This window comes from Mangifera indica, chromosome 20 (genome assembly GCF_011075055.1).
Source record: "Mangifera indica cultivar Alphonso chromosome 20, CATAS_Mindica_2.1, whole genome shotgun sequence".
NCBI classification, from domain to species: domain Eukaryota; kingdom Viridiplantae; phylum Streptophyta; class Magnoliopsida; order Sapindales; family Anacardiaceae; genus Mangifera; species Mangifera indica.
This window is the reverse complement of record NC_058156.1, coordinates 6,096,595-6,168,683: the sequence shown is the minus strand read 5'-3', so window position 1 is coordinate 6,168,683 and position 72,089 is coordinate 6,096,595. Positions and strand designations below refer to the sequence as shown.

Genomic DNA, 72,089 nt, shown 5'->3' with positions numbered 1-72,089 from the left:
TCCATATAATTGTCATATAAGCACACAAAAACCAGTAGCTATAATTGGTAATTAAAAATAAATATAAGCTGCCATTTGCTAATATGTAGAGAAGGAAATTAGCTTATAAAGAAGAACAATAATTCACAATTGTCCTTCGTTTTAACCAACTGCATATACAATACTTGCAGGCCTGGCTTGTTAAATAATAATATATAACTATGGAGTATTTCTTAGCCAAAAGAAAAAATGCCAGAGCACCTTGTATTTCAGTGAAACTCAGTGATGGATCCACTAAGCCATAGCTGCAGAAACTCAAACCAGAACTCATACTTGTCAAAGGCAAAACTTCCAAAAGGTGTTAAGGGGTCCTATCGCCTAGATGAAAAAGGTGAGGTTGAAACGCCGTTTTTTTACGTAATTCCATTAAAAATGTTCCAATTTCCACAAAAATTAAAATAATTTTTTACTACATCGATAGCAAAAAATTAACCAACAACTGGTTATAAGGCCTAGACCTCTCTAGAGACCATCTATAATGGATCAGTGACTGGTGACTTATCTAGTGACCTTAGATCTCTCTAGCAACTTATCCGACAACCTCTTCGGCAGCCTTAAAACTCATCATCGACCTCTCAATGACCTCTAAACTCATTGTTGATCTCTCAGACAACCTCAAACCTCACAAGAGACCTAAAAATTTCCAATAACCCTCATATCTAGCCAAGAATTTTCGAAACCCTGGTGCAAAGCTTGAGATTGTGTTGAAAATTGTCAATAAATTTTTTTAACCCCCATATCTAGTTAGAGATAGTCTATGTCATAATAAAGTGTGCTTTCCAATGCCTAAAGAAATCACCTTTGAACACCTGGTCGCCTTAACCATACTTAAGGCGATGACCACATCACCTCGAGTAAAGCCTCTCTTAAAGGTGCACCTTTGACAACTATGCCAGAACTCACTCTATTGTGATACCCTAGTCCTTTTAAGTATTTTATTACACTAACCACACCAAATAACCACAAAGCTATGCGGCAGCACCTCAAACCAAAACTGACTCTATTGTGGTGCCATAGTGTATACAAGTATTTTTATTACTCTAACCACTATAGAATACTACAATGAGGATTAATATTCCATTGGACTCAGACTTGTAGCCAGCAAAGGAAAAAGATACGAAACAGTGAAATGATAGAAATCTCGTCACTTTCAGAAGGAGGCATACGTGGTACAAATGGATGAAAAGTGTTCCCTGGTTTACTCACACTTGTGAAAATTTGTTTAGGCTTGGAAAACCAGATATCTGACATGCAGAGGATTTCAATCATAGTTCATTTGGCTTCAAGATGCCAATACTCACTCTTTCGGTCATGAGATCATAAGGATTTAGGTACTAGTCCTATCAACATAAACAAGCTAAGTTGTAATTATGGATGTCTTAGAAGCATAATCACTGAAGGCAATTCACAAAATTCCTTCAAACAAATGTCGCAATTAGTATTGTGATTGGTGTAATTCTCACAAAAATTCTAGAGTAACATACAATGAAATGAAATTTCCTTTATCAATGCACCGTTTGGTAATTTTCTTGAGAGATTTATTTCAACAAGACCATTTCTGAGTGTTGAGCTCCCCAAAATCTATTCGGTATTTTTTAAAACCTTGCCACATTCCAACTTCTATGCTTAACAATGGAGTTGGCATAAATATGATAGCAATTATCAGTAATTGATCAACTCTTAGAACCTCCATATGACTAATTTCACAATGTTATGAAAAATATCAAAAGATGTTTAGCATCTTCATCACCACTTAAATTCCCCACAAAAGAAGCCCTTACGAATACCATGGCTACTAACACATGGACAAAAGGGCGGCTCTGGAATGTCTTCAGGGGTTGAATTTGCTGCAAGCTAAAGAGATTGATCTCCGAAGGGAAAATTACAAATTCAGCTCTCCCAGCATATGCATAATGTATAATTACCGAAAAAAAGATGCATAATGTACCAAGTTTTGAAATCACTAAACACACTTAGTACTACTGACAAACAAATAGTAATGACTTTTATATATGAAAATCCTTCAAGAGAAGTATGAATAATTGAAATTGAAGTGTACAGAGATTTAAGCAGCAAAACAGTTCTCTTTCAAAAGATAAGAGAATGCAGTCAGGGAAAAAAGCTTTACATTGATTAAACCCATGGATAATAGTTTAAACAAAAACAAGAGTATGTTTATGAAAATAGCTTTCTCAAGACAAATCAATTCAAGAGGTTAGCAAATAGTTAGTAAGTACTTTTCAGTATAATCCTATTCTGGATTCACCTTACTTGCAAAGAATGTGCAACTATCTATTATTGAACTTATTGTAAGGTTCACAGAATGTGAAACATAGCCTAACAAAAAGTACATTTTTTTTTTCTCATTTGAAATTGTTCAATCAGCAAACGAAAACTTCAGTAATACTTGCTACTTGGACTCCCAAACAACTATGAGAGCCATTTAGCAATCCAATTTACAAGTAGTAATGATAAATTTGGTGGAAGATAGACAATGAGCAGTAAAATTACGAAAGCAAATTAATCAAGAAGAAGTGAATTCAATAAGAACTTGAACTAGAAATCAACATAGATATTGAAGAGGAAAGAAGCCCCCTCTTTGTAAATCAATACACAAACACAACATAATTCCATATTATAACTCTTTATAAAACTATTTCTTCTCCTCCATCATAGAATTATTAATCCAATAACAATATACATGATACTTATTCATCAATAAAAAGAAAAAGAACAATTGAAGGTCAATTCTTTTTCTGTGAAAATGATTAAAGGGAAAAAATGGAGAACAAGAACTCACTTGTAACACCACAGTGATAGCAAGGACCTTGCTTGCCCATGTCTCTCTTTTTCTTTTTTTTTTTCTTTTTTTTAAGTTAAAAGAAGTATAATTCAGACGAAATTTTACAACCAAATAAGAGAAAAAATTTATTGAAAAAGAACTGAAACAAAAAGATGAAAAAAGAGTGAAAATATAGCTTTAATTTTTGTTTTCTGAAGCCTCACAAGAAGGCTAATTTTCTGAAAGGAAAGCAAGAAAGCAAGCTTGCCCAAGAAAAAGAAAAAGCCAAAGACCCAGAGAGTATTTTCTCAGTTTATGTGTTGATAGTTTTTATTTAAAATCAGAAAAATAAAAAGATAAAGATGAGTATTGAAAATAATTACAAACCAATGGAAGAAGAGAAAGAACAATGACATAGAATCTGATATAATTTGGTAGGAAGGTGAATGTGAAATATGAGAGAGAAAAGACGAAGAGTGCTTGGGTGTATTGTATTGTATGACCTTTTGTTGTTGAATTCTACTCTAACTTGAGTAAATGTTCATCCCTTCCTGACTTTTCTCTTTCTGAAATTTATTATTATTATTATTATTATTATTATTATGATGTTATTTTAAAGAAATATTTTATTTCATATTTTGTTACTAAAATAACCCCCGTAAAAAATATAAATTACAAAAATTAAAAAAAAAAGGTTTTAGCTGTAGCTGGAGGAGAACAACCAAGAACAGGTGAAAGAACCAAAGAGAGAGTTTGTTTGGCCTTTTTTTATATTTTTATTTTAATTTTGTTTGAATTTTCTATGATATATTAATTTGTATTTTTATGTTATATGTGATGACATGATGTTGAGCAATGATATAAATTATAATGGTTGTTCATTCAAAGGGATAACACTGAAGTCACCCGACTGCGTGTTGATTCGTTGTCACTCCATGACTATGGCCCCACTTTTGCTTTTGCTATGGCTTTTGCTAGTTTAATCAGCGCAAAGGGTTATTTCCCACCTAAAAGTTAGGTGTTTTCCCTGTTTCCTCTTGTTAACTTTGAAAACTTTATTTATCTACCCATTAATAGTTTTAAGATAAAATTATTATTTTATTAATAAATTTAAATTTTATTTTATTTTTCTTTTAAACCTTAAAAATTAATAATTTCTTCCAATTCAAGTTTTCAAAAATAGTATTTTCCTCTTAAGTTTCTAATTTTTCAAATTCAATTTTTTGACGATGTCTTTTCTTGTCTGATGCAACCTCCTTCTAACGATCCTCCTTGGCATCCTTATCGACGACAACACCGAGGAGGTACACCAGAAGGAGACCACGTCAGAGAGAAAGAGATGTCGTCTAGAGGTCGTTGGAGAGAAAGAAACGTTGTCAAAAAATTGAATCTAAAAAATTGGAAACCCTAAGGGGGGAAATTGTTGTTTTTGAAAACTTGAGGTGGGAAAAATTGTTAGTTTTAGGGTTTAGGGAGGGAAATGATATAACTAACGGACTCAGTTAATTTTAACCACTCATGAGTGGGTAAATAGGATATTCAAAGTTAACAAGAGAAAACTTGAGAAAATAGCATACTTTGAGTGGGAAATAGTCCTTTGGCCTTGAATTAACATTAAAAGTTGCATTCTCAAAGTCACATTCGTGAGATTTGAAAAACTAGAAGTGTCATCTGTTGACCAACTAAGATTAAAATTTTCAATTAGAAATAGAGGTAAAATCGTTATTTTACTAATAATACTAAAAAAATATAAAATTTATTACATTTTTCCCTCTTTAGTTTTAAAAACTAACATTTCATCTTTCTTGAAGTTTTTTAATTTTGAAAAGTCACATTTCTCTCTCAAAACCTTAGAATTTTTTTTCCCCTTCGACCATTTTCTCCAGTGATCTGGAAAGGACGACGACGAAGTCTCTTCATCGACAAAAGGATTTAGGCGAAGAGATTCTAGATCTCTTCCTCAACGAAGAGATCTGAACTCTGGATCTCTTTGTCTCTGACGGAGAGATTCCAGATTTTTTTGTCTTCATCTCCAACGAAGAGATTCGTTTCATTTTTTTACGTGCATCGACCAATAGTTTAGGGTGGAGAGTGGAAGTCGTCAGCATTGGAGATGGTGGCCAAAGAGGTGAAGAAAAAATTTGGAGAGAAAATATGACTTTTCAAAATTATAAAACTTTAGATAGTGTTGAAGTTGTTAGTTTTTAAAACTTTGGAGAGAAAACATAACAAATTAAAACTTTGGGAAGAAAATTTAATGAATTTTATATTTTTTAATATTATTAATAAAATTATAATTTTACTCTTATATTTAAAAAAGAATTTTAATGACAATTATATCATGAGTGGGACTTCAAAAATTTCAAACTTTATTGATATAACTTTGAAAACGCACCTAAACTTGGGTGGGTTATAGTCATTTGATCTTTAATTAATGGGGCAAATTTCACTCCCCTGTCATTTTGGCATCCAACCTCGTAAAGACCTAAAAGATAAACCGTCACAACGAAGCGTAAATTAAATTCTTTTCCCTTCACATTTCTCCCCTGCTTTGGAATTTTTTTCATGAATAAGACTTAATAATATATAAAAATTAATTAATTAATTTAAAAATGGACAAAAATTCTTCAAAGTGGGTATCCCATGAGTTTGACACATTTTGGTGCCATGTGATTTTCCTTCTTTTTAATTTTTATATTTATTCTTTATTTTTTGTGAATAATTTGGTCCACCCACAAACTCTAAAATTGTACACTTCCCATCTCAGCCGTCAGATTGAACTGATTCTCTATGATCAGTAAGATTTGACCCAAAACCAACCCAAATAAATTTCTAAATGTGACAGCTGAGAATGGCAAATCTATTGGGCTTCACCAAAGATTAGGTCAATGCATAAAAAGCCTTGCCTAGTGGTAACATGACCTGATCTCTACTCTCTGCATAATTTAATTAAATATAGTAAATATCTAGCATGCTTTTGTACATGATACGAATCTTTTCATCAATAGATCATACGTATTGATATCAAAATTTAAAAATTATATAATAATGGTTGATAAGAAATGAAGGGTAGACATTGAAATGAAAGGTAAAACGTGGAAGATAAGAACACCAAAATTGAATACAATAATATTTAGGCTAAATGACATTTTCCCACCCAAGGTTTATTGCAAACTTGATTGATATACGTTAAATATTAAAAATTTAAACTCCCACCCATGAGGTGTTAAAATTAATAAAAGCAGTTAATTCTAGGGATAAAATTATTATTTAACTAGTAATATATTCCAATTAATAAAATATTATCCATTTTTCTCTTAGATTTAGAAAATTAATAATTCTTCCCTAAATTAAACTTTGAAAATTTTTTTTTTTTCTATTAGGTTTTCCATTTTTCGACCTTCTCTCCCTCTCGCCCTCTCTCCCTCTGGAGACCTTATCTCCTTTCAACGACTTTTTCTTCCTTCCCCACCTTCTTCGATGATGAAGATTGGATCATCTTCATTAGAGACAAAAATATCATCCATGACGAAGACAATATCTTCGTCTTCTTCCATGTTCATTGTCAACGACAAAAACAATGTCTTCGTCATCTTTGTCTCCAGTGAAGGGCAAGAAGGAAAAGAAGGTCGTTGGAAGGAGAAAGAGTTGGACAAAACTCGCCAGAAAAGGCAAAACCTAGTAGGAAAAAATATGACTTTTCAAAATTTAATTTTAAGGAAAAAATTATTAGTTTTCTAAATTTAGGGGGAAATGAATAATATTTTATTATTTTTAATATATTATTGGTTAGGTGATGATTTTATCCTTGAAATAACTATTTCTACTAATTTTAACACCCTATAGATGGCAGTTTAGGTTTCTAATACTTGGTGGGTACCACTTGGGTTTGCAATAAACATGGAATAGAAATATGTCTTTTGGCCTAATATTTATTGGTATAAAATAAAAAAGAGTGGGTCCTTCCGTCTCCCAGCGCTATAAGCAATTACAAGCTATGCCCATTCTCAGTGTAACTAACAACCTTAATTTCACCATTTCTTTCCCATTCTAAGGTTTTTTTTTTTTTTTAAACTCAATTTCAAGAATACCTACTTTTTTATATAGATACAATTCTTTTAGTTGTAATTTATCAATAATATCAATGTTAGATTCTACCAAATTTTGTAAATTAAAATCATAGTAAACATACCCGAAATATGTTAAATTCTTCATTAGATGATCCAAAACGTAGTTATTATTTTTCACAACAAGATTTGTCTTTGTACTGTGATTCTGGATTCTATGAAGAAGATAATGTTTCTTTTGGAGGATTTTTTGTAAACTCTTTTTCTCTGTATTTGAGTTCATTTGGTCTTTGGGTTCACTAACCAATCACGGCAGTTTTGGAATATTATATATGTGTCCAACTATTCAACCGTCTACATCAACTCTCTTTTAACTGTCGATTGGCAATTAATTGAAATATGGGTCGGGTCAACCTGTTATGGGTGGACCTAAGCCTAACATCTCCCGCTCACATATGATGGGAGATTCGAACCAAATATTAAACACAGAAATCTCATACAGCAGTAGATTTCATACTTACAAATGTATCGTGTGACCTTGCGAATAACTTGCACTTAGGAGTTTATTATTATACATCTATCAAGAATAATATAATTGCTTCTACCCAAAAAAAAAAATTCAATTGTTAGTCTCATTTTACCTTAGACTTACTTGATAATATCAATCTCTCTAATCTCTCAAAATAGTTGTGTTATCTCTTTATATATTTATGATCAAATCAGATCTCTCATAGATTGATAAAAACAATCAGTCAATGGATACACGTAATAAATAAGTTTTCCTCTTCTACTCGAAATTTTCAATTTAAACTTAGCTGTTTTTTTTAATCATGTTTTATAGATCGAATCATGCATAGCTGTAGATAACAAGCTAAGATAGTGAAATACTAAGAATAAATATTGAATAATAGTAAAGAGGATAAGGGCACTAACATAAAGTAAATCTCAGAAAGTCTCATACAATAAGGAAGTAAAGATTCATTTTCTCACTACCTTTACACATGATATAAAACATGTGTTATAGTGTATGTTCTTCGTAAATTTCATACAAAACATTGTACAAATTTGAGTTCAATCACTATACCCACCACCTAACTTAAGTTTTTAAATATCTTCAAACTTGTAAGTATTTATTAAAAACTCCCATCAGACATTCACAGGGTATTTGGATGTGAGAAATCCAAAGCTATCATTGTAAAATATGTTTATCCTTGACTTCACTTGACTAATGATCAAGGCAACATTTCAACTTTAATAATTCTTTTTCTTAAGAAATATATCTTATTTTTGTTCACTCTCCCCATGCCAACAACAATTGCTTGTGCGAGTAAGCCAATATATAACTTGTGTGATATTTTAATTTTGTTAAGCTTCAAAAAAATTATATGTATACAATGAAACACCAACAATTCAGAGATGCAAATTCAAAAATGAAATGTACTTGAATTCATGGTTTTTGATATTGTGTCACAAATACAGTATCTCTCAGAATAGGTTTAGTTAAAGGATCAGTGACTGTGTGATGCATAGAAATATATTATCCACTTACTTCCCTTTTTGCAATAATGTCCCTTACAAAATTATATCTAGTGTTGATAGCCTCAGTTCTATTATAAAATTTGAGATCTTTTATAAAAGTTATTGTAATTTGATTATCATAATGGATGACTATTAGTCCAACCATATCATTTTGTATACCCAAATTCATAAAGAATCTTCTTGACCAAATAGTTTATTGTATAACTATTGAATAAGCTATAAACTCAGCTTCTATTGTAGATAAGGCTATGCATGTTTGCTTCTTATTACTCCAAGATATGACACCCTTTTGGAGTAAGAATGCTTAACCAAAAGTGGCTTTGTATCGGTCTAAATCACCTCCCTAATCGACATTTGAATAGCCAACCAAATGTAAATATGATCCTTGATAACATAAATAATAATCTGCAGTGTCTTTTAGATATCTCAATATCCTCTTGATTTTTTCCCATGCTTTTTTTTAGGATTTGAATGATATTGACTAATCAACCCACCAACAAAGCAAATGTCTGGGTTTGTATACCTCATAACAAACATAAGGCTTCCAATAGCATTTGAATAGGGTACTTTCGACATTTTTTTCCTTTCATCTTAAGTTTTGGGAAACATGTATTGGGTGAATATTTTGCCTTTTGACACAAGCATATCAACATGTTTGTAATTTGTCACATTAACTTGTTTTAAAATCTTTCAAATATAATGGTTTAATAATAGAGCTAAAAGTTTCTTTAAACGATCCCTCTTGATTTTAATTCCTAATATGTAATCCACCTCACCAATATCTTTCATATCAAAAGTCATAGATAACCAACCTTCCATGGTCATCATATACTTCAAATCATTTCTAGCAATTAATACATCATTTATGTACAAAGATAGAATTATAAATTTTTCATCAAATTTTCTCACATAAACATAAGAGTCTTGATTAATCATTTTAAAATTATAAGATATTATAACTTTATAAAATTTTAAATTCTACTATCTAGATGACTATTTTAGGTCATATATTGATCTTCAACAACAAAACCTATAGGTTATTCATTGTAGATTTTTTATTAAGCTTTCCATTAAGGAAGTCTTGACATCCATCTGATGTAACTTTAAATCTAAATGTGCTACAATAGCTAAAATGTAACACCTACAGGTAAACCCAAAGACATTCTAGTCTTTTTCTTTACTTTCAATTGAGTTAATTAAAGTTTTCCAAAGTGATACAAACCGTGTGTAGGGGTATACATAGTCGTTTATCATCAACAAAATTTGAATTTGAGATAAGATTAGAATTATAGTGAAATTAGAGGATTTTTATAGTTGTTTGACATGACACACAATAGTGTAGAGTCCATACATGCCTTACATCTAGAAGGCAAAATAAAAATATATTTAACCAAAATTTCTCATTATCTTTAATTCACCCTAGTCGCACTTGGAGAGAGAGGAAAGGAATGAGAGATTCTAGGTCCTCAAAGAAAGCCACTGATCATCAGAAAACCATCAACCACACCAAGAGTTTGATTGATCACTAAATGTCAAGTAAGTTGGTGTTTTCCCTTGGCCAATTAAATGGTTATTGAAAGAAGTTGTGAGATTTTTGTTATGAAACATGTTGAGGTGTTATTATGCAAGTTTTGATATTCCTAGTAGTTATTTTGTGTCTATAAATTGATGAATTATTGTGTAAATTCTTTGAGTATTAAGAAAAATTGAGATGAGCATGTTACATTGATGGCTTGAAGGCTTAAAGATTATGTTTTATGAATTGCTTTGTGTAGTTTGCACTTTGCTATAGATTTTAAGAGGGACAAACAAGAGGATGCTATGTTGTTAATAATCAATAAACATCATAACAAGAAAGGCTATGCTATTATGATATTATATAGGTGTTACTATGAATGTTATTATTGATTTTATTGTCATTTGTTGTGCACTGGTGAATGTTAGAATGTTTAGAGATTAGAATTTATGCCTTTAATGTTTGAGATGGTCGAAACTTAGCCAGAATAGTGCAAAAATCATAGACGTTGCAATTTTTAGATCATGACACATAGTCGTGTATGGCCTTATACACGCTCGTGTGTTCTTGGTTTAAAATAAGAATTTTACAATCTTTGAGTGTTCATTCTGAGGAAAGACATTCACAATCATGTGGTATGGAACACATGCCCATCTATGACTTTTCAAAAGTGGACGCAACACTTAAAAAAAGGCACATAAAGGTGCACCTTAGGCACGCACCCATATAGTCAATTAAAAGACTACTTTACCCTTAGTTCAAACACAATAGAGGGGAAAAAGAAAGACAAGATAGTTATAATTAAAAAGAGTGTTCGACTTTGGGGAAGATGACACGTGACCCTGACCAAGTTAGATCTAAGGTCAAAAATTAGAAAAGTTAAGAAAAGTGATTTATATCTAGTTAGCCATTATTTGTGTGCGTAAGTGACAAGATACGTGAAAACAATAGAGCTAGATACCCATAAGGTGCATCATGCATTTGGCTTTAAGGCATATAGCCATTCAGTTCAGTTTAGGTGTGCATGTTAAAAGATTGTGGCTTTTTAGTTATTTCTCACATGATCAGGGGGATACATCAAATATATACCCCGTGGTAGGGGTCATCTCAAAATGGCTTAGACAATAGTTTTAATTAGCATATGTGGTAAGGGAAAAGACTGCTACCAGATTTTCCTGTGTGACTAAGGTATTCCAGTTAGGTAGCCCAATTGGTCACATGACATGTGTGTAAGATACAACAAATAATGACACATAAGGTGTCTTATGTTTTCACTAGGGCATTAGATAAGTCGATTTCAACTTTAGTTTTAGTAAACTTTGTGGATGGCCTATATCAGGGCAGAAGGGTAAACCTGGCCACAGTTCATGAACCATCAGTTTCGGTTCGAAACCGCCAATTCACGATTCAAAAACATAAGGACCCTGAACCGAAACTGAAATAGGATGGTTCATCCACAGTTTGGAATCGACGATTCATGTTCATAGCCCCGGTTTGGAACCGACGATTTCGATTCCAAACCAATATTGAACCGTCAATTCTAATACATGATCTTGATTTAATTTTTAAATTATTAATTACAATAATTGAAAATTAAAAGAAAGGGTTGGACTTAATTTTTCAATTAAGCTTTTTACGTATCTTCTTGGGGTTTAGAAGAATCAAAGTCTACGTAGTTCTCTTACCTTTGCATATCTAATAGCTGGCAGTACCCCCTTACCTTATCATTCACCTCCACTATCTTGAGTATTATTTCTCGTCATCGAACTATCCGTAGTTAAATCAAGCGATTCTTCATTGAAGTCCACTTTTATTTCTTGTTGGCGAAATTCGGCTCTTGTCCAATCATCCACGCATACTTGGGCTTCAATAGATTCGAGAGCCAAACTTGATCACCTCTCATCCAATATATTATCTCCTTGACTAAAAGCTTGTTCTACTGCGACAATTGATACTGGTGCTGCTAGAACTTGTTTAGCAATAACTGCTAAAGTTGGAAAAGTTGATGCGTGTCGACTCCACCATTCTAAAATTGGAAAGTCTTTACCTATATTGCTGTCACCAAACTAAAAAATAGTAGTTAAATAAATATCAAGCTCCGAGGTGGAGCCTAATGTTCCTCTTGGTCTTTTGCCGCTTTGCATCATAATACGATCACCATAACTCATATTTTGGGTTGATGATGGGGCAATAGGTGGTAGAGAGGAAAAAGAACCACCATAAATTAATGAATATTCAGCATAAATTTCTTTAATTAAATAGTTATAGTTAATAGAATATTAACTTCATCTAATTGCAAACATTCATAATATAATGTCAAATAATCTGTGACACCATCTAATTTAAATCTAGGATTAAAAAAACATGCAACAAGAAAAAGTTCTGGAATTGTTTTATAGTAACTTAACCATTTTGTTTTCATTAAAAAAATAGCTTCTTGTAGAATAATATCTTGTTCGGCTTCTTGTAAAGCCCCAATAATATTAACAGCTTCATTTAAAAACAAATGAGAAGTGAGATAATAAACCCTACTTAAAGTATATGTTGCATTATTAAAATTTCTTAATACATTTAAAACTTTTTTACAAATATCCCAATGTTGGGGATATAATGTAACTTGTGGCACATGTTGTGAAATAAATGAGTATAATAAATCCCTATAATCAAAAGACTCGTTGAGTAATTCATATGTTGAATTCCAACGAGTCGACACGTCTTTAGGAAATCTTTTTGGTATTTTATTATGTTGTTTACAAAATTTACCCTATTCTTTCATAGTTTGGGGATGTGTCCATAAAAATGAAATTGTTATTTTTATTAGACTAATAAAATTATTATGACAATGTAAACCATCTTGTACACATAAATTTAATACATGACATGCACATCTAATATGAAAAAATTTACCATCTAAATTAGGTTTACAAATATTAATTAAATCATTTATTGAGGCAGTATTTGAACGTGCATTATCAAATGAAATTGAAAAAATTTTATAACGTAATTTATATTCTTCTAATATTCCTTTAATTATTTTGTAAATATTATCGGTTGTATGTCGTTCATCAAACACCCTAAATGATAAAATTCTTTTTTGTAATAGAAAATTGTCATCTATCCAATGACAAGTTATAACCATATAAGAATGAATTTGCCAATGGTCACTCCAAATATCACTACATAGAGATACACGCCAACTAAAATTTGTAAAAAATTGAATTAATTCTTTTTTTTTTTGTTTTTTATATAAACTAAATAATGTTCTTTTTAATGTATTTCTTAGAATAATTTTATGTGCAAGATTTAATGCAGTTTTACAATAATTATTAAAACCTAAATTCTAAATGACCTATTGCTACTAGTTTTACAATAAAATTTTTACTAAAACTAAATGCTAAATGATCTATTGCTACCATTCTTGTAAATTCTTCTGTACTTTTATTATCACTATACATAAATAAAGATTTCTGTGTAAAACCATACCTGGTTATTTGTGTTTGGCCTCGGCTTTGCCGCATTTTTTCTGGATGCTTTGACTCTAAGTGCCTTTTGAATGTCCCGTATCCACCTTCTTGTTTAAATTTATAAATTTGCCTACAATAATTACAAGTAACATTGAAATTACCATCTTCCTTTTGTATTTTCTTGAAATGAATCTTGAAAATATCTGATGTAGAAATTTTTTGAGAGTGTTGTTCCATCTCCATCTGTTGTTGATGTTGTTGTTGTTGCTCCACCTCTTCATATTGGCTTTCACTTTTTTGTGTTGAAAAATCATCTATAAGTTGATTTTCATTCACATTTGATATATATGAATATTGACCAAATCTCCTATTACCGGAAGAATTTCCACTACTTGCCATTTTTTGATAATAAATAAAATTAATTATATAAATAAATTATATGAGTAATTATAAAAGATAATAAAAAAGTAAATAAAATTAATTATATAAATAAATTATATAATTAATTAGGAAAGATGATAAATAATAAATAAAATTAATTATAGAAATAAATTCTATAATTAATTATGAATTGTATAATAAAAATAGAAATTAGAATTAATAAAAAATTAAGAAAGAATTTAATTAAATTTAAGAGAATTTGATTGAATTGAAAGATTGAGAGAGTATTAAGAGTTGAAAGAATGAGAATGAGAGTTTGAAGGATTGAGAGTGAGAGTAGAGAGATTGAAATTTGAGAGAATGAAATTTGAATTGATATATATATAGAAAAAAAAATTTTGAAAAAAAATAAAAAATAGGGGGTAAATTGCAATTTCTTCTTCTACTGCAAGCCAACAGTTCCCTGCGCAGGGAACCGTTGGCTATTTAAATAAATTTTAAAAAAATTCTAAAAATTCAAAAAAAATTTAAAAATTTTTGGTTCAGCACAGTAAACCGCCAGTTTATATATCGGTTTATAAACCGGTGTGAATCGACGGTTTCACGATTCCAATTTAGGTGAACCGGAACTGAACCACCAAAATCTGATTTCGGTTTCGGTTCATTCCAATTCTGGGTTTACCGGTTCCGATTTCGGTTTCGGTTTCATCCGGGTCGGTTTCGATCCGATTCATAGGCCAAACTAGCCCATGGCCAGGTCTACAGAAAGGTGCCAAGTTGTGACCACATTCAAAATCACAAATGAAATATCAAGTTTATCAGTTTTATATGTTAATTAGGATGTCAAGAGGTCACTAACTTATTAAATGTTTTTACTTACATGTTCCTTTTTGTTGTGTTGTTGGAATAAAACATGTATATGAAAGTGAAATATAAAATTTAAATTTAAATTATGGTATAATTAATTCTAAAATAGATTGATGCAATGCAACATAATCAAGATATTGAAACTTCGAAAATTTAAATACTTAAAACTTGCAATTCCAAAAATCTTCAAAATCAGAATGTGAGAAAATTAAGAGAATTTTATTGATATAAAAGGAAAGGTAATACAAAATACTTGTGTTCTCTTCTGAGAACTTTGATACATTTATAATGAAAATTTTCACTATTTTTGAAATATAATTATTATATAGCTTGAATTCATTGCCTGAGTTATTGCACGAATTTTCAGCTTTGCAGGGAATCTTGTAGCCTTGGAAATTACTGAGTATCTTTGTTGAACTTTGTAGGCTAATCTTGGAATAATGCACTTTTGGATAAGCTTTGCACATGAATTTTGGTAGCCTTGTAGTGATAATTGAACATATTTGCAGAGACTTTTGACCTTTGTTGCCATTTTGTAGGAATAATGTGGCTTCAACTTTGAAAATGAAGTAAAACATGTTTTACTTTGCTTTCTAGAAGCACGAGTGAAAACTTGTTTTTTACTTTTAAAACTTTGGTGATTTTCATGGGATTCTTTAATCTTTGTAATTTTAATAAAGATCATGTCTCAATTATTTTGCATGAAAATGGTTTTTTCTTTTTTGCTTTTGCTTTCAAGACAACCAAGTGGATATCACTTTTTTTTGATTAATTTTGAGAATGATTTTGACCTAACAGGGAATCCATAAGGATTTTGAGGTTGATATATTGTTTGAGCAATTTCTTAATCCAACATCTTGAGCCAGTGGCTTTTTAAAAAATTTGTCTTATTTGAATCATCTTGAAAATATTAGAGGATTTTGAAACAGTCATTCTCATTATTTTAGGCATAGTTGATGATGAATTTGAACTTTTATTTCTTGACTCTTCTTCATCCTATAATTGGGATAACAAATTTTTTAACTAGAGCTTGAATTCTTCTATTGATTGGGCTCTAGCTAACAAAGATGAAGTCATTGATTTACTTTGGAGAAACTTTGCAATTTCTAAAGTAATTGCATTTGTCATTTGGGGGGTGTTTGATAAATGAGATTGGATTTTCTCTTTGATGGCATGGGAACAATCATACTTTTCTCACCATTTTACTTTGAACTTTCCTATCAATTGGGGAACTTGGGTGCTTGAACTAATAATCTCATAATCCCATGAAAGGATCCATAAGAGATGAAATCTTAACGAGAAATGAAGAATTGGTTGAAAATAAGCTTCTCTTTGAGGACATTTGAAATTTGCTTTGAAAAGTTTGTAAAATTCTTAAACAATTTCTAGGAAAATATCTATTATGAGACCAAATAACCTCCACCAATGAATAAACCAGAATGAAAACTTAAAAATTATATTTCTTTTGTAGATTATCTAGAAGTGCCTGAATTGATTATTTTGGAAAGCATGAAACCATACATTTTGGTAATCCCAATATTTATAACTAGAAAGGTCAAATATTTGAAAAAAAAAATTTGTTTCATCAATTTTCTTCATATTTTATTATGAATAAATTAGGGAGAAAAGTGCAGTGTATGGCGTGAAACAGTGTGAATTGATGTTATGATTGATTTGTTAATGTTGTTTAAAAGAAAAGCTCCACTGTAACAACAAGGATAAGAAATAAAAAATATGCACTTTGTTTCTTTTGGATTCTAGATATCCTCTCTCAAATTCTTCTTCTCTTTTTCTTCTTGAATTTCTTGCCCTGTTTTAGAAGTTGCAATTCAGACCACAACAATCGGTATCAAAGCATCGATCTTGCGATGGCAGAAGGTACCAAACACCAAAAGCTTAAAAAGGAATTAATTCAAATAGTACAAAAAGTAGAAAATCATCAGTAACATTTGCTTAAAGAGTCGATTGATGAACTTAAGAATCTTATCAGAGGAATAAGTATGTAACAATCAAAAATCATGTCAAAGTAGAAAATGGTAAACCTAAGAAGGAGAAGGGACAATATCAGAAGCAGACACAAGGAATTCTTGGAGTCAATCAACTAAACTTGAGTTTTCGTAATTCAATGAAAAGGAGTTTGATGGATGGTTGTTAAAGGCAGAATATTTTTTTCAAATTGATGGAACTCATAAAAAAAATTGGGTTAAAATTGCAAGATTACATTTGGATGGCATAGCCATTCAATGGCATCAAGGGGTGATGAAGGCTAAAGGTGATCAAGTAGTACCATGGGAAGAGTATATCCAACTAATGGGAGCATGATTTGGAATGCATGCTTATAATGATCCACTCAATGATTTGAGAAACCTATGTCAAGTAGGCTCTTTACAAGACTACTTGGACTTGTTTGATGAGTTGTATCCATAAACTGGTATTCGTGAAGACTAGGCCTTGAGTTTTTTTTTATTAGGTTTGATGGATGCCTTACAAATATTGGTAGGATGTTTCGACCAAAAACTTTAGCAAAAGCTTATTTCTTGGCTAAGCTTCAGGAAATAACAGTAGCAACTATCAAAGAGTAACTTAGATCAGTGACCAAAACACCATTCGTAACTTTTCAAAGTCGTAACCTAACTAGCCATAATTATACCTCAAACACAATTACACTTCCACCAAAACAAAACCCACAGGTAGGACTTCTCCCCACACCTAGCATACCAAGACCACAATCTATAGCACCAAACCAAAACAATAGAACTTTGTCAAGTAAAGAATTGGATAATAAAAGAGCTAAAGTGCTTTGTTTCTAGTATAATGAGAAGTACACCTTTGCTCACAATTGCAAGAAAAAACAAGTGTTTACTATGTAGTTGCAAGTTAATACTGGAGAAAGAGAAGAGGAAGAAGGGGAGATAATACTAGAAGAGAACGAAGAAGAACATTATTTGATGCAATTATCCTTCAATGCACTCAATGGGATGACTGGTTTGAGAGTCACATGATTAAGTGGAATGCATGAAAGGAAACCTCTATACATTCCGATGGATTTGGGAAGCACTCATAATGTTTTGAATGAAAACACGACAAGAAGGTTGGGATGTCTGTTAAAACATATAGAAGGAACTAAGGTGATTGTGGCTAATGGGCAGGAGCTAAATTGTCAATACAGATGTGAGAAACTTGAATGGAAAGCCTAAGGGCAACAATTTACTTTAGATGTGTATATTCTACCCTTAGATAACTATGATTTAATTGGCTCAATGGCTTGCCACCTTAGGAAAAATACTGTGGAACTTTAAGGAGTTATGGATGTCTTTTAAGCAAGGGAAGAAGGAATGTATACTACAAGGCACTAAAGAACAAGACATGGCAGTAATTAGTCTTCCTAAATTGTAGGCACTACTAAGTAAGAAACAACAAATAGCTTTTGCACATATACTAATGCAATTTGAAAAAGTGGGGTTGGCTATGTAACAGACAATGGAAAAACTTGTAAATAATAATTGGAAAGAATTGGACTTATTGTTGGAGCAGTACAATGATGTGTTTAGTGAACAAGATAGTTTACCACCTCCAAGAGAACAAGATCATCAGATTCTTCTAAAGGAGAATGCACAGCCTATTAATCTAAAACCATACGATATGGTAGTTTACAAAAAAATGTAATTGAAAAATTGGTGCAGGAGATATTAGGAGTTAGAGTTATAAGGACAAGTAACAACTCTTATTTTAGTCCAGTTATCCTTGTGAAGAAAAAAGATGGTTTCTGGAGGCTATTTGTGGATTATAGAGGCCTCAACAAAGCCACTGTAAAGAACAAATATCCCATTCTATTGATTAAAGAGTTATTAGATTAGCTTGGAAATGCTAAAGTGTTCTTAAAAATTGATTTGAAGTCTGGTTACTAGCAAAGAAGGATGCATCCTGCCTCTATTGATAAAACAACCTTCAAAACACATGAAGGCCACTATGAAATCTTGGTAATGCCCTTTGGCCTTACTAATGCACTTTTTACTTTTCAAAACCTTTTGAATTCTATATTCAAAGCCTACCTAAGGAAGAGTGTATTAGTATTTTTAGATGAACTTTTAATGTATAACAGTAGCAAGAAGATCATCTTTTGCATATCAAGGAAGTGTTGTAGACATTGAGAAACAACCAGCTGTATGCTAAAAAAAGTAATTGTAACTTTAGGTGTACACAAATGTCATACCTAGGGCACATAATCACTGCAAAAGGAGTAAAGATTGGCCTTAGTAAAATACAAGCAATGGAAAATTGGCCAACCCTGAAGACAATTAAACAACTCAGAGGCTTCTTAGGGTTAACAGGGTATTACAAGAAGTTTGACAAAAATTACAACCAAATAGCTAGGCCACTTATAGAACTACTAAAGAAAAATTCTTTCCATTGGTCTACTATAGCTTAAGAAGCCTTTGGAAAACTTAAGGAGGCTATGATTTCAACTTCTATACTTGCATTGCCCAATTTTTCCAAACCTTTTCTGACAGAAATTGATGCATGTAGAGATGGAATAGGGGTTATCCTAATGCAAGAGGGGCACCCTATAGCTTATATTAGTAAGACCTTATCACTAAAAAATCAGTTACTTTTCATTTATGAAAATGAGATGCTTGCAATTTTGTTTGTCATTAAAAAGTAGGAGCTATACTTGGTTAATCAACACTTCATAACCAAGACTGATCATCAAAGTTTAAAATAATTGTTGGAGCAAAAACTTACAACACCCTCTCAGTCGGCTTAGGTGGCAAAATTGATGCAATATGATTATGAGATAATATACAAGCAAAGGAAGGAAAATGTGGTGGCTGATACATTATCTAGACTGCTGGGAATGAAAGCTAATAGCCTAACCACTATGATATTACCTTTTGAATTATTATTTGGAATTGAAGATTCTTGGAAAAATGATGACTATCTTAAAGCCCTATTAGCAGCAAAGCAGCAGAATTCTGAAATATATAAGGACTAGCAAAATAAATTGAGGAGGAAAGTTAGATTTGTAGTAGGAAAAAATGAAAATTTAAAGTAGGAACTTATTAAATTGTTCCACAGCTCCACTATAAGAGGTCACTCTGGTGTTATAGTGACTGTTAAAAGAATATCATCTATTCTGTTTTTGAAGAATATTTGGCAAGATGTGAGGAACTTTATTAGGTGTTGCTAGGTTTGTCAAAAAAAATAAACCAGAGAATGTTGCTTCTCTTGGCCTTTTGCAACTACTGCCAGTTCCTAATGGAGTATTTAGAGACCTCACAATAGATTTCATTAAAAGGTTACCCAAGTCTCAAGGTAAATCAGTCATTTTGGTGGTAGTAGACAAACTCACCAAATATGGCCATTTCATGGGGTTAGCTCATCCATTTTTAGTACCTCCAGTGGCTCAAACCTTTTTGGATAATGTATACAAGTTACATGGGATGTCTAGTTCTATAACTAGTGACAAAGGTTCAATATTTCTTAGTAAGTTTTGGCAAGAATTATTCAAGCTACAGGGTGTGGGACTACAATTGTCTATAATTTACCATCCTTAGACTGACGGCCAAACCAAAGTGGTTAATAGGTGTTTAGAAAATTATCTAAGGTGCATGGCCAGAGAGATTCCCTATACTTGGTTTCGTTGGCTCACCTTGGCGAAGTTTTGGTATAATACATCCTTCCACTCTTGCATTCTAATAACACCATTCGAAGCTCTTTACGGGTATCCACCTCTTCTCCACATTCCTTTTTTTGTAAATGATTCTAGAGTCGAGGCAGTTGACACCTTCCTTTGTAGTCGAGAAGCCACCATTCGAATTTTACAAAAGCACTTGTCTAAAGCATGACAAAAAATGAAGCAAATGGCAGATAAGAAACGTACTGAGAGGAGTTTTTAGATAGGAGACTGGATTTTTGTGAAGCTGCAACATTATCGACAACTGTTAATACAAACAACTCACCAAAAGCTAAATGCAAGATACTTTAGGCCCTTCCAAATTCAAGACAAAATTGGAGTTGTTGCTTACTGGCTTCAACTTTCTCCAGAAGTTGCAATATATAATATATTTCATGTGTCTTTGTTGAAGCCAGTCCATGCATTTGTCCAGGCCTCTGCCACTATTCCTGGTGACTTCATTATTCCAGTCCTTCATCCATAATCTATACTTGATTGCAGGGTGATCAAAAGGGGCAACATAGCAGTTGCTCAACTATTGATTCAATGGGAAAAGCAGTCGTTGACAGAGGCAACATGGGAGTTCTCAGATGACATGCATCGTCGCTTCCCTAAATTCTTCCTTAGGGACAAGATGCTCGAAAGGGGAGAAAATGTTGAGAATTTGAATAATCCTTTAGGCGAAACGACTTCGTTTAGCAACGATCACTAAATGGCCAAATGTTGCGTTTTATTTTAAGGAGTGGATAAGAATAAATCAGAAAGAAACTTTTGTTTCATTGGTTTTCTTCATATTTTATTATGAATAAATTAGAGAGAAAAGTGCAGTGTATGGCGTGAAACATTGTGAATTGATGCTGTGATTGATTTGTTAATGATGTTTAAAAGAAAGACTCCATTGTAACAACAAGGATAAGAAATAAAAAATATGTGCTTTGTTTCTTTTGGATTCTAGAAATCCTCTCTCAAATTCTTCTTTTTGAAATTCTTGCTCTGTTTTAGAAGTTGTAGTTCAAACCGCAACAATTACTTGAAATTCATAACAAATATTTTTAAAATTGTTAAACCTAGTATCTCTTAGACATGCTAGAATTGCAAGGTTCATCCTTTCCCTTAATGGTTTAATTCCAATTTATACCAGTCTTGTGTAAGGGTAATTATAACTCTTTTTATGTTTTATGATCATTTCTTTTGTTATTAACTAATTGTTTGAAAAAAATTGTTCATTTTATTTGTTTTTTCTTATATCCTAATTATATATTTTGATTGATTTAAAAGATTAACTCCGTTTAAAGTATATAATTTTGATTCTTTGTACATATTTGTTAAATTTATTCTTAATATATTCCATTTACCGATGCTAAGTTGGAGATTTTACGGTCTGATTATTTGTTTGATTGGATGTTGGTTTCATTTTCAGTTATACTTATTTCTTCTAAATGAATGATTGTTCATTACTGGTGTTAAAACTTAAAGTAGACATGGACCTATCCAAGTGTTTCATATTGATTAAGTAGTTTTTTTTTCCTCTACAATAGTTGTTTTTTAAGGGACTTACTACAATTTCTTACCTACTACCCTAAACAACCCAAATAAACTTGGTACTAAAACAATTAATTAAAATAATAATGAAATACAAATCTAAGTCACTGCCTCTTCCATGACTTTAGTACAAACTAGCATATTTGGTAATGTACCTCTCAACTGAAGTAGTTTGGTTGGGTTTTTTTTTTTTGGGTTCTAATGATTTTAAAATGAAGAACACATTATTTAAGACATGTACATGATGAATGGTTCATGGGATAGATGTATATGTGCTTGAATGTGACATGCATGTGCTTATTTGGCTTGTAAATTGAATTTTCAACTTTGGAATGTCATTACATGTCTCAACCATGATGTATATTGTGATATACATTGCATTTTTTTTATGATGTTTTTATGTATGGTACATGAAACATGTGAGTTAGGGACATGCATGTATGGTATGTGGTTGGAAAATGTCAAATATATAAAGATATGTTGGTATATATGCATATATCTTTTGAAATTTCGAAATAAAAATTTTGGTTTATGAGATTTTGATTTAAACATGATTAATTTAAACTCTAATGATGATTCAAGTAACTTTTGGGTGAAGAATAAGGTAAATGAAATTAGTGTAATTGCATATGGATGAAATTATTTGAAGCATGGGAAAAGGGGTTTTACATAATATAATGAATAGTGTAGGATGTACATGTGCCATGAAAGTTTATTACATGATTTAATTATATAATATGATTAAATGATAAATTATTTAGTGGTGATTAAGTGCAAGAAATGATATAAAGTTGACATGAAATGAAATATAACAATATAATATGAATTAAGGATGTAAAATGTTGTACGTACCATTTTTTAATCGTGGACTAAAATGAGGTAAATGTTGCCTAAAATAAATATTAGGAGTATTTGTATCATATATATTATGTCATTTGTGTTTAAACATTTGAATCAATGTATTTTTAATATATTTGTAATTAATTTGATCAATTAGGTGATTAATATTTATTTTGGTTGTGAATGAGTTCATAAAGTATAATAAATGTTAATTTAGTTGATAAATGGATGTTATTAGGGATGATCATATATGTAATTTATTATTTTTCAAAGTTTAAATATTTGGAATATAATATTCTTTTATCAAATGGTTTGTAATAATTATTCCATTTATTTTATTTTATCAAGCATTTCGAAGGTAATTGGACCGGCTGGATGAGGACCCAAAGGAAATCTAGATGGTGATATGATTGAAGATGTAGTTCTAGGTGAATAGTTTGCCTTTAGGATGTATTTTTGAAAACTTTATGATCATCTTACCATGTTTTAATTTTAGCATATATGTGATACATGATGTGAAATTAAAATTGGACTTAATTAATTTTAAGTTAAACATAAAACCCCCTTAAATAAAATTATTAAATCTTTGCCTCCCATCATAAGATAACTAAATTTTAATATCCCAAGATTTCTATTATATAAGAGATACAAAATTTATGTCATGGAATTAGGTTTATTTTGTTCTTGGATGAATATTTTCATTTTGACCAAAATTCTATAATGTGAGGACATGATAAAAACACAATTTAAAAAAGCATGATGGTTCAAGCTAGACTCAAACTAAGCTAGCTCGACTTAGTTTATTTTAAATATGAATTAAGTTTGAGTTAAAAGGTTCTACCGTTTTAAGCTATAGAGATTCGGCTCGGTTTGGTTCCTGAACTAGATAGATGACTCGATTTGGTTTGAACTTGACTCATGGTTTGATTCGAATTATGTTAAATAATTATTAAGTGGCATTGTTTTATTAATGTGCCACGAATTTGAGCCATATATTTGAGCTATAAATTTAAGTCAAACTCGAACTGAATTTGAACCAAACTATTTTCATTCAAACCACCCTTAATATTGGTTTGACAAATTCGAGCAGAACTTGAGCTAAAGGCTGTTCAGACTTGACTTGGTTTGTGTCCACCCCTAGCGAGAGTACTATCCGGAGCTAAGGGGTAAGGAATACAAATTGAGTCTTAAATGATTTCCAACTTTTTGAATTTAATTGACCAAGATTTATATTATATGAGGTTAGTTAAATTTAATAAGAATTCGATTATATAATACTCACAAGTAAGTTCAAGGGCAAATAAATCTTTTCTCATTGCTTTAAATTTTAATAAATGATGAGTTTTTGGTGGGGTGCACACCCGTGTATGTTGGTGTACATAATTGTGCATTGTCAGCAAGATTTGAAATTTAGATAAGATAAAAATTGTGGCAAAATCGAAAACTATTTTAGTTGTATAATGTTATATATGCCTGTGTAAAATAATATAAACCAGTGTATCATGTTTGATAGACAAAATAAAAATAGCATTTAACCTAATGATTGTGTTATTTTGCACCCATAGCCACAAGAATAGAAAAGAAAGGAGAGAGTTTAGTGTCTTAAGACGTCGGAAGGAGCTGCCAACCACTGAAAAACCATAGCCACAAGAAGTTTAGTGTTCTTCGGAGAACAAGTATAGTGTCCCTTGGTTGATTAAGTTTTATGATATAGTGTCAAATATTATGTGTGAATGTTTGACTATGATGGTATAGATGTTATGTGTTTAATATACTAATAATAAAGCAAGCATGATTACCTAGAAAGAATGTTATACTCTGATGAATCCTTGAACCATGATTATATGAGAATGAAGATATGAAATTGTAGAGATGGGTTTGATGAATTGAGAGATTGATATTGTGATCATGTTTTTATAAATAAAAGATGATTAAGGTGATTAGAGACATGCATAAGAGTGATAAATATGATTAGATTGTCAAAAGTTTGGTCAGAGTTCATAAAAACCTTTAGGGGATGAAGTTCAGATTGTGATATATGACTATATAAGGTAACCCACATGCTCATGTATCCTTTGTATGAAAAAGGAAAATTTAGCGTGGTTACATGTTCGGTCTAATGAGATGCCTACACAACCATGTAGTATAAGACACACGCTTATGTATGGTTTCCCCAATAGTGAACGCCTATGTTGACCTTAGGAAGCAAACCATGTACGAGAATTGAACACAGCGGTGTGAGATTGCAACATGCCCGTGTATAACAGATATGAAAAACACATGGGTGCAAAAGTGTAACATGCCCATGTATGTGCAATTAAAAGGACGTAGGAGTGCAAGGCAAAGACACACCCTTGAATACACCAAGAAATAGAAGAAAAAAACTATTTTACGTCTATGTTATATACAAGGAAAAGGAAAGAGAAGAAAGAGAATGGAAGGACCTTAGCAAGGTAAGATAAGATAGTTAGATATAGAAAAAGTATCCAACTATGTGGAAGATGGCATAGACCTCAAACAAGTCAAAAATCAAGAAAGTTAAGAAAAGTTGTATACACCTAGATAGCTACCAATTGCGTGTGCAAGTGGTGAGACATGTGAAAGTAATAGGGCTTTATGAGATATAGATGCCCACGAAATACATCATGCACTCAACACTAAGATGCACTAGCTACGTAGCTCATTTAGTTCAAGCGTGCATGGTTAAGGATCATGACATTTTAGTTAATTCTTCACGTGGTCAGTGGGATGCATCACATACGTGTCTGTGGTAAGAGTCATCCCAGGATATCTTTTTAGTTGGCAGTCTAGTAGTTATACATATGTGATAAGGGAGAGACTACAATTAGTTTTTCCATGTGACCAGGGTATTATAGTTAGTTAGTTTAATAGAGCGTATGACATGTGCATAAGACCCAATAGTTAATAAACACACAAGGTGTCAATTGTTTTTACTAGGATATTAGATATGTTTAGATTAGTTTAGGCTTTAGTAATATTTGTGATTAACCTATGTTTAGGGCACGAGGGTGCCAAACTATGATCACATTGAGATTCACTAATAGAGAGTTAGTTTTAGTTTTACATTTTGTGTAGGGTACTAAAAGATCACCTACTTATTGAGTATTTTTTATTTATGCATTTTTTTTCTATGGTTTTGTAGGTAGATGTTAGTATTGAGACATGTAGGGGAGTTAACGGTCCAACCGAGCAGTTGCATGAGGGCAAAAGGCAAAACAGTTATTTTCTTTTACTCGATATTTATGTATTATGTTATTTTTGTTAACATTGTATGAATGTTTTATGCACTTATTTTATATTGATAGATTTAATATCATGCCTTTATTTTTACTGTTTTTAATTAAAAGGTTAAATTGTGCATATCTTGTTGAGTAATATTCTATATAGGGATATGTATTCACTCTATTGATGCTAAGAATTATACCCAGTGTCATTGAATTGTTGAGTTTAACAACATTGTTGAGTTTATTGGTTTATACAATTGATTTGTTAACCTCCTAATTAACCTATTTAGCTTGTTTGCGAAAGCTTAGGTGAAAATGAGCTAAATGAAACCTTAGTCCACTAAGAAATCCACCGGGATTTCTCAACTTCAATAACGAGGGCAATTGGCATACCAAACTAAACTAATAGCTTTGAGTTGAAGATATCCATTATTTTTGTACTTGATAACTAATATAATTTTAATTGTTGCTACTTTCTAAGAATTTTTTAACTTATTTTTTTATATTATGTAGTATTGAAATATTATGAATTTTGTGGGGTGAGATGAGAAGAAATTGATGATTACAGAGGATAGGGTTGTTGTTGATGGCGGGCAATTACTTCTAGATTCTCTTTCCATTTTCTTCGTAACCTTATCCCACCTTCTAATCCACCCAATTTTTTAAACTTAAATTTATGAATTTAATGCAAGAAGCACTATTCACGATGCTTAACATAAAAGCAATCGCCTTGTTTTGTCAATAAAGTGTTAAAAGTTCACTAAAAAATATCAAATACCTTTCTAAAAATTGTCAAAAACTCTTATATGGTATAATTAATAATTTTGTAATAAAGTGGATATCTTTTATACTAAACAATATATTAAGGGCAAAAATGAAATAGAACCACTACAGAAAGGGGGAAATTGTGAGAGAAGTTGAAGTTTGTGGATTGGTCGGTTAGAAGGTGGATCAAAATGAAGTCATGCATGTGAATGCCTTGTTGAATTACAGAAATTGAAGTTACCACTCAATAGTCCTACCCTGGAAATTGACTTCACCATAATTACACTACACATTTCTAATAAAACATCTCTTGATCATCAACCCACATTAATATAAAATAATGTACCCCAAAAACCTAACACAACAAGTCTAATCCATCCAGGATTCGCCTAATTTCCCTGTGATGTAATAATGCAGCCTATAAATCCATAGGCCGGATTTGGAATAGGCTTCCGGTCCCATTCATGAGCTTCATTTCCTCCTTTTCTTGCCTCTGAATATTTGCTTTTATTCACCAAGAAGAGATGACACAAAAAGCAACATTACTAAAATATTGCGAAATAACAATATCATCTACCAACAGGTATCCAATTCCCAAAAGCTAAATCATGAATCATGTATGAAAATTGACAAAAGTATAGCAGGTGAAAGATACCTGCATCAATGTGCCAATTAGCTCAATTGATTCAATATCACCAAGAAAAATAGAGTCTCACCTTTATCAAAAATAAGAATTCAAAAGAAAGAGTTCAAGCATCTATATCCAGTATAAGTACAGATACTCAACAGACTTCCAATCTTACTTTAAATATGCCCATACTAGCTTCAACTTTTTGAGCTTTCACTTTATATCCATGGATTAAAAAATAGTTTACTCTTGAATGCAACAAGATCAGTTACACGATGAGACTGCTCCTTTTTCATGACACAATTTTCAATCCCCCATTAAAAATCATTAGGACAACAATGTAAACTCTCTGTTGTCTATTTGAGATATTAATACAAAATCTGACAAAATGTTGCCTTCTTTTATTAGGATATTTTAGAAAGGCCTAAACTGTCCAGAGGGACCATGCCCAGAAGGCATAAACAAACCTGATCTTAGAAAGTATGCCAAAAAGAGCAGCTTTATGGAGCATGCCCTGTTTCAGAATCAATTCAATTTCAACTGGAAACTGAGCATTTCATGGAATTATCTCATCTCAGCATGTTTTTCCATGATGGTGGATCCTGGTTCCTCAGTATGTTCCTTTTTGTTTGCAATTTTTTCTGCTTCAGCTTTCTCAACCAAAGCTTGTCTCTGCAGAGTTGCCATCATCTCCCTCATTGTCTTCTCCTCTCCTTCAAGCTGTATTTTCATTATGTACTCGGCTTCCTTGTCAATTGGTTTGAAGTACTCTTCAATGGCAGCCTCCTGCACAGGAAAACAGATGTTCTTTAAACAAGGGAATCTGGAAAGTAAAATGGGAAATTTAACCAGGGACAAAGTGACAAAAGAAGCTGCAAAATAAGAAAAATATAAAAGCCTCAATACTAAATATAACTAGCATAACCAATAGAATTTGTGAGTCATACATAGCACGCGGTCTTCCTTTAAAACAAAAGACAAAATCATGCAAGTTTTTGAATCAACAAAGCTTAGCATAGCAACGCTGTGAATTAACAGATTAGTATAAAGAAATCCACAGAATCAACTGCATTTGGAATTAGGTTTCAAAAGGCCTAGCTTTCTTATCATTTTCCAGTTATCATACGCTGCGATGAAGCTTACTGTTTCTTCTAGCTTCTTATTTAAAGTCTGCATCTCCTCAATCATACGACGAACCTCTGCTAATATTGCTTGCTCGGGAATTTTTCTTAAGGCTTCCTTCCTCTTTTGTGCCTACACAGGAGACAAAGACAGGGTAATGATCATTACAATGAACATTTTAAGCAAAATTCTCAGAAAACTTGTAGGGTATAAGTATGGTGAGTCTATTAGAATGATAAAAACTGTTAGGATAATATTAATTAGGAAAATAATATTGATTAGTATAATAATATTAATTAGAAAAATAATATCAAAAGATATTAATTAGGAAGTTAATATTAGATATAAATTAGGAAGATAATATTATATATTAATTAGAAAGATAATATTTGTTTAGGTAATATTGGATTGATTTGAATAATATTTTAGTGTAATAATATTTGGTATATGATTGCTACAAATTGGGATAAGATGAGGTTATTGTAAAGGAGGGGTTGGATGGATGAGAGGGGAAAATTATTATTATTTGTGTATTTTGAGTAGCCTTTGACTAATTGGAAGACTACAACCTTTGGGAGAAACTAACACCTTTTGTTGTCAGTATTGTTTTCTTTTAATATTAATAATGTAAATGCTAGGCCCTTAACAAATCGGTATAAGAGTTCTTGTGATATTGAGGAAGGACAAACTTGATTTTAAGGATGAGAATAGAAGGCCCTTGTTGGTATGGTGACTCATGAAAACAAAAGTATAGGTTATGGGAAAGGGATTTGGTCTCCGATGTGGGATTGAATATGGACCAAATCATGACTATAAATTTGTTAGGATAAGGGTTTTAGGGACACTCATAGGCCAAGATTTATGGACACTCGTAGGGTGGAATATCGCATAGAAAAAAGGGTGCAATTAGGATTAAGAGAACAAAGAAAAATAGAAAGGAAAAATTGGGTTTTGGGCAATAGTTGCTATGGGTAGACTTAAGGCTAATTGGGAGGTTTCCAATACCTTGAATGGCCGAAAAATGGAAGGTCGTGGCTCTTCAAATTTCGGTTTATTCATTTGTAACCCCCTTCTAACAATAGAATCATTGTTATTTTGTTGTGCTTTGAGTTTATTTATTATTTTAAATAAATAATGGGATCAGATCTTAACCAAATAGCATCAAAGCCACGTTTTGATCCTAGGACTTGTTTTGTGTGTGATACTAGTGGACAATGATGGATGAGATGATGACGCTATTCTAATCGTGAGTGATGAGAAGTGAGCGAGGAGAATAACTGATCTGGTGGAGAAAAGTAGAACTGATTTAGTTGAGATGGGAATTTCAAGCATGGAAACAGTTTTTAGTAAAGTCACAGTCAATTTGGTTGAGAAGGTATATTCTAACAGATATTCAACTAGTTCCGGCTAAGTCTAGCTACCAAAAATAGTTTGCCACTCAACCTTCCAGTCTTTAGGCCAACGAAGATGTGGAGCAAAGGAGATGTGAAAGAAAAAGAAGAATATAAAGCTTTTAACATGACCCAATCCATACACCGATTTACCCAATTCTAGACCTAACCAAAACCTAACCCATTAAAGTCAAATCCAAGTCAATCAAATCCAAACCTTTATACCCAACCTAGCTCGAACACAGTATCAATAAACTCAAACACACCTATTCATTTAAAACCAACCACAATTCAGCATTCCAACCCAATCCTAACACACATAACTCTAAGCCCACCCCACTCATATTTGACCCAACTTAATTACCATTTAAACACCCCTAATCAAACCAACCCAACCCAATTTCAATTAAAACCATCCAACCCAATTGGTCTTAACACTAGACCAAACCTTAAACCCAAATATCACACCAACCTAACTCAAATATCACATCCACCCACTTAAACCCATAACAATCCAACCCACATACTACTAACCCAACCCATCACATGCAATCCCGAACCAATGTAATTCTCTTTTATACAACCCGCCTTCTCCTTTCTCAAATCAACTCAAACATAAAAACATCCTTTTTTTTTTTTCTTGGTAGAAATTCACCTAGAGTCGCACATCATACCTCTTTTGCTTATCCATCCTTGATTCTTGCATACATGGGTTGTTATTTATCTTAGCATCACTTTGTTGACCAAGATTATTTAATTGGCTGTTATGTTTTTGTAACTAAGAATTTGAGTTGGCCAATTCTAGTTATAACCATATTTGGTGAAGTAGTTGGAAGTCAAGCCATTATCACGTGCACTTTCTCCATCATTAAGCAATGTTATGCTCAAGGTTGCTTCCCACAAGTCAAAATAGCCCACACGTCTTCCAAAATTCCTGGTCATATCTACATTCTAGAGATTAATTGGATACTAAATTTTTAATTAGCTGTTACAATGGGTTTTAGAAACACAAAATGCTTGGGCAAAGCATCAGGTTTGGCTGTCATAACTATTATGTTGATAACCACTTGCCTAATGTCCCCAGTGATCGTGTTAGGTTAGCAAAAGAGTGTCTTTTTCACAATAGCCTTTGTTGTCCGATTTGGCATAATTGAAGCTCTTTACTTCTCACTTTCTCATCTTCTCTTATCTTCCTTGAAGGTGCTTGGGTCACAACAACATTAACTCTTGATTCGGGAATCACTAGACCACCACCTCTTTTAAGTGAAGTTGATTTACTAAGTTGTAAGGACAAAGTGGGCATTGGAATAGAAGTAACAATGCATAATCATATAAAGAAGATGCTTGATAGGTTTTATGCAATAAATGAAGTAAACAAGCTTCTCACCAACCAGTCTTAGGTGTTAGTTCTAGGGTATGATGACATGGGAAATGAACTCTGGAAGCCAAATCTCATATCATCAATGGAAAATGACATGTAAGAAGTTAGTATAGGCCACAAGAGTAGAGTTAAAGTTTTGACAACTTACTTGCAATAGATGAAAGCTTGCTTTTAGATGTGAGGATGAAAAGAACAAAACTCTTAGAAGCAATGGCAATTTTCTTGTAGAGAGTTGGCGATGAGCAACAACCACTTGGAGAAGTTTTTCATCGATGTGATTGTTTGAACCTCAAAAAAAAAAATCCTTATTTTTCTCATCCGAGCTTTAATTGATTACAACTCGTCAAGAAATCACAAGTTCACGAGACTTGGGCAAATCATCTTAGTGATGAAAAATGCTTTGAGAAACACGATTTTCTCAAATCCGCCTTGAGGACAAAGTGGCTTTCGTTGGGTGGGGTATTGTTAGGACCCATGCATATACTTGTAAGAAAGAGAAACAAATGGCACAAGCACAAGACTAGACAAGTGTCATTATACAAAAAGTAAGGTAGCACCAAAGGGAGATGATGAGGAAAGTGGCATGAGTTAAGAAGTGCTGACAATTACAAAGAGGAATATAGGTTGGAGAGGAGAGAAAGGAGGCAAGAAGAATTTTATAAGAAATGAATGGAAGGAAAGTGTTGGCCCCTCGAATGCCACGTGTAGGACTATTTTGATTTCATTACTCATTTACTATTACGTTGTAGATATTGTTTACATCAATACAAATCACATTATTTCCTAATTGATTTCTATTATTATCTATCTATTTTGCCTTGGTTCATAGCTGATAAGTTGTAGGTGTGGTTGTGTTGGGAATTACTTTGGGTGAGGATTGCGAAACCATAGTTCAGTGAGTACAAATTCCTAACAAAATGGCATCAAAACGGTGAGGGAAGTGATCAGAAAAGGGAAATTGGCGACAGGAAGCTTGGCTAGAGCACAAATTGGCAAGGTAGGATGGTGGATTGGCAAATTAAAGTCCAAAAAGTCATTAGTGGAAGGTGAAAAGTCGTAAAAAAGCTAAAAGGTCATGACTATAGGTAAGATCGGTGATTGAAAATGATGGTGGAAGATGAATCAGCATTAGAAAGGTTAAAGGGCACAATGATTGCAACCAAATAGGTTGAGAAGTCAAAGAGTTATGGTGGAGGTTGATGAAAAGGTGAATCATCATTAGGAGAAGATGAGTTGACAAGGTATGGTGATGGAGCAAAAATCAACGCTAAAAAAAGGGTCAAAAATAGAAAAGAAAAATACAAAAGTAGATTCAAAGGAAGTAGCAATGGTGTAAGGGGAAAAAAGAGACAACTCAAAAGACAAAAAAGGTAAAAAAAATGGACCGATAGAAGAAAAAAAGAAAAAAAATATATGGATTGGCAGAACGAAAAAAAGGAAAAGAAAATATTTGATGGCTAGAAAAAACTGAAAATATATATGGTACTAGACAGTTGAAGAGCAAAAAAAAAGGAACATTTGAAAAAATATATATGTTATAATGTTTCTTTTATTTTAAAAAAAAAAAAAACTTTCCAATTTTCTCACCTTGTGAACAAGGTGATTCTCAAAGGAAGGGAAATGTTAGGACAATGGTTTTTAAGGACACTTGTAAGGTAAGATTTAAGGGACACATGTCCTAATTAAAGGGTAAAATATTGTAGATAAAAATGGGAGAAATTTGGATCAAAGGGAAAAAGAAAAAGTAAGGAAAATTTAGTTTTGGGCAGCAATAGTTATGGACAACCTTAGAGCTTATTATGAGGTCTCTGATGCCTTGAATGGGTAAAAATGAGAGGCACTGCCTCCTCAAATTGTCAGTTTATCAGTTTGTAACCCCCTTTCTATCAATAAGCATTGTTATTATATTGTGTTTTGAGTTTATTTACTGTTTTGGGTAAATAATGGGTTTGAATCCTCACAAAATTCAAGTCATTAGTGGTCTTGATAGTGGATGAGGATGAATCTGTTGGATTTGGTAAGTTTTAACATGACAGTGTTCCAATGAAAAATTAGCCAGTTTCAATGAAGTTCTTCTATTGACAATGGACCAAGAAAAGGAATCAAGAAGAATGGGCAATTGACAAATTCCAACGAGTTCCAAAGGCTGGAAAACATTTGTTCACCCAATGATCTGATTCAATTTGTGACGGAGACAAAACGGGCAATGAATGAAGAAGAAATCATTAAACACAAAGAAGAAGAAAATGAGACGTTGATGGAAACGTACTAGGTTAAGATCAACAAAGATAACGTTGAAAAAGGAGGAAGTAAGGGTTGACTTTTTTTATCACGAGTGGCGATTGGAATAAAGTAAAAATGGGAGACGCTTTTTTCAAATTGAGTAGAAAGAAATGTAAAAAATAATCAAAATGAGTGTGTAAAAAATAAAAAAATAAAAAAAATAGAAAAAAATTTCCAATTTTTCCACTTTGAGGACAAGTTGGGCTTTAATATGTTAGAATAATATTAATTAGAAAAATAATATTAAAATATTAATTAGATAGATTAAATTAATTGTGAAGTTATATTAATTAAGATATTAGATATAAATTAGGAAGATAATATTTGATTAAATAATATTTTATTTAGGTAATATTTGATTGCTTTGAATAATATTTTATATGTGATAATATTTGGTGTTTGACTGCTACTAATTGGGATGAAATGAGGTTATTATAAAGGAGGGGGCTAGATAGAGAACGGGGGAAGGTTATTGTTGTTTGAATATGTTGGGCAATCTTCGGCTGATTGGGAGGTCAGGGCCTTTGGGAGGAGCTGACATTTCTTATTGTCAACATTGTTTTCTTTATATATTAATAATATATGTGCTGGGTCTCTAACAAAATTTAAAAGCATAAAACTGATAAAATGTAATAAGCCAAACAAGTATATAAAATATGATGAAAGAAAGAAAATTAAGGCAAAATAAAAATTCTAATTACAGATGACTTTATGATTCAAATAATCCTTCATGTGATAGAAAAACATGATATTTGTGATCTAATGTTGGAAATCTCAATAAAAAAATGAGATTGAATAAGAATAAATATGCCAAGTTTTGGAAAGATTCATGTTGACTTCCAGAGTTAATAAAACAAGACACAAGAGGAGTCTCCATGGTTAACTTCAAGATAAATATTTTTTATTTTATTTTATTTATTAATTATAAGAAACTAGGAAATTCAATTAATAATGATTCAAAGGAGAAAATAAAAATGTAAACAACTTAACAGAAGACCACAATGTTTGCCATCTTGAGTCCAAATGCGATAAAATTAAAGGAAACAACAACAAGACTTTAATCAACATGCAAATAGCATTCAATAGAACTCAAACAGGAGTAGAGCAAGATAAAGCAGAACTTATAAGATATTAAGAATTTAAAACACAAACTCCACAGAATGGTTATGAAATCTTGATGTAACAATAAGTAATACCTGTTGGAGACGCTTCTCAATCTGCAACCTATAAGATCGAATTCTTCGTTCTTCATATCCTGAGAGAACTCTCACATAAAACATGGCTCTTCTACCAAACTCTAATAACCTATCCATTCAAACTATTCGCCAACTCAACATGTACGTATTCCTACAAAAACAAATAAACATGATTTAACAAAATAAGTATCTTTAATCTTTCCCAAAGATACAGTTGGCTGCTAAGAAAATTCTAGTTTTATGGCAATGCTACTTACAAGTGGTTTTATCTGATGACCTCCTAATATTACAAATTACCAGACTAAACTCATACCATGTGCTCATAATACAATAATATTAAGTGCAGAACAATAATGAACTAAAAGAAAGAAAGAAAGAAATTCCGCAAAAATAAAAAAGTGAAAAAAAGACATAGTTTTAGACTATAAGTATATTTCGTCTCTGATTTACGTAGTCATCATCATCTTCTTCTATTTCTCCCTGACCAATTTGCCCATCTACCTGGAATTACGTTGCACCATAATTCATTCTATACAATAAAAATAAGAAACCCTGTCAAAGCGTGCGCGCACACACACGCATATATATTCGCTTCAAACCTATTAATTTTATTCTGTTTTCTGAGCATCCAAACAGTCAACAATGTCAAAATTAATAGCGCCCCATTTCACAATTAAAACCGAAGAGACAAATTGCGGCTAAAATTTTCAATCTAACTAAATAGAAAAATAAAATAAATGCACATGAATCCATATGTTAAAAAAAAAAAAACCCAAGATATACAAATTACCCAATCTAAACCCCCCAAACAATAAAAAATTGAATCAAACTTGCACAAACAAGCGGCACTAAAGCTTACCAAAATTTTAGCAGAAACACTTAGAACGTGTCCCCTCTTAGCTCCAGCAAATCAAGATTGGAGAGCTAACAGTTAAATAAACAAATAAGACCTTCCTTTTGTTACGTCTAAGAGTAGAACACTGTTTGAGTGGAGAGATTATTGAATTTTACGATTATAATAATAGTGAATCTGCAGCCAGGAACTGGAAAAGCCGTCGATCGACTGGAATCGGTAGTTGCTTCAAAAACCCCCCAGTGTACAGCTTACTAGGGAGAATGGCATTGCTCCAAGCCTAAGAGCCTCCGGCCCAACAGGCCAATGGACAAATAAATTTTCTTTTAATAAGGAAAAAACAAATATTTTCTAGGATAATTAATTAAAATAACTCTTTTTACAATTTTAACCAATTTTTTATACATTAAGTCAATTAAGTAATTTTTTTTGAAATTTCCCTTACATATAAAGTTGGTTTAACTGTAGTGAACTTATTACAAACACCCATCCCTCCTTTATCTCCTGTCTATACTCTAGTTTTTCAACTGTTTTGACTTCATGTCTTCGTTTGAAATTTAACTTTAAAGTGAGGGAAATTAAAGTAAATATCCATTTTACCCCTCTTTAACTAAAATGCTCTGTTTTCTTATTGCTAAGCTAAAATGCCCACTTTTCAAACTTTCAAACAAAAATGCCCCAAATACTTTTTAAAATACCAAAATTATCCTTTACCATTTTTATATAAACCCTCATTTATATACATTTCTCAAATCATTCAAACACTCACTCTTACTTTTATTTTTACTCAATATTTGATATTGTTCATTTAGAAGAAAAAATTCATATTTTTTAATTTGAATCTAACGAAATCAATTCATGAGAAAAAGATATTTATACAAATTTTAACTCAAAACTTAATTTTATTTGTTAAATCTAATTTGTATGTTATGTAAAGGGGATATTTAGATATTTGATAATAGTTTAGGGGTTAAACAAAATATTAGAAAAATATGAGAAGCATTTTGATATTAAACAATGTATGAAGGTTTTAAATAAAATGTTAGAAAAATATAGGGGTATTTTGATACAAGTCAACATATGAAGGTGTTAAATAAATGTTAGATAATTATAGAGGTTAAAAAAATGTTAGAAAAATATGAGAGTTTTTTGGTATTAAGTAGTATAAGAAGACTTTAACTAAAATGTTAGCAATATATAAAGACATTTCGATACAAGACAACATATAAGGGTGTTAAATAGAATGTTAGATAATTATAGGGGGTTAAAAAATTTTTAGACAATATATGGAGGCATTATGATATTAAAAAGTGTAAGAAGGTTTGAACTAAAATGTTAGGAATATATAGATGCATCTTGATACAAGTCAACATATGAGGATGTTAAAAAAATATAGAGGTATTTTGATATTAAAAATTGTAGAAATGTTTTAAATGAAATATTAGGAATACATAGAGACATTTCGATACATAACAACATATAAGGGTGTTAACTATAATGTTAAATAATTATAGGTGGTTAAAAAATATTAAAAAAATATGAGGAGCATTTTGATATTAAATATTGTAAAAATGTTTTAAATGAAATGTTAGGAATATATAAAAGCATTTTGATAAAATATAAGAGCTTACTGATACAATACAATATTTGAGGAGGTTAAATAAAATTGTAAATAAATATAAAGGGCATTATGAAATGAGACAACATAAAGGCATTTATGATATTATAAGAATATCAAGTTCATACATGTTATAAAAAATGGTCTATTTTGATATTTTATAATATATTAAAGAGTAAAAAAAATTTTATGGTCCATTTGGATATTAACTAAGATATGAAATTAACATTTTGGTTTCAGATAATGTATAAGGGTATTTAATGACATGTTGAGAAATTAGAGGTGACATATATATCAATAAATGTTTATTGTGGATTTTTTTTTATAAATGTTTAATTTTTTCTCAAAATTTTTTATTATAGGATTGATAACTAAAATAACTAGTTATGTTTTTGTTCATTTCCAAAGAGAATTGATCAAACATGATAAAAACACAATGAAGTATGTTGGAGATTGTAAACAATTGGTTAAAATTCTCTTTGGAATAACATTTGAAGGATTTATGCAACTTTTGAGTGAACATTGTTGTATTGATCAAATGAGAAACTACATTCAACTATATATGAAACCAAGAAGAATTGAGTTCAACTGCTCTGTAAAGATTGAAAATGATGACCAAGGCCTTTTGACATGTCTCAATACTTCAAGGAATGTATTTTTGTTTTTGTTACATGTATTTCGATCAAAGGACAAGAAGAAGAATAAGAAATTAGTGAAGTGAAAAAAAGAATTTGATTGGGAAGATTTGGTTGATTTCAATAATGATGCATTCTATATTGCTAATGAATAGGCTCGTGGAGACAAAGAAGGGTTCTAGACTGGGGTGACTTTGAGGGATGAGATGACTGATATTCCTCTTTATAAGATAGACTTTAAGGATATGTCATATGTTAACTTTAATATAAATAGTCTACAACTTGAAAATCCTATTACAGGTGGCAGAATTATTCAAGACCATTTTTTGACAATGTCCCCACTGATCCATTTAAGTAACTTCCCGATTTTCCTATACAGCCTTTATCAAGTGGTGCAAGATTGATCCAAAAAGGAAATGTTATAAAACTTGATGACATTTTTAATGATAAAAAACACTTGAAAGATGTTGTGGACCAATTTGCCCTAGAGACCAAATTTTAATATAAAGTGCTTAAGTTTGACACGGGGAGATGAAATATTAAGTGTTATGATGAAAAATGTCAATAATATCTAACAAAAAGTAGAGTCAAACCTAGTCAAGTCTTCCGAATTGGTAAAATGAATCCAACCCACACATGTTCAGTTGATCAGATAATGTCACAACATAAACATGCTGAGGCTCAGGCTTTAGGTCAGTTAATAAGGTTAAAGTTTGTGTTGATTGATTGAATTTATCAGCCTAAAGAGATCATTATTGACATCATCGATTGGTATAAAATTGACATTTTATATTCACAGGGTTGACCGACAAGAAATTAGGTTTTAAATTCACTAAAAAGATCATCGAAATAATCATTTATGTTTTTACCTGATTATTGTTATAATTTAGAGCTTGCTAATCTGGGAATCGTGACAACTATGAAAACAGACAATGAACATCAATTTAAGTATTTTTTCATGGCATTGGGATGTTTAGTCCTTGCATTTATATAATATATTCAACTTGTTATTTACACTGATATTGTTTTCCTTAAAAGTCAATATCTCGGATATTTATTCCTTAGGGTGGGCCTCAATGGTAATAATCAGATATACTTAATTGTTTTTGGTGTTGATAAAAAAGAAGATTATGACATATGGTGTTGGTTTCTGATGAAGGTTAAAGAATGCATCAATGAAATACCAAAATTGACAATAATCTCAAATCGACATCATGTTACATATTCTGCAATGGCTAAAGTCTTTCCAGATGTTATACCATAGGTGTTGTTGTCATCACCTTCTATGTAACATGCAATCAAAGTATAAACGCGACTCATAAGAAACATGTTTATACATGTATAAAATTTTTATACCGGTTAACATTTTATAAATTTTGATAATGAAGTGCTCATATTATTTATAAACTCACAGGTTGCTTATTTATATTGGAAAGCCAAGTCATATATAGAGTCGGATTTTAAGGCTATGATAAGATCTCTTGATGCAGTGCATCCTCAAGCTGAGGCTTACCTACCTGAGGTTGGGTTTCATAGATAAAGTAAAGCACATTTTTTGGGGCATTGGTATAACATAATGACAGCCAATATTACAGACTCGTTTAATGCCTTCATTAGACATGTATGGGGTTTGCCCATCATAATACTCATCGAGTTCATTCAAGTCACATTATAACGATGATTTTACTAGAAGAGAAACCATGCAAGTATATACAAAGTAATTACTAATTGTTTATTTGAGCATGCCTTTTTACACTTATGTTTGTTATTAACAGATGTGTTGTTGCTTTTTTTTGAATTGTAGATGAATGCCTTAATTATGTTACTCTATGGATAGAGGAGAAGCTTGAGCACTATGTGTTAAAGGTTATGCACTTGAAGATTCACCCAATTACAAATTTTTAGTATCAGGTTCTAAGTAGTGGTGGATACATGGGCATTGTGGACTTTAATGAAATTTCTTGTACATGCAAGAAGTTTCATCTTTCACGTATTTCATGCAAGCATGTTGTTACTGTTATAAGACATATGAGGCTCACAAATTTGAATGCATGGGTTCATCCTTTCTTCACCACTGAGTATTACTGTGCAATGTATGCAGAACCTATTAATCTACTCGAGGACCAATTAGAATGGTTGCATGGCCCTGAAGAAAGAGTTATCCTTCCCCCCATTTTCGATCGTCATCGATTGAGTTACCCTTCAAATAAAAATTGATGTCTTTCATAAGGGGAAATTGTTACACCCAAGGTTTATAGTTGATGTAAGCAACTAAGATATGCATGAACACAATGTAAAAGCCTAACACCGGTTCCAAGCTCTGTCTCGCAGGGTTTATGTAAAAGAGATAAATGAATGAGATTTTCACAACCTTCTATTTAGTTTTATTAATTATATGATTTATGTATTTGTTAAAATGATATGTAATTGATGTACTTTGACTAATGTTTCATTTGAGTACTTGAGTTTATATACAATGTAATAAATTTAGTGTAAATAATGTTTTAATTATATAATTGTTATAATGAGCACTATTTATGTAATTGTTAGAATGACCATTTTGATTGTTTGAGTAATGTATGATCTACTTATGTAGTTGTTAGAATGAATATTATTTATGCATATCCGGTTGGAGTTCAAGCCTTAGAAAAGCCTTAAACAAACTCAATTAGGGAGTGAATGACTTAGCTTAATTTGAGGAGTTTAGTTTATCTAAATGAAATTTTTTTGTTAAAATTATGCAAGTTTTGCTGCTAAGCCCATTCTATATAAAGGCTAGGTATTCCAATGTAAAAAGACTTTTAGGAACTTTGTCATTTTTAGTGTAAAAGCTTGAAGTTTTTATTCCTCTCAATTCCTTTATCCATCCTCTTGTGTTTAGGGAGTGGTGGTGGGGTTCTAAGGTTTGTGGATTTATCCTTTATGCCTTGTTTATGCATGTGTTCCAATTTGGTGTCATTTTAGTGTGTGTATTATTTTTCTTGTCTTGACAGAGAGTTGCATAAAAATTATACAATTGCCACTACCATTTTCTTTCATTTTTGATTGTCTTGCTTTGATGAATATTTGTACAACACTTGATTATATGATAGTGTAAATTGTTATAAATACTTGTGTATAAAGCTTGACTGCATTGAAATTCCATTTGGGGCTTAATTTGAAGAAATGGTAAAGTAGTGCAATTTGGAGTGAATAGTGTTTTCTAGCTCACCCTTTTTGAACTTCTTGCTCATGCATGGTGTTATGCATCAATTATATCAATATTATTTATATTTCAAACATGTGTTTATATTATTTGAGTTCGAATTCATACTTTATTAGGTAAGTTAAAATAAAATTGATAACATGGAAAAAAAATGAAATCAAAAGCATAGCTAATAAACCATTGTAAATAAATATATATATAACAACTCAGAAATCGATAAAATAAATAATGATAAATACAAATATACATCTGTGATCTACTTAATATGGTGAAAATATAACTGCGAGGCCAAACACTAACATATAAAGGTAGATAACTCTCGAGAAAAATTCAAGTTTTGTGAAAGTGTCATACACTTTATGAAGCGTAACATAAAAATACCGCAATCATTGGAACCATCGCCTTACTGGGGGAGACCTTTTGCTCGATGCAATATCAAGTGATTTAATCGTGGTGTATGCCCAGAAGCTGTCCAAAAACTTGTCGCCTCTAATAATGTTGGTATGAAAGTCGTGTAGGGTTGCATCCACTGTGCGAGCCCCTCATATCTCCTTGTGTACGATACCTCTGAGTCCTCATCCACCAATCACGGAAATCAATGACTCTAGCTACCCAATAGGCATAGTTAAAGTTTATATGAATGAAAACTTATAAACATTGAGATATTATAATTGATACACGTGTTATATATAAGTTAATTCAAAGTAAATTATAATGGAAACATTATAATACTATACCCTATCGACCTCCCTTGAAGGCGTGATCTGCCTCTATAATTCAAAGTAAATTATATTATGGTTTGTAAAACAAACCGAGGGTGTAATCTGTCTCTATCATTTTTGTGAATAGCTTGGGCCACTTGTTCTCCTTTGAAGGCGTGATACTCCAACTGTCAAATGCCATCTCGATATGCCTTATGAAGAAGGGTGAGCTGTTGTCCAATTATTTGGAATGACGACATACTGCTCATGTTGGTGTCGATCTAATAGTGCCAAGAAAGAATCTACATGCTAAAATGGATATATAAAACTTGAATTGTATTATTTTTTTATGAATATATAAATCATTTAACATTCGATGGATATAGCAATTTACATTGTTGATCAACCACTCTCACAACTTGACTACAATCCTTTAAAAAGTGTCTTTGGACTTTGTTTCCAATGCAATAAACCTCATGGTCATTGGATGTTGCAACTTTGGTGTACCACGTGAGGAAAAATTTCTCACGCTCTGCAGCAGAGGATGAAATAGTCTAAATTTACCATTTCACTCTCGATTTGATTAGATTTATATACGAGGTGCATACGAGCATACCCTTCCAGATGACCCTACTAGAAGAAGTCTGCACCAACTGAAAATAACACAAAATTGTTAATTCAATATTTAATCTTAATTAACAAATATGATTAAATCGGTTAATGTTACCTTCTCAATGTACAACAGAGAAGGTTTGATGGGGGAATCCTCAATTGTTATAAAGTCAGCAATTAATTATAGACCTCATGTAGGAGATATGATGGAATCGAAGGGTTAATAGGTGAGGCCTCCTAACACCATCGTGAATATCCTACACAAAGTTAATATACATGTTAGAGAAACAAGTAAGTACAATTTATAAAAAGAATAAATGAGATGTGACTTTTTTACCTGATCGATTAGAGCTAGACATGTAAGCGTGATGATATCCTCTAAACAAGTCATATAATCCTCTAATCAAGACATCTGAGAAGACATCTACTCTCATATGATAGATATCTCATCCTATAAACAAAAAATCTCATGTAATATCATATTGCCTCAGCGAGCTAAAGCAACATCTAATGGGGATAAAATGAGTGATATGTCAATGGACATTTATATGTGGGATGATCGATAGTATGGTCTTGAACCCTAGGAAGATGTGTAGTCTCGGTGGCTATGGTCTCAATAATAGAGAGACATGTAGTATGCTCTATAACAAGGGGCTGAATGTGCTCATCCGCTGTCTTAGGATTACCGACCTGTATAACAACAGGTGTCATCTTCGGAGATGTTCCATCTCTTGCTGGGGAGAGGGGGTACCGAAGAGGATAAGGAATGCAGATCCAACATACTTGTGTATGTAAAAATGTTTGTATGTCATGGTCTAACCTTCTCAATTGGTGACAGTTGGAGCGAGAAAGTAACATTATCCTATTCATTCAAATACATAATTCAATTTATTTGCAATAATCAAGGTATTAATTAACTAATCAATTAACAATTACATACCTTATCATCGGTGAAAACAGTTCCTATATGACTCCAACCAAGAACATCTCATGTATGCCACCTAAACATCCATGGAGACGCATGGATATTAACCAAGTCGATCCAATTATATAAGGTGTCGATCGTCTCAAATATCCAATACTATAATGTAAACATTAATGGTTAAATTTAATTAATTTTTTTATTGTTAATCAATATAGATAATCAACAAATATACACTTATATGGAATGCAACAAAGAATCCATAGATGTTATATTTACGCACTTTAGGAATTTAGTTGGATTAGATTCTATCACTCATTTGAGACATCGACTCAAATGTTATTTTCCACATCGGAACACCCCACCGAAAGAAGTTAAACTGTCCAAGTAATCAACTAACTAGAGATACTCTGTAGATACCTTCTTTCGTCAATCATTCCCCAATAACACAATATACAGACAATACAACAAGACCATTTTGACAGTGTCAATATTATCATCCTCTCATGACCTAGGCAAGAAAACACGTTTTATATCATGATATTGCACCTTCTTACATCCCCAAAAATAGGTATCCCTAATCTTATGTCCGAATTTGTGTGGAATATATGATGAAAGTGTAGTGATTCAACTGAATGATAGCTTTGTCATAAGTGCAAACTTGAATAGGCTAAATCTTATGTCAACCCCATTTATTCTAAACCAAAACTCATCTTTGCCTAAGCCCTGATATAACTATTATAGCATAAATGAGCACCCTAACACCCCACTAAACTTGGTATCTAGTAATCAAAAGAGATGTCTAAGACACGTCTTCTCAAACAACCATAACTACTTTGGTGTCAATGTAGATCTAATCTTCAATATGACAGTTCACTAGACATAAAATGTAACCTCTACTCGGAAGTTTTAGTTCGTCATTGTTACGTTTTCTTTTTATGAAAAATATCTTATTAAAAAAATTTAAAGTTTATAAGAATTTCATAAAAAAAAATATATAAAAGTAGATATGGAAATAATAAATAAAAAAACAGATCTAAAATTTGTAAACTACATGTTAGAATACCCTACAAAGACAAAAACTAAAAAATCAAACGAAAATTCAAAAATTACATGTGGAAATTCCTTAGATTTAAAACAATTGAAATATTATACTAAAAACCTTTAAATGACAAATCTCAAAAAATAGAATTGAAATTCAAAAACTGCATATTAAAATACCTTAAAATGTCAAAAACTGAAAAATTGATCGAAAATTTGAAAATTATAAGTCAAAATACCTTAGAATGACAAAAAAAAAAAAAACAATTTTGAATTTAAAAAATTAAATGTTAAAAATACCTGGAATGATAAAAACTAAAAAATCGATTTAAAATTCGAAAAATACTTGTTGAAATACCTTAGAATAACAACAACCAAAAAATTAAACTAAAATTTGAAAATTATATACCCAAAAACTTCAAAATGACAAATATAAAAAAAAAAAAATTGAAATTTGAAAACTATATATTGAAATACCTTAGATAGTCAAAAACATAAAAACTAATCGAAAATTTAAAAATTACAAGTTGAAATACCTTAGAATAATAAAAATAAAAAATTCACCTGAATTTTAAAAACTAAATATTGAAATACTCTAAAATGTCAAAAATAAAAAAATCAATTTGAAATTCAAAAAATACATATTGAAATACTCTAAAATAATAACAATAAAAAAAACTGGACTAAAATTTGAAAAATACACGTCTAAAAACCTTAAAATAACAAAGGCCAAATGACTACTTCCCACCTAAGGTATGCTACAATCTCAAGTTTCTACCATTTAACTATGGAAACACCAAACACTCACCCATAAGTAGTTAAAATTAACGGTGGTAAGGGTAAAATCGTTATTTTCTCTATAATGTTAAAAATAAACTAAAATAGAATATATTTTTCCCCCCTAAACTTTAAAAACTAAAATTTTCCCCCAGCCTAAGTTTTAAAAAATCGTAGTTTCACCCTAGGGTTTCGTTTTGAAATCTCCGGCTCCATTGTTGACGGCCTCTTCCTCCCGAAGCATCATCTCCTTCTAACGATCTCTTTTCTCCCATTTGGACACTCGATCGACATCGGAGAAGCCGTGGAAGACGATCGCCTTCCTAGATGACGAAGACGAGATCGATCAATCTCGTCTTCATCATTTGAGAAGACGATTTCTCTTCCTAGACAATGTCTCTCTGCGTTGGATGGGTTGGGGTGGAGTTTAAGGGGGCCGTTGGTGGAAGAGAAACCGTCGAGAGGGGGAGACAGCCGGCGATGGCGCTAAAGAAAGTGAAAGGGTTTGGAAACTAAACCCTAGGGGGGAAATGCAATCTTTTCAAACTTAGCTTAGGGAAAAAATGTTAGTTTTTAAACTTTTAGGAGGAAAAATGAGATTAAATTTTTAGAGGTTAGGGTTTCGTTAACTTTAACCAGCCATGGGTGGGTGTTTGGTGTTTCCATAGTTAAAAAGTGGAAACTTGAGATTGCAGCATACCTTGGGTGGGAAATAGTTGTTTGGCCAATAACAAATATCGAAAAAAAGAGAAATAAAATTTGAAAATTACACGTTGAAATCTTCTAAAATGTCAAAAATTGTAAAATAACTTTGAAATTTAAAAATTATAAGTTGAAATAACCTAAAATGACAAAAATAAAAAACAAACCTGAATTTCAAAAACTAAATGTTGAAATACTCTAGAATGATAAAAACTAAAAAATCGATTTGAAATTCGAAAACTACTTATCAAATAACCCAAGTATGAGAGCCATCATAAAACTAATATGAAATTCAAAAAATGCATTTCAAAAAACCCTAAAATAACAAAAATAGAAAAATAGAGCTGAAATTCGAAAACTATGTCTCGAAAAACCCTAAAGTGAAAATATTAAATAATAGAATGAAAATTCGAAAACTGGATGTCCAGTTACCCCAAAACAACAAATACCAAAAAGTTTATCTAAAATTTGAAAAGTGCATCTCGAAAACCCTAGAAATCAAAAAAATCGAAAAACAGACTTGAAATTCGAAAACTATGTATAAAAAACCCTAGATTTAGAAAAAAATATGAATTTGCCCTCTTAACATTTTCATGCTATCCCACAAATCCTAAATGTTTAGAACAATATCAATTTGCCTCCTAACATTTTCTCATTCTCCTACAGGTTCTAAATGCTTAAAAAATTTTAATTTGCCCTCTTATTAATTTCACTCTCTCCTATATGTCCAAAATGTTGAAAAAGGTGCATTTTCTCCACCATGGGGTTTCCCATGAGTCTAATTGTTTAAAAAATCAACATTTTGCCCCCCCTCTCGCCCCATGTCATTTCGTGGGAAACTACTTCAAATCTTGTAGTTTCCTCTCTCACTCGGGGCTCCCCCTATGTCCCCTAGCGTACTACTGTTTAAAAACTTGCATTTGCCCCCTTCCCCCATGTCATCGATTCAACCTAAGGGATATTTCTCAAACTCAGGAATCCATTAGTTTGCAAAAATCCCTCGTGGTGACTTCCAACTTGAAAATCGATTGATTTTTTGATCAAAATCATAATTTTTGGCTAAAAAAATGAATGTACACTAACTTAAACACAATAGCCTAAACCAATTCATAAAAAACAACCAAGAATCAACCCATAAAATCAACTGTTCAAATTGAAAAACCCTAAACTAAAAATACCCTAAATGTTACTATAATCTATCAAATTTAAACATAAAAATGATTCAAACAAGATAAGGGATAATTTACTCACCTTCTTAGTAATTTTTGTCATCGAAAAATGTCAAAAATTTGATTGAAATTTCAAAGTAGTCGTGCCATGTGAGACCTTTGGGAATTCAAATTTTGTGTACAATGAGTAGGGAAAAATTTGGGTAAGGATTTGATTTTTTTGTGTTTATATATGGGGGCATTTAGGTCATTTTAGAGAAAGAGGATATTTTTGCTTAAGTCCAATAAAATGGGACAATTTTGCTTAAACCCCTGATGTTTAGGGTGTTTACTTTAATATCCTTTAAAATGAGTTTTTAGGTTAGTAATTGGTTCGATTTTCTTCGCTTTTGTGATTATTTTTAGTTGGGTTAGAATATGTAATTTTCAACTTGAATAATATGTTTTTGAATTTAAATTGGTTGTTCGTTGATGGAAATTATTTATTTGTTGGTTTAAGTGTAATATAAATGTGAAAACCATAATTGTTGTTGGAAAATATCAATTTTGTTGATAGGGTTTACAATTTGAATTTTCATTAGTATATTAATGGTCTTTTTAGTAAAAAAAATTGTTGTTAGATATTGAAATATTATTTCTAGTTAATCTTTTAACTAATTTTTTGATTGAAATTATGTTGTTTTTTTTAATAAATGGGATGATTTTAACATCATCAGTGTTGAAATACCCAATAGGCGTGATTATTCCTACCTATTATTCATCACACCTAATCACTATTTAGGAAGGATATTGAGAGGCACGATGCCTAGTTAGAGGACAAAGTGATATTTGCCATCACACCTAGTTACTGTTCAGATGGCAAATTGATAGGTGTGATGCTTAGTGGAGGTGTATTGTTAGGCATGACACCTAGTTACCATTCACTATTCAAAGTAAATTTTTTTCTTCAAATTTTTATGTTATTTGACTTTAGTTTCTCGTTTTATATATTTTATGTTTATTCCATGTTTTTAGTTTGTCCATTTTATTGATGTCAACTACTCAGTTACATGATCCATGCTCTCAATCCTTATATCATGATACCTAAATCATGTTCAACCCTAACAAGATTTCATAACCACGCATTATGGATAGCAAAATAGGTTGATGTTCATCAACAAATCATTGTGGAAGCCTAATATTCCAACAAGCATTCTTATCTTGAAATCATTAGCATGAATACAATACCGTTCATACATATAAGTAATGACACACACTTATACATAAATATGTATAACATATAACTCATAGTCCACAAAAACCTCATGATTTCAACAATTCAAACATTGATCCAAGTTTAAGAGTCATCTTACTTACCTTACCTCCGTAGCCTAAAGCAAGTCTTCGGATGGCTTTTGATAGTTCTTCAATAATCCCCCATGCTTCTAAGCTCCAAAGATATTCCAACTCTTTCAATTCTCTGCTATTTTTCTAAAAATATGAATGAATACCTCAACCATATGCATCCAAGTTCTTTAATTTTAAAAATCACAACACACAAGCATGTACTATTCACACACGGGCTTGTATATCGTTACCTATTAATGACATGTTTCAAAATCCCCGCAAAACACATCTTTATCCAAAATTCCAACCTACTAACCATGCATGGGTATGTGCCTACTCATACACGAGCATGTATCATAGGCATGCATGTCATTCATACTTAACTAATTATCAAACATTAAACAAGAAAATACTATTTTGCCCTTTCCATCATATACACAGGTGTGTGGCCTTCCTATAAGATCGTGCAACCCCGAATCCACATACACATAGTTTATTAGGCATAATAAATCGTAAACAAAGTTAGAAGACTAAAATAACCTTAGACGAATTTGTGGGTATTACAATTCTCCTCCTTTAAAAAATTTCATCCTCAAAATTCACTCAAACAACTGTATGAGCATCTGCCTCATATTTTGATCCATCTCCTATGTGGCCTTCTTGACTCAATGGTTCTTCCAAAGAACCTCAACAAGTGAAAACTGCTTAACTCTAAGCTACTTAGTCTGTTTATCCAAAATTTGAATAAAGTGTTTCTCATAAACTAGATCATCCTTAAGTACCACATTATCACCTCTCAATACAAGAGTTGAGTCATTGATGTACTTATACCGAAACGACAAATGGAATACATTATAAATCTAGTCCATACTGGTTGACATCACAAATCGATAGGCAATCTTAACTAAACACACTCTAGAATTTAGAAGAGGTTTCACAAATGTTAGAGCCAATTTACCTTTTCATCCAAATTTGAACAAAAGACTGTAGGGGGTAATTCACACAAAAACAGTATCACCCACATCAAATTCCAAGTCTCACCTTCTTTGATTGACATAACTCTTTTAACTATTCTAGGCTTATTTTATTCTTTCTCTAATTAGGCTTACATCCTTGATCATTTTTTAGTTTATTGATGGTCACAAAACTTGAGTTATGATATTTCTCTCACCTATCACATCCCAGTGAAATGGTGATTTACATTTTTTCCCATAAAATGCCTCATCTAAAGCCATTTAGATGGTCACTTAGTAGCTATTATTATAAACTAATTCCATTAGTGACACCACATTGATCCAATGCACTCCCTAATCCAAACAACATGTTGTTAACATGTTTTTGATCACCAGATTGACCCTTTTAATCTGTTCATCAGTCTAAAGATGATAGACGATGTTGGATGCCAACCTTGTACCCGTATACTACAACAAGCTCTGCTAAAGTGCTAAAACAAATGTTGTGTTGAATAGTCTTAGGTAAACCTTAGAGCCTTACAATATCTTTGACATAAACCTGACCTAAATAATTAGCACTAGTGTCATCTTAACTAGGATCGAATGTGCCAACCTTAACAAATTATCCAAAATACATCTTGGAATTTACATACAATGGAAGTATTATGTAAGCTCAATATTGTTTCATAAATCTTATTCATATGTGTTAGATAACTCATACATCTTTTACTGGGTTTTCACGATTTCGATCTTCATACTCAAGGTTCAACCCTTTCAGAAGGTGAACTAACTACTATTATCTAAAAAGAACTAAACTTTTTCTTTTATTGCCATCGATTTTAACCCTATATGTACTCAAGAAACCCATGCTTAAAATCACATCATGATCGACCTATCAAACACAATAAGATCCATGACCAACTTTTGATCTCTCAAAATTACTATCTCACATGATAACATATGATTGCTTATATTTTCATCCATATCAAGGTTAGGGCCACTAATCAAGATTGTGCATGCATACCTTGCTTTGGCTCTCCTTAATCACATGGTCCTTGATTTCTCGACTTTATTCAAAGCCTCAGTGTAAGATTTGCAAAGATGATTTCCCATCAACACAATCTTAACAATGTCTGATCTTAACCCATTAATAAAATTCTCTATTTTGCCTTTAGTAATATTAGTTATACTAAGGGCATAATAGGCAATGATACTTAACCTAGTGGAGTATTCCTTGATAAACCTCTATTTCTATCTCAAATTGGTAAACTCTTGTGCTTAGATATAACATAATTGTATGTAAATACTCTATCTCAAAAGCCCCTTTGAGATTAATCCATGACATCTTATCTGCTCGACGAGTATCACATAATATCTACCACAAAATCTTAACACATATCTCAACAGGTGGTTAGCATATCAGACCCTTTGATGGTCCATCATCTCAAACAAACTCATGACATCCATATAACCTCAGACCGCTCATAGCTAAAGCTAACCTGGTCCATATGCTACCTCTAAAATTTAGAGGTTGGTGTCTACTCACCAAATTATAGATAGGGTGAAGTTGTCCCTTGTAACCATCTATAACAACTATACTTTATATGTCCTTACCCATTCTCTCTTATAAAGGTGGCTAATCCATAATAATTGATTTCTTATTGATAGAAGAAACCTCAACTAGGTGTTTTGCACTTTTGGGTACCCACGGTTTTCCTAGAGAACCTTTTGAACTATCTACCTTATCATTAAACTTATAGTCTATAGTATTACATATGTGTTGGAGGTCTATCGCTAGTCTTTCTCTTTGACTCCTCATTGGAGTAAGGATATCATGATCATAACTCACAGACTCCAAGATCTACTCATACAGAAATAAGCATTCAAGCTAAAGTAAACAAACCATAATAAACGTAAATTAAAATAACACTTATAGCAATTGACTTGCGGGAGTTGTTAGCATTGCATAAAGGGTTGTTTAAACACTTTTAGATTCCCAAAACCATCCTTTGGTACCATTAAATGTAACACCCCTCTCTAGATACATACCCTTAGTTGGAAAAAGTATTCGAAAAGACATATTAACTAAAACTCTTCCTAAACACACAGTAAAATAAGTAATAGCATGATAAATAATTCATTCTCACATTTCCCAAAAGTGTAATAAAATACAACGAACATTATACCAATCTCAATGTCTAAAATCCAAGGTCATAAAATATAATGCATAAATACAACACATTATACAAAATGATCAAAATGCCCATATCTCATGTGTTGCCTCGAGCTAACCCTATCACCATCTTATTGCTTCACGCTCCTACTTGCAAAACTACAAAAGAAAACGGTGAATGAAACATACTTAATAAGTAGGTGACCCTACAATATTCAATAATGTATATGTATCACTATTAATCCCAATCTCATATATGTCATTTGATCAATTTCCTTGTGGTATCATGGATGTTTCTCTAGCATCCCAAATGCTTATCCAAATCATCTTAATGGCTAATGTTCAATCTTGAATGGTAGTGTTATCCCAAATGACTAATACCAAACAATGTACGCCAACGTCCCAAACATCTAGTAAAAGCATGAGATATCCCAAATATCAATCACAAGGTGTACTCAATAGACATGTCGATTGGGTTTTAGGTTATGGATACCACATCACTGAAAAGCAGGACCTTGTGCCTCTCCCAATATCACTCTTACATTTTAGATGTCCAACATCGGTGTATGCACGAGCTTCCTAGATGCTAAGGTGTCTTACATTAGAGCATAGTCAACCAAAGGTATCAAAGTCATATAGATTAGCTCTGTTGCTTTTGCAAACCATATACTACATATAGCCCGATGACACAATCGCACTACACAGTTTGATGATATGCCATACTACATACAACTTGATGACAAGTAACAATATCATAGTACATTGTTTCTAGTTTTTTTATTTGAAACTAGTTCAATCAAGGTTCATGTCATTGTCCATATAGTTGTACAAACCCATAATGATTCTCATCACCAATAGCCTTTGTTAGGGCTTTATCATTGACTTTCCTTATAATCATCCCTTCTAGAGGCAAATTAGTAATTTCTAAACTTTCATAACTATATCTGAACTCCCTACTTTCCTTGTTATCCTTTTATGTCTTTTTTCTCAAATATTTCCAAAGTACATGGGTATGTATCCATGACACACGGGGGTGCATCACTTAATCCACTTGGGCATGCAACATAGGTACATAGAGTGTTTCTTTGGGGTAGGGCACACGATCGTGTGTCTTATACCAAATAGGTATATGTCCATTCCTAATTTTATACTCATGTGGATTCAATTAACATAGGGAGTAATTTGCCCAAAAATACATATGTAAACCTGAGGGTATTACAGTTTTTTTCTTAATTTTAAATTTAATGATTAATGGTTTCTAAAGGTACACACCTATGTATAGAGGCAAACACGACTGTGTATGGTCATTAAAAAGTCAAATTTTTGCATCTGATTGTGATCGTGGTGAAATAGGAAGTTGTCTTAGTTAAGCAACTGGACACACGACCATGTATGACATGTACATGCCCATGTATCACATCTTGGAATTAAAATAAAACTGTGATTACCCTAACTCGTTTCCATTATCTTTCATTGCCACAGAAAGTAGAGAGTGTGAGAGAGATAAAGGGGTATTTTTATCATCTAAGAAACTGCCAATGACTATCGAAATCACTGTAGCCATGCAAGAGAGGTGTTTTTACCAGAATCCAAGTAAGTGGAGAGTGCTTCCTTTGTTTGATCATGAAATCTTATACTTTTTCTATTATACACAGATTTAGAGTTGTTTAGACATGAATGTGATGATTTATTTGTTTTATTTGATTTCGATTGCAAATATGATAAGCCATATGCATGTATAGTCCCTTGAATGTATGAATATTATGTGATTTGGCTTGATAGCTCAATAATGTCATTGGTTTGATGATTTTCAGTAAATACACTACTCAGGGGACTTAGAGATTCTTTGTATCGATTTATATAAGTGATTAAATAACCTTATGTGTGACTAGAGCAACGTAGAAACTATTAGGACACGATTCTAGATCATGACATGTAATTGTGTATAGTCTTATACACATCCATGTGTTATTCTAGAAATTTCAAAAGTCTAAGATTCTTGTGCTTGTTCTAAGAGAATACATGCGTATCTATATGGTATGGGACACACGCCCGTGTTTGACTTTACAAAAATAGGCAGCGTGCAGTAGAAGACACGTGACATGTACACATGGAGCAAAATGCACAGAAGTGTATTCAAGTCACCTCTTAGTGTGCACCTGCTCTATGCATGTACGTTAAGTGTCATATGTTTGTGTATATAGGTCAAAAGGGACACAAATATGGGTAGAAAAGCACACGACTGTGTACCTTTAGACAAAGACAAAAGACGATTATACCACTACATTATGTGTATAGAAGGAGAGAGTTAAGTAAAAAGAGTAATGAACTATTAAAGTATCAAGAATTCAAAAAAGACATAAATGAGGTGTCCAACTATGTGGATGATGACACAAGCTCAGAATGAGTCGAAAAGTCAACAACCTTAAGGCTAGTGTCACACATTTAGATAATCACCAACTATATGCATAAGTAATGATAATTATAAAAGTGACTAAAACACATAACTAACTATACAATTCAAGTGTGCATGGTAAAGCTATGACTTTTAGATATTCCTTACGTGAATCAGCAAGATGTACCATATATAAACCCGAGATAGGGGTTATCTCTAGATAGTTAGTCAACAGTTTTGATTAACTTACCTAGTAAAGGAAGAAATTGTTATAAGAGATTTCATGGTATGATTAAGATGTCCTAGTTAGTTAGCACAATAAGTCGTTTGACATGTGTGCAAGACACCACAATAGCTTTCATTAAGATATCAGATATGTTGATTCGAGCTTGGGTCTCCTTAATTTTCATAAATGATTCAGGGCACCAAGGTATGTAATGTGACCATATTTAGCTTACAATTGGAAAACAAGTTTTATTACCAGTTAATTTAATAGTTAAGGATGTTGAAAGGTCTCTACTTATTAAGTTTTACTCAATTGTTTCCTTTTGTTTGTTTTGCAAGTAGAGGTGAGTAGTGGGGTAGGTAGAGGATCTAATAATCCAGTGAGTAGCTGCATGAGGGAGAGGCATTATTATGTTATTTCAATTTTTTTTTGTATATAAGACAAACAATTATTGTTATTATTGTTAATGTTTTCCAACATGGTGATTATTCATGTTTTACATAGTTATTTTATATTATAGATTTCCAGATGTTTAGTATTGACGAGTTTTTAATTAATAAAGAAGTTATTTTTTATTGTATCACCCTTTTACACGTTTAAGGAATATGATCATGCATTAATGGTTTTAAATAGTTCAATCAAGCATGTCCCTTTCGGTATATTCCTATTAAGGGTATGCATCCAAAGAGGGGTGTTACAAGACATAAAGACGTATGTTGAGGAATTTCTAGAATTTTACTTTTCGTCTTTTCATCAATGTTTTACTACAAATCCCAGATTCCTGTACTTTCAACATTTTGTACACATTTATGCATTAACACTAACATATACAACATGTCTTCATAATCTAATTGCACAACATCATGATTTATTAATCATTCAACTAATCAATTAACAAGATCCATGCTCTCAATCCCTAAATCATTATACCTAATTCACTTTTTACCCAAAGAAGATTTCATAACCATACATTATGAATTGTAAACCAACATTTTGAGTAGAGATTAAATGTAGCAATAAAGGACATATACATCCTATTTACAACTTGTCTAGTCGTTACTAGTATGGAATAGCTGAAAGCAATGGAGGATGTCATAAAGACCTACTTTATGATAAATGTTGATAAGATATAGTATGCCAGCCTAAAGATGTTGCTAAAGGTTGATGATAGACGCTATATAGGACCCATCGAGTTTAAAGGATAACGTGGGCTGAATTTAGATAGGCTTTTGAGTTAGAGTATGTTTTAGCTAACATTATGTATATGAAAGCTTGGGAGTTCCTCTATCTTAGGTAAAGAAACATGTCAATTAGAGAGTTCTCGACTAAGTTCAACTCATTAGGCAAGTATATGCCTAGCGTGGTTAATTCAGAAAAAGGCAAATTAGATATGTTCATGGGAAGGTTGAGACCAAACATAGCTAAAAATGTGATAATGGGAGATAATCCTCCCAAGAGGTAACATAGATGGTCCTAGTAGAGATAACAGGGGTAAAAGGTCTTAGTAGAGATACTAGGGCTAAGAGGTCATTTCAACCTAAGAATACGAAGAACTAGAAGGATAAGAAACAAAGAAAAAAGAATCAACTTAGACATAATGATCCCTCTGCATGTCACAGATGTGGCAAGAGGCACACTAACAAGTGTTTAGCCAGACAAAGGGTGAACTATAGATGTAAGTAGCGAGAACATTTTGTTAGGTAGTGTAAAACCCTAACAGTGATACTAACTTCAACAAAATAGACAGTTGGGAAAGGATAAGCTCAATTATTCATTGCTACTTAGACATAAACAGATGTTAACCCTATAGCTGTGACAAGTCAGTTATTTTTTCTTACTTGTTTTTTATATACCTTAATTGACTCTAGTGCCACACATTGTTTTATTACTAGAGGCATAATTGAGAGATTAAGACTGAAGCCTTTAGTCATCCCTATATCAAAATAAAGATGCCAGATAGGGATGAGGTTCACAGTAGTTTAATATTAGTAGGGGGATAGTTTTTGTGAAAAGTCGTGAACTTGATAATCATAGACATGCCATACTTTGATATGATACTTGGCATAGACTTCCTAAGCAAAAATATTGGGCTAAAATAGACTACAAAAAGAAAAAAGTTAGATCAGTTTGGATAATGGTGAACAATTCACATTCAAGGAGGGTTGAGTCTTTAGCATGATGAGTAGAATCAAGGCTAAGAAAATACTAAGTAAGAGGTGTATGATGTATTTAGTACATATGGTTCAGAAATCAACAGAGATAGTTTCAAGCAGAAAAGATACTCTAGTGGTATAAAAGTTTCCAAATGTATTCCCTAAAAGCCTCCCAAGGTTAGTACTAAAAAGTGAGTTAGAGTTTAAAATTAAGTTGGCCTTGGGCATAACACCAATTTCCAAAGCTTCTTACAAAATGACCCCAATCGAATTACAAGAACTAAAACAATTATAAGAACTGTTAAATAGTGGGTTTATTAGACTAAGTCACTCACCATAGGGTGCATCAATCCTTTTTGTAAAAAAGAAAAAGGGATCAATGAGGATATGTATTAACTAGAGGGGGTTGAATAAGACAACAGTAAAGAATAAATACCGACTCTTGAGAATTGATGATTTATTATACTAGCTTAAAGGTGCCTATGTGTTCTCTAAGATAGATTTGAGGCTAGGGTATCATCAAGTGAAAGTAAGATATACCTAAGATTACCTTTAAGACTAGATATGGACATTATAAGTTTGTGGTCATACCTTTCAAATTAACTAAGATTACCTTTAAGACTAGATATGGACCTCATAAACAGTATTTATTTTAAGATTGTTTGAATAAGTTCTTAGTGGTATTCATCGATGACATCCTAGTCTACTTTAGAACTTAAAGAGGTTAAAAGATAGGCAATTATTTGTAAAGTTATTTAAATGTGAGTTCTAGCTGGATAGAGTGACATTTATAAGTCATGTGGTTTCAACAGATGACATATTAATAGACCTTACAAAATTGAGAAAGTGCTAAAGTGGCAGAAACCTAAGATAACTAAGAAGGTCAACATGTTTTTTGGGTTTATTAGGCTGTTATAGACATTTTGTTAGGGGATTTGCCAAGTTAGCTAGACCCCTTATAAATTACTTTAAGTAAAAAGTTATTCTATCACAGATTATCATTTACCGTGAGTTACAACAAGAGTTGGTGAGAGAGTAGATTGAAGTAATCATAGATAATTGATAGGTCTCTAGATTCAATTAACCTTTTTAAATGAGATCCGTATAGTAAAGGCTTTAGATGAGGGATGTCTATAGATTAAACATAAAATGGTTAATGATGCTGACATTGAGGTAGTGTAGTAAAGGACATCTTGAGATTCAAATAGAGGATATTTGTTCCCCAAAAGTAGAACTTGAGAGATAAGATCCTTACAGAGGTATATAATTCCCTTTACAATACCTATCCTAGGAGTGTAAAAATATATTAAGATATGAGGAAATGATTTGGTGGCCAAGAATAAAGAAAGACATTGTAGACTTTGTGGCTAAGTGCCTTATATGTTAGTAGGTTAAAGTTGAATATCAAAAGCCATCTAAATTCTTGTAGCCTCTTAGTATTCCTAAGTAGAAATGGGAACATAAATTGATGAACTTCATGGTTGGATTGTCAAGGGTTAGAAGTGGTTATAATGTATTATGGGTCATAATTGATCAATTGATCAAGTCGACGTATTTTATAACAATTAGAGACAATCAAGTACAAATTAGTTGGGTCAGATCTATGTAAAGAAAATTATTAGAATTCATGGAATACCTAAAATGATAGTATCAAATCAAGACACTAGATTTGTCTCGACATTTTGGGTACGAGATTGGTATTTTGCACAACATATCATCCTTAGAATGATAGACAGAATAAAAAAGTCAATTAGATGATTAAGGACATATTAAAGTCTTGCTACCTAGATAGAAAAACATGTTGAATAGATGTATTATTGTTGATAGAGTTTGCTTATAATAATAGTTACTAGACAACCATCAGGATGACTCCTTAAAAGGTTTTGTATGGCAAGAGATATAGATCACCATTGCACTATAATGAGATAAGAGAAAGATATGCCCTAGCTCAGTCATTGGAACCAAAGATAACCTAGAGGATGATTAAGGATGTGAAGATGATTAAAGAGAGGCTAAAACAAACCCAATATCGTTAAAAGAGTTATGCAAATAAAAAAAGACATGATCTTGAGTTCTAAATGAGTGATAAGGTGTACGTCAGAGTAGCCCTTATATACATGTTATAAGATTCAACAGAAAAGACATGTTAATGTCGAGATTTGTGGGACCCTACAAAATATTGAAACTTGTAGACAAGGTTACCTATTGGTTTACATTACTAGTGAGCAAAAATCACATTTATAACATGTTTTATGTATCGTTGTTACGTAAGTATATCAATGACCCCATCCATATGCTCAGTGTTAAAGATGTCAAGCTTGAGGATAATCCAATCTATGAGGAATAGCCAGTTCGGATATTAGATCGATAAGTTAAAGAGCTTAGACATAAGTAGATTCCTCTAGTAAAAGTTCATTAAAGGAATTATCAAGTTGAAAAGACCGTATGAAAGGTTGAACAAGATATGTAGTAGAGGTTCTTATATCTATTTGAGTGAATTTTGAGGACAAAATTCATATTAGGGAGAGGATTGTAACACTCACAAGTAAAATCAATGGTATTTTAGTATTTTTCTTAGTTTTAAATTCAATAATTAATGGTTTCCAAAGGTACACGCCTCATGTATGGAGCATACATGATCATGTATGGTCAATAAAAAATCAAACTTTTGAATCAAATTATGATCACTACGAAATAAGTAATTGCCTTAGTTAAACAACTAGATACATGATCGTGTATCGTGTCCTAGAATTAAAATAAAAATGCGATAACATTAACTCTCTTCTATTATCGTACATTGTCACAGAAAGTAGAAAGTGTGAGAGAGAGGAAAGGTATTTTCATCGCTTGAAGAGTCGCTAGTGACCATCAAAATGACCATAGTTGTGTAAGAGAGGCTTTTCCATCGAAATCCAAGTAAGTGGAGCAACTTTCTTTGTTTGATTATGAAATCTTATAAGTTTTCTATTATACACATGATTTAAAGTTTTTTAGACATGAATGTGATGATTTATATGTTGTATTTGATTTCGTATGCAAATATGATGAGCCATATGCATGCATAGTCAATTGAATGTATGAATATTATGTGTTTTGGCTTGATAGTTCAATAATATCATAGATGTGATGTGCATATTGGTTATAAGGCGTGATTTTTAGTAAATTAACTACTTAGGGGACTTAGACGTTCTTTGTATTGGCTTGTATATGTGATTGAATAACCTTATGTGCAATTTGAATAACATGGAAACCCTTAAGACATAATTTCTAGGTTGTGACACATGACTGTGTATGGTCTCATACACGTTTATATGTTATTCTAGGATTTCTAAAGTCTAAGATTCTTGCGCTTGTTTTCAGGGAAGGCATGCATGGTCATATGGTATTTGATATACACCTATGTATGGCTTTCCAAAAGTGCACAAGAGTGTGTTCAAGTCACCTCCTCTTGTGCACCTACTTTATGCATGACTATGTGTTGAGTGCCATACGTTTGTGTGTATAAGTTAGGAGGCACACTAGCATGGGAACAAAAGTACACAATCATGTACCCCTAGATAAAGACAAAAAACGATTATACCACTAAGCTATGTGCATAGAAGGGGAAAGTTAAGTAAGAAAAGTAATGAGCTATTAGAGGATCAAAAATTAAAGAAAGACATAAATGAGGTGTCTAACTATGTAGACAATGACATAAGCTTCGATCGAGTCAAAAAGTTAATAACCTTAAGGCTAGTGTCACACATTTAAATAATCACCAGATATGTGAGTAAATGATGATAATTATGAAAGCAATAGGGTTGGATACCCATGAGTTGTATCTTGCACTCGACGTCATGACATATAGCCAACCAGTTCAGTTCAGGTATGTATGATAAGAATATTGCTTTTAGATATTCCTCATGCGATTAGCGAGATGCACCACATATGAACCTAAGGTAGAGACTATCTCTGAATAGTTAGTCAATAGTTTTGATCAGCTTTTGTGATAAGAGAAGAAATTGTTATTAGAGATTTCCCAATGTGATCAAGGTGTCCCACTAGGCTAGCCTGATAAGTCATTTGACATATGCATAAGGCACCACAATAGCTTTCACTAAGGCATTAGATATGTCGATTCTAGCTTGGGTCTCCTTAGATTTCATGGATGATTAATTTCAAGGCACTAAGGTTTGTAGTATGACTATATTTAGCTTACAAATAGAATGTAAGTTTTATCACTAGTTAATTTAATATTTAGGGATGTTGAAAAGTCTCAATTTACTAAGTTTTACTCACGTTTTTCCTTTCATATATATTACATGTAGAGATAAGTAGTAGGACAAACAGAGGATCCAACGGTCCAGTAAACAACTCCACGAGGGAGAGGGGCTATTATGTTATTTTAGTTGTTTTATCATTATTTATGTTTTCAGACACAGTAATTATTCATGTTTGACATAGTTATTTTATATCAAAGATTTCTAGATGTTTAGTAATTGAGAGTTTTTAATTAATAAAAAAGTTATTTTTATTACATCACCCTTTTGCATGCTTAATGAATATGATTATGCATTAATGATTTTAAATAGTTCAGTCATGCATGTCTCTTCTGGTATATTCCTATCAATAGTATATATCTAAAGAGTGGTGTTACAGGACACATAAGCATATGTCAAGGAATTTCTAGAATTTTATTTTTCATTTTTTGACCAATTTTCGACCACAAATCCTATATTCCTATACTTTCGACATTTTGTACACCATTTATGCATTAACACTAACATATTCATGTATTCTAATCTAGTTGCATAACATCATGATTTATCAATCATTCAACTACCTAATTAACATGATCCATGCTCTCAATTCTTAAATCATGATACCTAATTCACTTTCTACCCAAACAAGATTTCATAACCACACATTATGAAGTGTAAAACAAGTTGATGTTCATCAATAAATCATCGAGAAGGCCTGATCTACCAATAAGCATTCTTATCTTCAAATCGTTAATAGAAATACAATGTTATTCATACATATAATTAAAGACACACATTTATACATAAATATGTATAACATATAACTCATAGCCCATAAAAACCTCATGATTTCAACAATTCAAAAAATGATCCAAGTTTAAGAGTTCTCCTACTTACCTTTTCTTTGTAGCCCAAAGCAAGCCTTCGCGTGGCTTTTAATGATTCTTTGGTGATCCCCTGTGCTCTTAAACTCCAAGTGCATTCCAGTTCTTTGTTATTTTTATGAAAATATGATTGAATGCCTCAACCAAATGCATCTAGGTTCTTTTTATTTTCATCAAAAATACAATACACGAGCATATACTATTCACACATGGGCGTATATGTTCTTACCTATTATGACTAATTTTAAAAGCATCATTATCCAAAATTCAAACCTGTTGACCATGCATAAGTATAATACATAGACATGTCCTTACTTATACTTAGGCATGTATCATGGGTGTTCATGTCATCCATACTTAACCAATTATTAAACATCAAATGAAAAAAGACTATTTTGCCCTTGCTATCACATACATAGGCTTGTGGCCTTCCCATATAACCATGCAAGCCCAAATCCATGAACACTTAGTTTATTAAGCACAATCAATCATATGCAAAGCTAAAAAGCTAAAATAACCTTAGACAAATTTACGGGTATTACACAAAGGGTGTAAACCTCATAATGTAACCAATCATCTTGATGACTTGAGGGATAACTTTAGCTCCCTCTAAATTTCTTGCTCCTAAAAATTGGTTTAGAAACCTCATACCTTTCTCTCCTTGTATGGGTTAAAGACAACTCTTACAGATGAAAAAGAATAGACAGAGGATCCATTTTTTCATGCTACCTTTGTAGCTTGAGTGTCATGAATCCTAACATTGAATATTAAATGTTAGTGGAATCCTCAAGATACTTGTTATAAGCATCTTGATTCTCTTTGATGGCATTAAGACTAGGTTCAAAACGTATGACCCTTTTAAGGACGTATAGTTTCCTTACCTAACATAAAAAAATCCACAGATTTTGATACTAGTCATAATAGCTGGTATCATCCAACCTATTGTCTTTTTCTAATAATGATTGCATCCAGAAAAATTCTTATAGTCATGGTAGTGGTAATCAACAATTTGCGAATTTGAGATAAATTAATATCATGTTTAATTAATTTATTTGATATGGTCTTATGTCAAATAAACCTTCCACTTTTTCCCTCAAGTTAACAACCCTTATTGTTGGACTCAAGAGGTCTTGATAGGCTTTCTAGTGGATTAAGATCCCATCAAGCCCATTTTAACCTTTGATTTCGTTTAAGTCAAATGGACTAATTAGGTAGGTCAATAAACCAATTATGCAAGTTTATGGTCTTACGTCAAAGTAGCTATGTTGACAAACCAAAAGACCTCAAGTATAATTTTTGGTGTTATTAAGGTGGATACTACATATCACCGTACATCAACAACTACATGTCCCTATTTAGCCCCCAACATATTTCACTTTCGCATTGGTGAACAAGTTTCATATGTTTGTTAAGTCATACCTAACAACAATGTATACTTACTTTTCGCCTAGTAGAATTATACCTTTTGCTTTAACGGACAAGTCTTCAACAAATATAGACTTAATCAAGGTATTGTGTTATTATGACTTAATATATGTTTGACTGTTTTACCAATCTTACCAATTTTATTGTTCTATACATAACGATTTAGTTTACGATAAATTAAACCTAGTATGCTTTCTTTGTTAGACAAAATAAACTTTGTCTTTATTTACAAAATAAAAAAAATGCAAGATAAAAGCAAAATTACATATATGTAGAATATAAATACTAACCTTCTGCCATTGCTAGTGATGATTTGCTATAGAATAAACCACCTAAATGTCCCTTGAATGAAAGATCTTCTAGGTTATATGAATTCACAGTATAATGGTGTATATGTGTTATAATTCATTAAACCTAGGGACCTCTGAAAAAACTCAGTATATACATCCTACCATTAAGGATGTAACCGTAGAAGATGAATGGATTATGGACCATACAAACACTAAGTGTTTGTTACTCTTTATTTATTACTAGGAACAATTACATGAAGTAAAAAGTTTGAGAAAAAAGAAACCATCATTCTCCTACTTGATCCATAATCCATGAATCTAAATACCGTAGTAAAGAAATAAAATACACAAATCATATTGATAAGTCCTCTGAGAAAAATATTATCTTCCATGTATCAAATTGTATCTAATTCTTTATAACTTAATGAGTAAACCTTATGTTTATTCCAGGTCCAAAAAATGATTATTATTCTCAACAAAAAATGTGCACATAAAAAACAAAGAATAAAACAAATCAACTAAAAATTAAATAAGAGTTTCATTATTCAAAGATGTATATACATCAAATCATAAAATGAAACGAACTCCCATCATAATTACAATATGGGACTAACTCATATTCACTCTACATTATCTTTAAAACTTTTTGGTAGCATGTCTTTTGTCAAAGGATCAATAATCATCAATTTAGTGTTAATGTGTCTAATAACCACTTTATTCTCTTTGACATGTTCCTTTATGGCTAAATACTTAATGTCGATATGTTTACTTTGATTACAACTTTTATTATTTTTAGCTAAGAAAACAATAGTTGAATTGTCGCAATAAATTTTCAATGGCTTGGAAACAAAATCCATAATCCCAAGCTTAGATATGAAACTCTTTAACCATACACCATGTCATGTAGCCTTAAAACAAGAAATGAATTCAACCACTATGTAAAGGTAGAAATCAATGACTGTTTGACACTTTTTTAAGATATGACTTCGTTAGCAAACATGAAAATGCATCTAAATGTTTATTTTCTTAAATCAATATAACGAGTGAAATCCTCATTAGAGTAACCAACTACCTCCAAATTATCAATATGTATATAAATAAGCTTGTATTTTTTGGTTCCTTGAAGGTACCTCATTACTTTTTTTGTAACTCTATAATGGTCTATACTTGGGTTATTATGCTATCTCCTTAACATCTAACAACAAATGCAATGTTAGGCCTTATGTAAACCTAAACATACATAAAGCTTCGAATAACTGAAACATAAGGAATGGTTTGTATTTGTTCATTTTCAAGTTCATTTTTAGGGTACTAGTTCAAATTGAACTTATCACCCTTCACAGTAGGTGTTATACTCAATAAACAATCTTTCATCTGAAATCTCTCTAAAACTTTATTGATATAAGTTTTTAAAGATAGACCTAGAATACATTGAGGTATGTTCCTATAAATATTTATGGCAATGACATAAGATCTCTCACCCATATCCTTCATGTTTAAAAAGAAATTGTTTCACCTCATAAAACAATGCCTTATCATTGGTTGCAAGTAGGATATCATCCACATATAGAATAAGGAAATAAATTTTATTCCTACTAACCTTCTGGTATATGCATTGATCCATGATGTTCTTTACAAAACCGAATGAAGAGGTGATCTCATGGTATTTCAAATGCCATTGATGAGAGGCTTGTTTTAACCCATATATTTATTTCTTAAGCTTGCACATCAAATGGTCACTATCACTAGAGGAGAATCTTTCATGTTGTTTCATATAAACCTTTTCCTTTAGATCCATATTGAGGAATGTCATTTTCACATCCATTTGATGCAATTCTAAGTAAAAAAAAGCTACCAATGCCATAATTATATGAAAAGAATCTATCTTAGATACAGGAGAAAAATTTTCCAGGTAATCGATTCTCTCCACAAGTCTTGCTTCATATCTCTCAATGTTTCTTAATAAGTATTTTCTTTTACGAACCATTTTCAAGCAATGATCTTTGCCTTATTAAGTAACTTGGCAAGATCTCATAATCCATTACTCTTCATGGATTCTATCTCATCTTTCATAGCATTGTATCATAAAGTAGATTTATTACAATCCATTACTTATGAAAATGTGATAAGATCATCTTTGGCTCTTACATTATGGTCTACTTCTTGTAAATACATCTTGTAATTACTAGAAATGGTTGATTTCCTTATTCTAGTTGTTTGTAATGTTGTATCAACATTCTCTTATGGAGTATACTGTATGACTGGTGGTTCAAGAGCACATGGAAATTGTTTAACAGCTTGATCCACTAGATTATTATTAGTAATTTGCAGAACTTCAATTATTTACTGTTTAACATCCATTTGAACTTGAGGGGTGTTATAAGTAATATTCAATCTATTACTTAAAACTAGTGGTTGAGCTTCTAAATAATCCTTCTAAAAAACTAAGGTTTGAAATTGATTGCTCCAACTAATTAAGTCATTCTCAAGAAATTTTGCATTTCAAGATTTTACAATTTTAGTGTTATAAGATAGAAAATAAAATCTATAGCCCTTGAACTTTTCGACATATCCAAGAAATACTCACTTATAGTCCTTGGGTCCAATTTCTTTTCATATAGATTATACACTTACTTCAAATAGGCATCCCAAAATGCATATATGTCTCCAACTCAATTTCCAACATTTAAATAACTCAAATCGTGTTTTAGAAACAACCTTGGTTGGAACTCAGTTTAATAGATAAACTATCATTATAAGAGCTTTAATCTATAATGATTTAGGAAGTTTGGAGTTGCTAAGCATACTTTACACCATGCCCAATAACGTTCGGTTTCTTTTCTTTTCTTTTTATTTTTTGCTACACCATTTTAGCCTAGAGAACCAACCATAGTGTATTAGGCAACAATCCTATGCTTTTCAAGAAACCTTGCAAATAGACTAGGTGATTGTCCATTCTAAGTGTATCTACCATAATATTCTCCACCTCTGTCTGATCTCATGATCTTAATTTGTTTTTTACATTGTTTCTCTACTTCTGCCTTAAAAACCTTAAAGGCATCTAATGCTTCGCTCTTGTTATGAAGCATGTAGAGATACATGTATCTTGAATAATTATCAATAAATGAGATGAAGTATTTCTAACCATAAATGTCCATATTTGGACAACACATATTTGTATATATAATCTTTCATATGTTTGAACTCTTTTTGCCACCTTTCTTTAACTTGTTGGTTTGTTTTCCCATTATGTAATTCACTCAAGTGTCAAAGTTAATAAAATCTAAAGTATTAGATACTTCTTCATTTACTAACCTTTTAATTCTCTGTATAGAGATATGTTCTAATCTCTGAAGCCACAACATAAAAGAATTTTCATTCATAACACTTCTTTTAATAGTAACATTATTTTAAACATGCATTAAATTAAATAAGATATTGCTTTGTAAATAAATTCAAAACAAACTATCAAACAATGTATCATTCTCTACAATTGCAGATTTATAAAACAAACTAAATACAATTTCATGAAATATAAAGGAATATACAAATGGTACCAATCTTGAAATTGAAATCAAGTTTCTAAAGAAACTTGAAATATAGATAATTAATCCCAAATTTAATACAAAACCAGTAGCTAAAACTAATATACATGTTCCAATCGCTTCCACATGTTAACACATCTTATTTCCTAAATAGATGCATTATTCATTGGCCATTGGCCTCTTTTGATTCAAAAAGCCTTCCAAGGTATTTGAAACATGGATTGTAGAACCAAAATCAATCCACCAAGTGTTATGACATACATCAACCATATTAAATTCATAATAGACAAGTGAGATTAGATTACCATTCTTTCCTTGTGTAACCATATGTGCACTTTCACCTATTTCCATTAACAACCTTCTTTCCTTTTGTACACACATGATCATAAGTTTATTGATTGACCATGTTCCCTTATGTGTGTTATAAGAGATTTTGAAGGCCTGTATTGTTTTGGAAGTGAATTCAAAATGAAGTGTACAATGAAAGACTCGAACATTTCAATCTCAAAAGCTTTAAGTTGAGTTGTTATGTCCTTCATCTGCATGATGTGCTCATATACACCTCTAACACTAGCAAGGTTTATTGATGATAACTTTGTCATAAGAGTAATGGTAAGAGTTTTATTTGAAGACTTAAATTATTCATCAATAGCCTTCAGTAAATATGAATGTCCTAATGAACATCATAGTTAAGTGATTAGAATGCTCCTATCATTTATACAAGGAAACATCAGCCTAAGTTCTAGTTTTTGTAGGTGTAGGTGGTGCATTCTTCCTAATCAAATAATCAATATCCATAGACCCCAATTGGAGAAGAATTCTCTCCTTCAAAATATTCTAATTATCACTACTCAAATAAGAAATATTACATATATCATCAGAGAAACGCACATATTAAATAATTGCAAATAAATATAATCATATATACTTATGTCACTAAATTGAGGCATACTAATTCATATACTATGTTTATCAATGTATAAACATGTTGCAAATATATAAATCATATAACATAAAAACTGTTTGTGGGGTAAGTTTTTAGTTTAAATAAGTTTATATACATATATAAAACCTTATGATGGAACTGTCAAATTATTCATTTTCTTAATCTCTTTGGATAAATTAAGAAAAATAATTTGTTAGTTCATCGTAATTAGTCATGTAAATATAATAAAATTTCTACGGAATAAAATTTATTATATTTATAATGATTAATTACAATTGATGTCTATAACCATATATGATCCTGGGATACTTAATGCATAATTTTGATATAATCAAAGGTATTGTAACTATTTTATGATTAATCAAAATCATATTAATCACATGATATCTAATTTTACACATTCATTCTTTAAGAAATTATTTAAAAAATAATTTCATTCATACCTTAATTATACGTTACATTAATTGGATTAAAAAAAAAGTTTTATTATAAACACTCTAAAAAGCATATTAAAGAACACTTCATAAATTAGATTTAAAAAACTGAAGTAATCCAATTTTAAAAGCCAATAAAAATAGCAAAATTTTATTATAAACGCTCTAAAGATGCATATTACTGAAATAAAAAAAAAATTGCCATCCCTGAACGTTGATGCTGCTCATTGTCAGCTGGAAAATCAGATTTCTACCCAAGTCAACAGGCTCAAGTTCAAGCCTCAAGAAGCAAAAATATTTTTTATTTTACAAAACTCAATTCGGCCAATATTAATAAAAAACCGACATGTGCCGAAGTGTCAAATCAAAATTGGTATAACAAAATATATTGTGCCCCACTTGAAACCTAATTGGTATGGTGGTTGATCTACAACACTTCAACCTTTCGCCTTGGGTTCAAATTACCAAAATAAGAATTGTCTTTTCCCTTAGTAAAGACATGAACGACATGTCATCTACCTATTCTAAATGTAGACTACATTCACCTTCAATCACATCATTCCTCTGCATGTTAAGAGCTTCTTGTGGCTACCCACGTTGTAAACTAGTGATAGCAGCACCTTGCTTCTCCGTTCTCTCTTTAATTTCTCCAAACATGACATTGATCCTCTTAAATTGTTGTTGCATTGTGCTGAGCATGAATGACCCATCCACCTTTTCTTCCTCTTAAATTGTCATTGCATTGTTCTGAGCATGAATGAGCCATTCACCTTTTCTCCCTCGTTTACATCTTTGTCTTTGTTTGTTGACATGATTGAAACCTAAAAAAATCGCTAAAAATGACCTTACAACACTCTCTCATGTGTTTCACTCCACTATTCACGTGTTTTATTCTGTCTTTAATTTCTTCAAACATGACATTGATTTTCTCAGATTGTTGTTGCATTGCTCAGAGCATGAATGACCCATCAACCTTTTCTCCCTTGTCTACGTTTTTTTCTTTGTTCGTTGACATAATTGAAACCTGAAAGAATAGTTAGAAAAGACCTCGCAACACTCCCTCACATGTTTCACTCCACTACTCATGTGTTGTTGACTTAACACTCGTGTTTCACTATTTTTAATTCTTAACCTCCCTCCCCCCCCCCCCTCCCCCCCCTCTCGGCCCTTTTTTTTTTTAGATCAAACATTTCCCACTAATTTCTTTATTGAATTCATATATCAAATCAAGATCATCCTTGAAGTAATCTCCTTTAAAAAATCTCAACAAGGATATGCACACACAAAAGAACAATAAAGAATTTAATTTGATGTCGTAAGGTACTGATCTTGTAAATAAGGTAACCTTGAAATTAAATCACTTCAAACCAAAGAACTATGACATTAAACTTTTATTTTATAACTTTTTTTAATTATTTTTTTCAAAACGCACACATAATGAAAATAATAAAAAACTTATGGATTTGAATGTAAACTAACAATATGACATAGATTTAATGAGTTCTAATAATAACTTGCAGAACAAGAAGAGGGAGAAATTTTTGTTTTGCATGAAAACGGATTTGAAATTAAGGAGATATGATACGAACACAAAGAAGTAGATTTGATAGTTAAACTTGAATTAATAACCAAAGCTGTAATACCAATATGACACCGACAATAAATAATTAGAATCACAACCCCAAGAAAGATTAAAATAAGTTTATTAAGAAAAACATAAATCCAATGATTATGGACAATCACGAACCAAAGGCATAAGATATCACTCCCAAGAACAAGTTGAGAAGGTGGGAGAGAAGTCAAGTTTGATTTCCACAAAAATTAGCTTGATAAGATCACAAAGCTTGTAAAAGAATAAAGACAAAAGTTTTTTTTTAAATTCAAAAATTAAAGGCGGTTGTCTAGTTTAGGGTTACACTACCCCATATATAGGAAAAACAATCCTAAACTAACTAGGATACAACTAATCCTTGCAAAACCTTAAAATCAAACAAATGAGCTTAAGTTAAAATAAAGTTCTTTTTTAACCCAAAACAAATAGAAGCTTAAATAAATAAAACTAAGCATAATTAAACATAATTTAAATATAATTTAAGGCCCAAAAACATAGCCCTTATGTCGAGATAGTAAGTGTTGCCTCTAATTGCATGACTCATAGCAAATTAGGCTCAAATCGTCCATCCCCCTTTTGTGTTTTGGCCCAATTGCCTTCAATCTTGATCTTTTTGGACTTGAATGATGTTTTTGAGTCTTTGTGGCTCCTCCAAGATGTCTAAATCGTGTAGCTTATGACACTTGGCCCAAATATCTTTTATTAGTCCAATTAGTACTTCTTTCATCTTTTTACCTTTGGCCCTTATCATTGGTCCACCACTAGCTTGTTGTCCTCCATAATTGTTACCTTGATTTCCATCATTAATAAGATGACACTAAACAAGTTGAAGAGACACGTATGACATGTCGGTTGGATGTCGTCCTTGACCTCAAGTCGGGTCATGTTTTAGGTCAATTGACTCGATTTCATACTTAAATTGAAAAATCACCCTAAATCAACTTATAAAATTTCAATTTTAATGTTTAGAAATTAAAATTCACAGTTTTTCATGTAGAATTCACCTGACTGAAATTTTAAGTAAAAAAAAAAAGGCCAATGAACAATTTTCTCTCTCTAAAGGAATTTCAGGTTTCACATAAATTTAAAAAAAATAATTCAACATTTAAAGCAAGGTAGAGGCTATATACGCTCTTATACTAAATATTAGACAAAATGAAGTCTTTATCTATGCATAAAAGAAAAAATATGCAAGATGAAAACAAAATTACATATATAAAGAATATAAATATTAACCTTCAACAATTGTTAGTGATGATTTGCTATAGAATAAACCACATAAATATCCTTTGAATGAAACATCTTTCAGGTGATGCGAATTCACAGTATAATGGTGTATGTGTGTTATAATTCGTTCAACCTGGGGACCTCTAAAAAAACTCAATATATACTTCCTACCATTAAAGATGTAATTATAGAAGATGAATGAATTATGGACCACTTAGACATTAAGCTTTTGTAACTCCTTATTTACCACTAAAAACAGTTACATGAAATAAAGAGTTGGAGAAAAAAGAATCGTCATTCTTAGCAAATATAATGTGTTGATACATGACCAAACTAAAACCAAGCCCCTCAAGCCTGGGGTCGATGGTTTAACCTAGGGATTTTGCTCCTCATAACTATGAGACTTCAAGAATGCTTTGTCTCTTTTGATTTTTCTTTAAGTACATTACAAAAGTACAACTAACATTTTATTACATAAAAAAAAAACCTTAATCTAATTTAATGATAAAATTAGAAACCTTGAATTACATTCGAGGGGAGTAAGCTAAAAAAAGAATGTACATAGAGAATAGATAAGGAAAACTAGGACATGCATGTCCTATTTAAAGATTGCAAATATTCATTCCAATAATAATAAGAAGAAGAAGAAAACAACATAAATAGATCTGAGGCTTATTTATCGGGCACTATACATAATCAACCAAACATGGTATAAACAAACAACTAAACTTTCAATTATTTACCTAATTATCATATTACATTTTACATCCATAATTGTAATTAGATCCTAAAGGTTTCAATTATAACAGTTTAATCTTTGTTTGCATCAACAAGTTCAAACTACAAATCATAGTTTTGAATGGGTGTCTTGTTATATGTATGGGCGTTCATTAATACAATTTTGAAATTTAATAAAATTCTAGAAATAGTATAGCTAAGATTAATGGCTTGTTCATGAATGAACAATCTATGCAATTACACTTATGAATGAGTGTTCATATAAAATGAAAGAGCATTCATAGCATATTTTTGGAAATTTTCTTGTGAAGTGAAATACTAAAAGTTGCACCTTTTTTTGGTTAACCATTGTCAAAATGAGACAATAAAGCATGAATGCCTATCTTACCTCGATATTAATCTATCAATGTGTGCAACAACATACACTGAAAGCGATATCTTGTGACAACACAAATTCGAAGGTTAGTCAACTGAATTTCTTAAACAAATATACATACATATACATGTACAATTCTAATCTACATAAATCACACAGAATGCAAAACTTTACAATTTAATAAAATA

The 72,089-nt window shown here is 31.7% G+C and overlaps 2 protein-coding genes across 5 annotated transcripts in view; both read right to left on the bottom strand.

Moving 5' to 3' along the window:
* Window positions 1-3,311, bottom strand: part of LOC123204633 (GATA transcription factor 26-like) — a 10,833-nt gene extending 7,522 nt beyond the window's left edge. For both annotated transcript variants that reach the window (XM_044621401.1, XR_006499594.1), the window contains exon 1: window positions 2,840-3,311. In XM_044621401.1, the coding sequence (XP_044477336.1) occupies window positions 2,840-2,879 (40 nt within the window). In that variant the 5' untranslated portion in view covers window positions 2,880-3,311. The remainder of the gene's footprint in view (window positions 1-2,839) is intronic.
* A 24,102-nt stretch (window positions 3,312-27,413) lies between these two features.
* LOC123204876 lies at window positions 27,414-35,891 on the bottom strand. Of its 3 annotated transcripts, XM_044621683.1 has the most exons (5): window positions 35,734-35,891; window positions 35,582-35,646; window positions 34,723-34,873; window positions 28,493-28,603; window positions 27,414-28,135 (listed from the first exon to the last, which is right to left on the bottom strand). In XM_044621683.1, exons 3-5 carry the CDS (start codon window positions 34,837-34,839, stop codon window positions 27,914-27,916), a joined length of 450 nt encoding a protein of 149 aa, XP_044477618.1. In that variant the 5' UTR covers window positions 34,840-34,873; window positions 35,582-35,646; window positions 35,734-35,891; the 3' UTR covers window positions 27,414-27,913. The 3 variants fall into 3 exon arrangements, with proteins under 3 accessions (XP_044477618.1, XP_044477616.1, XP_044477619.1); XM_044621681.1 differs by having other exon boundaries at window positions 35,582-35,888; XM_044621684.1 differs by lacking the exon at window positions 35,582-35,646 and having other exon boundaries at window positions 35,734-35,888.
* Between the last annotated feature and the right edge of the window lie 36,198 nt (window positions 35,892-72,089).

Bases quoted from the DNA above. Each gene is read 5' to 3' on its own strand.
- LOC123204876 (XM_044621683.1), bottom strand. From the start codon at position 34,839: ATGGATAGGTTATTAGAGTTTGGTAGAAGAGCCATGTTTTATGTGAGA. The intron at 28,604-34,722 runs GTATTACTTATT...TCTCCTGTGTAG, and splicing joins TTGAGAAGCGTCTCCAACAG to GCACAAAAGAGGAAGGAAGC. The intron at 28,136-28,492 runs GTAAGCTTCATC...TTTCCTGTGCAG, and splicing joins ATAAGAAGCTAGAAGAAACA to GAGGCTGCCATTGAAGAGTA.